The sequence below is a fragment of the Scyliorhinus torazame genome, unplaced genomic scaffold (genome assembly GCF_047496885.1).
Source record: "Scyliorhinus torazame isolate Kashiwa2021f unplaced genomic scaffold, sScyTor2.1 scaffold_302, whole genome shotgun sequence".
NCBI lineage: Eukaryota > Metazoa > Chordata > Chondrichthyes > Carcharhiniformes > Scyliorhinidae > Scyliorhinus > Scyliorhinus torazame.
In genome coordinates, this window is record NW_027308029.1 from 77,225 (window position 1) to 138,172 (window position 60,948).

At 43.7% G+C, this 60,948-nt stretch overlaps 1 protein-coding gene across 1 annotated transcript; it reads left to right on the top strand.

Moving 5' to 3' along the window:
* Positions 1–7,022: 7,022 nt before the first annotated feature.
* Positions 7,023–57,125, top strand: LOC140406137 (vacuolar protein sorting-associated protein 37B-like). Its single transcript, XM_072494280.1, has 4 exons — positions 7,023–7,176; positions 26,876–27,047; positions 52,805–52,887; positions 54,259–57,125. Exons 1-4 carry the CDS (start codon positions 7,078–7,080, stop codon positions 54,751–54,753), a joined length of 849 nt encoding a protein of 282 aa, XP_072350381.1. The 5' UTR covers positions 7,023–7,077; the 3' UTR covers positions 54,754–57,125.
* The last annotated feature ends 3,823 nt before the right edge of the window (positions 57,126–60,948 follow it).

A 60,948-nucleotide genomic window follows, 5' to 3' on the forward strand; every position in this document is an offset into this window, starting at 1 on the left:
CAAAGGAAGGGTATGAAGTGATGAAGAACACAGTGCTCAATGGGACAAAGACTTATGGGTGAAGTTGGGTCTTGTAATGCTAGCTGAGTGCAATTTTATGAAATTATTTCATCTTTATTTTAAAGGAAATAAAAGGTTAACTGTCCCATTAAAAGAATGGAGAAAGGAATTTTATATGCTAGCACCCCATAATATACAGCATGACTCAATACAACTAATTAGTAAAATGTTAGACATTGAACGAAGATAATTACAATTATGCTCAGTGCTACAGCTGGTAGAGTTTTTTTGCCCCTCAATACATCTCCTATTTATGCCATGTTAGGTAAGTAATTAAATGATTATGGTAAAATGTATCTGTAAGTTTTATTTTTAACAGGAATTAAGTTTATGCCCAGACAGTTCAAATGATGTCACTAAAATAATTTTTCACAGTGCCATCTGTTCTCATTTGCAATATTCCAAATCTTACCAGGATCCCTAGGATACAAATGACTATGTGTTAGAATTGAGATCAGTGATGTACGAGTGGGAATGGGCAGCATTGAGTGTGTTACAGTGTATAATTAACTCCTTTGTTGCAGACACAGCCAAATTACCCCTGGAAAGAAGCACTTCCTATGCTTTGTAACACATAAATCTTGCACTATACCAATTAAAGGGATTAAAGATGTGGCTTGTAGTTGTTCAATCTATTTAGCAGCATCCCCATTTCTCATGTGCACGATACTGGGAACTGCTATGTGTAATGCATGTTGCAGCAATGGGTGCAAAATGCTTAAATGTGTGGCTGGCTAGAGGCCTGTAGTGGAAGGTTGGAGATCATTCCATCTTCCAGCTTAGCACGGGAATCAGGTTCAGTGTACCTTTATACATTGCATTCAATGGAAGAGACAGCAGGAAAAAGATAGAATAGACCATGATACCATGTTCTACACAAGGTATGCAAGCACTGCCCTGGCAGCAATGAACAATGTGGGTGTACAGTTCCAGGTAGTGATACCTGAAGTACATTGCAAGGTAGATGAGGGAGTGTCTGTGGATGTTATTTATATGGACTTCCAGAAGGCTTTTGATGAGGATCCACACAAGAGACTGTCACCAAAAATGAAGGTGCATGCAATTCAAGACAACCGTTTGACATTAGTAGGGAATTGGGTAGGAGGAAAAAGTAATGGGTATGAATTCCAATTGGAAGTATATGATATCTCTCTGGAATCTTTACAGGAGCTTAGCTTTTCATCATATTCATCAATTGCTTAAATAAAGGAATAGACAGCCATATATCCAACTTTGCTGATGATATTGTTTGATGGCATAATAATTGTTAGGAGTAGAAAATTGCAGAGGGACATTACTTGATTAAGTTAGTGGAAACATATTGTGGCAGATTAGGTTTGCCATGGAGGTAGTGTGAGGTCACTCCGAGGAGAGCATGCCCCAGACATGGCCTAGAAATGTACACTTGTGCCTTCACATTTTTTATTCCTTCTTCACACTGTCAAATATTTATGTTATAAATGCAAGCTCGGTATTTCTTGTTTGTTCCAATCCAAACGAATGTTGTGAACACCTACAGCTTAATTTAAAAAGTACCTGTAATTCCTTTTTGTGTCATAGCTGTTTAACCATAACAATTCTTGAGTTGTCAGCTTTTTATATGCTGTGTCAGCTTTGCTGAAGTTCAGAGTCAAATTTTACTAATTTTCTAAGTTGATGCATATCATGGGATATGGGCCTTCAGTTTCGCAGCTTCAATCTCTCTATATCCCCCTTCCAAAAATCTCCAGCACAGCCTCTTTGAATGGATCAAAGGGTCTAGGTTACCATGAACTTCCTGTTCAGGACAAGATCTCCTCTGATGAACGAGGTTATGAATGATTCAAAGTAGCAGAAGAAATAAACAAATTAGAAAACAGACACAACATAACAATACATTTTAAATATTAACACGTAGCTTACATTTTTAAAATTGCATTGGTAAAAACAGATTCAGATTGAAAGAATTCTCCATTTTGCTGCTTTTGTGTTCCATGTATACAGGAAAGTATTAAAAATATGATCTCTGGGAAAAGTCTGATCAATAAATGCAAGTACTGAAATTTGTGATATTATCACCCCGGAATATTTAAAATGCCATCTTTTATGGGCAGTTATGCGGAGAACGAATTTAAAAGATTCAATGAGATGCAATAAGGGCAGCACAGTGGCACAGCGCCCTCACCGCACCAGGTACCCGGGTTCAATTCCAGCCTTGGCTCACTGTCTGTGCGGTGAAGGAGCTGATGAAGGAGCTGCGCTCCAAAAGCTAGTGACTCCAAACAAACCTGTTGGACTTTAACCTGGTGTTGCAAGACTTCTTACTGTGTGGAGTTTGCACTTTCTCCCTGTGTTTGCATGGGTTTCCTCCAGTAGTCCAAAGATGTGCAGGTAAGGTGGATTGGCTATGCTAAATTTCCCCTAGTGTCCAAAAGGTTAGGTGGGGTTACTGGGTTATGGGGATAGAGTGGGTGCAGATGGGCCAAATGGCCTCCTTCTGCACTGTAGTGATTCTATTCTATGAGATGCTGTGCATTGTAGCCTAACTGAATGGAGTCTGTAACTTTATTACAATGAAAGCCAGTTAAATAGAAACTTAGAACACCAGGTATAAGTCTTCAGATTCAATATCTTCACACTCTCGCTCTGATTAAAGGTCCTTTACTTGAAATATTAGCTGGCTATTTCCCCACAGATGCCACCGGACCTGCTGCTGTTTTCAGCATTTTCTGTTTTTAGCATTTTCTGTTTTTATTTCAGATTTCCAGCGTTTCGCATTTGCAATTAAATATTTCTAAAATTACAATAACAATATATACTCCAGTCCCCCCTGATTTGTTATGTTCTCGGTGTAACATAAGCGGCTTCCTTGTGGTGCACTTGACAAAGGAAAGTTCAGACGTGGAGATAACTTCAACACGTTTATTAAACTATTTACACTTCTATTACTGCTAATCCTACTATAGCCACCCAGACTGACTAACCAGTTGCTGCAATCCACATGGAGGGTGTAATATTGAATCAACCCTGTGTCTCTACTCACTGACCGTCTCCACTGGAAAGAGGCAGATCATGTGTGTGGTGTCCTTTATATATGGGTTGGTGTAATGTCCTCCTGTGGTGGTGTCACCTCTGTGTGTATCGTGAATGTCCATTGGCCGTATCCTATCTAACCGATCTATTGGTTGAGTGTGTGTGTGTGTGTGTGTGATGTCTTTGGTGCTCCCTCTAGTGTCTAGCTAGCCTACATGCATTTACATTGATGCACATCACCACATCCCCCTTTTTTATATTTTCTGTACACTTTGAGAAAATTGAACAAAAAACAGGTAGATAGGTTAAGGTGTATACAAGTCATGAGAACAGTGATTAAATAATAAGTCCAAATCATTTGTGTGAATCCAAAAACCATCAATCATCATGGTCAAATGTCTCTCTTGGTTATGAACGCCATCAACGTCCCTGTGCCACAGGAACCAAGAAGTGGTCAAATCACTTCGCTGTCTGATTTGGAGTCCCTTTCTTTTTCAATGTTTGTGATGATGCTGTCGGATGGCATTTTGTAGCTGATAAGGTGCTGACATTGAAGAGGTACCATCAACAGTATCATTCGAGGTCATGGATGTGCCATATGTTGAAGTTGGATAAGACTGTACATACTGGTTCTGGCCACGTGCTGTGCAGGAAGGGTGATCCTGCTGAGAACCGTTGAAGCTTGTCGAATTGGAAACAGAATTGCTGCTCGCATAAATACCTGGTGATGGTGTGAAACTAGAACCTTGCATCTGATAGGAACATGCCGTCTGGCCAGGCTGGAGTGCAGCAAACCCTGGGCTGTAACTAAGGCATCCAGTCTGTAGTGCAGATTGCGCTTGCGGTAGTCCTCCTTCGGTCTTGATTCCATTAGTGGGCAATCTGTAGTGCTGGCCTGTTTGAGAATATGCTGCCTAGACTGCTGGCTGCTGCATGCCGGAATACTGGGTTTGTCCATCATGAGCTGTCATTGGCTGCACTGCTGGTGTGGAAAGAATGTGTGGATATAGCTGTGGTGAATATTGGAGTATTCCTCTTGGACTGTAGCCGCTACTTGTTATTACTGACCCAGTGTAATTGTTAAGTGATCCATCGCCTGTCGTTGTGGCATCTGCTGTCATCACTGTGGTTGCGGCACTCCCTGTCTGGAGTAAAGTCCGGCTTACGTGAATCAGAGTCGGCGTTTGGTTGCTCCCCATCTGGAGTCTGGTCTGTTTTAACTGAGTCAGTGTTGGTTTGTTGATGCTCCCCGTCCGGAGTCTTAGCAGGTTCACTGGAGTCAGCTGAGATTTCTGGAGTCGGATCATGCAGGAATGCATTGACTTGTGGAGGGGTTCGAGCGAATGAGGGTGGAAGTATCATGGTGTCACCGGAGTCACCAGTGGTCTCACAGTGATCGTCGAGTGCCTCTGTACACACTCGCTGAGGTCTGTCACTTTGCACATCTTGCATGGGGAGTGGGATGCTGTCGTCACTCATCTCACACACCGTAGGTAGATCCTCAGTAGCTGCTTGTTGTTTACTTGGGTTGGGTAAATTGTCAGAGTCTTCATCTGGTGGCGCAAACAATGTGGGAGGATTGTCATTGTCTTGCTGTTGTCCTTCATTTGGGCTTGGACTGTCATCGTCGCTTTGTTCTTCACTATAGCATGATAGACCGTCATGGTCGTCCTGCTGTGCGCTGGAGCGTGGTAAACTGTCATAGTCTTCTTGCTATTTACTTTAGCATGGCAGACTTGCATCGTCTGCCCCTAGTTGGTCAGTGGAGGTTGCTAGGCCTTCATGGTCTTGTTCCTGCAAGGACTGCCGTTGCTTCTATCGTGGAGGCTGTCCAGAAGCTCGCTGCGGAGGCTTGTGACACTGGAGTCACGTCTTGTGTGTGCAAGAACTGCGCTCCGGAGTCTTGCGTTTCTTCTATCGTGGAGTCTGTCCACGAGCTCGCTGTGGAGGCTGTGACACTGGAGTCACTTCTTGTTCGTGCAAGGACTGCGCTCTGGAATCTTGCGTTTCTGCAATTGTGGAGTCTGTCCATGAGCTCGCTGTGGAGGCTTGTGACACTGGAGTCACTTCTTGTTCATGCAAGGACTGCGGTGTGGAGTCTTGCGTGTCTTCTTTCGTAGAGTCGGGAACCCTGAGCGGTGCGTGGACCATGCTCTGTGTGGCAGCAGGCCGCTCTCTGTGGGCTTGTACCGCTCTCTGTCTCTTGGTTTCAGGCCGTAGCATAATCCTGCACTCACGAGTCGGGATGTCATATCTGCTGGGCTGAAGAATGAATCCGCGTCTGCGTCGGGGGTCGCCAATGTGCAACACGTCTAGTTGCGGTTGGGGTAGCCTCCCAAGGTGAAAGGTTCGTCCGAGTCATAGTGTTCTAGGACCATATCATCACTGTTTGCGTCAGAGCTGGCATTGGGCTCGCGAGGTCCAGAGAAAATGTAACGGTCGGCGTCAAAGTATTCAAGGTCAGAATCATCGGTTTGGGCGTAGGTAACTGCTTGTTGCAGGGTTCTTTGGAGGTTAATTTCATTTCCTGGTTCAATTTGAGGCACTGTGCTGTCATTCCAGGTTAAGGAAGGTTGTTTTACAGCTTTAAAAGATTTTTTCTTTGATTTGGGATGTTTCCCCTTTAAATGGGAGTGGTCTGGGGCCTCTGATGTCATGACGCATGTGACATCATATGTAGGAAGCGTTTGCGCAAATCGCTGTTCCTGTACCGGGGGGCCGTTTTCGTGATTGCGCAAGTGCAGTCCCGTTAGAAAGATGGCCGCCGATCAAAACTATTCTCTGCTCCGGGATCTCGGCCTCGTGGTGAGTACTGGCGGTTCTCTTACCTTTTCTTGCTGGTTGGAGTGTGATTTCCTCACAGTATTTGCCGAATTTGTCCGGTGTAACATAAGCGGCTTCCTTGTGGTGCACTTGACAAAGGAGGGTTCAGACGCGGAGATAACTTCAACACGTTTATTAAACTATTTACACTTCTATTACTCGGGTTCGACACTACTGCTAATCCTACTACAGCTACCCAGACTGACTAACCAGCTGCTGCAATCCACGTGGTGGGTGTAATATTGAATCAACCCTGTGTCTCTACTCACTGACTGTCTCCACTGGAAAGATGCAGATCATGTATGTGGTGTCCTTTATATATGGATTGGTGTAATGCCCTCCTGTGGTGGTGTGTGAATCGTGAATGTCCATTGGTCGTATCCTATCTAACTGATCTATTGGTTGAGTGTGTGTGTGTGATGTCTTTGGTGGTCCCTCTAGTGTCTAGCTAGCCTACATGCATTTACATTGATGCACATCACCACCCCCCCCTGACCATTGCTAAGTTTCAAGCCCGCTTGCGACTCCACGTTGCCCCCCGTCCAGGGAAGAAACCCAGGCACGGCTGCAGCCTGGGAATGAGTTTCAGGCAGCTGGGACGAAGGCCACCACCGACTATGCTCTGATGGATCTGTCCATGGCCAGGAGCAGACTTACAAGGAAGTCCTTCAGCCCCGAGGGAGGCCGTAACCCACACCTGGAACACGGGCTTTGTTGTTGCACAGCTGGGGCGCGGCAGTGCGTCCTTGGGGCAGGTAGAGGTGGATGACTTCACCAAGCGTGTCATTGGTTGTGATGTCTGTCAATCATAGAGATATGGGCGGGGCCGCATCTTGACGGCCATTTCCGGTGGTGGTTGGTGCGGGGGGCGGGACTCGAGTGCCTCAGGGGTCAGCGCCGATTGGTCGAGGGACCTTGTCAATCAGAGTGGCCGGCGGTTTCCAGTGCTGGGGGCGTGGCGGCGCGACCTCAGGGGGCGGAGCTGCCTTCAGCAGCCGGAGACGAGTGGTCGAGAGGCCGTGTCAATCAGAGTGGGCGGGGAATTCCCGCGGTCGAGGGGAGGGGGCTGGGACTGGGCGGCCGCAGCTGATTGGTGGAGAGGCCGTGTCAATCAGAGTGGGCGGGGATTTCCGCTCTGGGCTGGGCTGCCTGGGAGGGGGCGACAGCTGTGTGGGAACGAAAATGTCGCTGCCCAACCTCAGCTCCCTGAGTCTGCAGGAGCTGAATGAGCTGCTGGAGGATGAGGAGAAGTTGAATACAATGGCGGAGGAGATGGAGGAGGTGAGCCTTCCTGCAAAGAGGAAAAGTGGGGAGTAACTGCCCCGGAGAGCGGGTTAGGCCCCGGGGAGGGTCGTTGGAAAAGTTGTCCGTGTGAGAGAAACAATGGAGGGAAGGCAGGAGAGAGGGGTGGGGTGAGCAGCTGTGACCGTGGGCAGGTCCTCACCCACAGGGGCCTCCCGCCTGGGAGCCTCAGTTTAACGCCTGGCTGAGGATCCTGTGTATAAACATGGAAAGGGCTGGGGCGCTGCAATGTTCTCCCGGCGGCTGCCACAGGGATAGAATCAGCCGTTGAGGGCTGGCCGGGTGGGTGGGGGGCTTGGTTGAGGGTGGGTTGCTCGTTTACTGTGTGATTCTCAAAATACTCCACGGTTGAGTAACTAGGCAGCAGAGTGAGAGAGCCGGGATGGTGCAGGTGAGTTTTCACCTGAACGTGCCCCAGGTCCACTCCCTTCTCTGTCTTCCTGCTTATAATGTGACTGTTCTGACAATCATGGAATGGTTATAGCACAGAGGAGGCTGTTTGGCATGTTGTGTCTCTGCAGGAGCAACTCGGACAGTCCCTCCGCTCTGTCTTTTCCCTGCAATGTTTTCCTCCTTTCGGGGTGCTTATCCAATTGAATTTTGAAAACTACCATTGAATTTGTCTCCACCGTGGCATAAGGCCATGTGTTCCAGATCCTAAGCCCTTGTGTAAAATGAAATAAAGCTTTTCTTATGCTTATTTTAACAATCGTTTTAAATTTGTTTTCTCTGATTCTTGATCCTTCTGCCAATGGAAATCGTTTCCCCCATCTATTCAACCCTCATGATTTTGAACCCTTTTACCAAACTTGATGAAACAACAAATGTTGTTTACAACAAATTATCTTTAAAGATTTTTCTTATTCAAAAATGCTTGCTATAATGAACAAAATGCTCCAAGCCTGTGAATTGCTAAGATGGAGAAGTGCTGTAGGTACTTGTAAACACCATCACATGCAATTTCTCCTCTGGGTGTTCAGCATTCTAGATGCACATGACACCATATGAACTGTAGCAATTCAAGAAGGCAGCTCCACCACCTTCTCATGGATGGCAAATGCCTGCCTTGTTATTGACACCCACATCTCATGGATGAATAAAACAATCCATAGAAACAAATGTCATGGTGCTAACTAACCGTTCAGCCCAAAAAACTACCTGTCCATCCTAAACCTAACTATGTAAAGAGAAAATGCTAAACTTGCCAGATGAATGCCAAAAGGCTGAGACGAAAACATTGTTTCTCTAGTGGGATCATGTATGTAATAGGAAATGAAACAGATTTTAAATTAATGTCCGAGTTTCTTTGTTCATGTGGGGAGTTGTAGGTGAAACTGAGGGTAAATGATAATTGTATTAGGTTGTGCAGATGTAATTTTAGTACTAAGTTTCAAGTCAATTTTACCTTTTTTTATTTGCATTAGAAAATTCTAATGTCCACCTTAATAATGGAACTCTCTAAACGTTTTTTAAAAATATATTTGGAGTACCCAATTATTATTTTTTCCAATTAAGGGGCAATTCATCTGCCCTGCACATCTTTGGGGTTGGCTGGGTGAAACTCACGCAGCCATGGGGAACATGTGCAAACTCCACACGGACAGTGACCCAGGGCCGGGATCGAACCCAGGTCCTCTGTGCTGTAGGCAGCAGTGCTAACCACTGTGCCACCGTGCTGCCCTGGAATCGTCTGTCATGTTGTAAGTGTGGCAGTGCATATAATGCCATGATTTTCAGACTACTGCAGGGAAAATTCTCTGAAACCAACTCTTATTTGCCTGTTTACTAATTTACAGCACATTTGAGTATTTCACTCCGGATTCTAATGTATAAAAAGACAATGCATGATTTTGAACTAGTGAGTGATACATGTGTGTATACTGATTTAAAATCTTCCATTTCTGAACCTGAGGATGTTGACTTGTACCGAAATTCTGTTTCCATGACTACCAACATCTTTCTCTTAGATGCGCAAGTATTTGTTACCCCATGACTGCATTATTAATGTATATTGTTATTGCTGTGTTTTTACTTGTGCGGTCTTCTGGAACCAAGGATGGGCACTTTTTGGTGTGTGTCAATATATGCAAAAGGCCTGCCAATTAAAGGCACTGGTTTAACCAGTCTTGCCCTCACTGATTGTGTGCACTTTCCAGCAGATTCCTGGAGGGAGAGTTTTCACTCTGCGTCAGTTACAATAGCATCTCTGAAATTAGCAAAAGGTACAGTTCAGGATCAAGTTCAAGATCGTTTTGATAGCTCAGTTTCAAATCAAATGGTACATTATTGTACAAAAATCCTTTAAGGTTTCATTTCCTTCGCCTCTTCCTCTCCCACCAGACCTAAAAAAAATAACTCCAATGCTTTTGGGAGCTCGCTCATTCATAATCATAGATTCATAGAATTTACAGTGCAGAAGGAGGCCATTCGGCCCATCGAGTCTGCACCGGCTCTTGGAAAGAGCACCCTACCCAAGGTCATATTTTACATTTTGTGTACACATTTTTTTTAACAAAGGTTTCTTTGTGACGTTCTGAGAGATCAAAAATACATGGCTGCAGCGTCGTTACAGGTTTGTTCAGCTGTTGCTAATGGAAAAATGGCATTCACAAGTGGGCAGTAGTCCTGGAAATTAAATGAGGATTCAGTGAGAACTTTGCAAGAGGATTGAGTGAGAACTACACTACTTAGTTTTCTGAGCTGTTGCTGAGGTTTTTCTTTAATGTGCTGTAGATTGTAACCATCAGAAAACTGGCTTGTATTTGTAATAAGCTGTTTTCTATTGTTTAAAAAATCCAATGTAGTGTGAAACTCCAATTAGTTATATACATTGTTATTGAATGATTAATGGAAAATAGCCTTCAGGATATTGAAATTTACAGTATTTCTCCACTTGTTTTTCTTTGTGGGGGTGGTATTTTGGGTATTATCAGACCTGGCAAGACCTGGACAATATCCAGGCTTGGACTGACAAATGACAAGTAACAGTCCTGTCACACAAGTGCCAGCAATGATATCTCCAACAAGAGAGAATCTAACCATTGCCTGTTGACATTCAGTAGCATTACCATTGCTGAGACGTTGAATGAATACTTTTCTTCAGTGTTCACAAAGGAGAGGGGCCATGTTTTTGAGGATGAGAGTGTGATTCAGGCAGGTAGGCTGGAGGAAGTAGATGTTCTGAGGAAGAATGTATTAGCAATTTTGAAAAACCTGAGGGTCGACAAGCTCCCTGGGCCAGATGGGATATACCCAAGGATTCTTTGGGAGGCAAGGGATAAGATTGCAGAGCCTTTGGCTTTGATATTTGGGTCCTCGCTGTCCACTGGGATAATGCCAGAGGACTGGAGAGTGGTGAATGTTGTTCCTCTGTTCAAGAAAGGGAATAGGAATGACCCTGGTAATTATAGACCAGTTGGTCTTACTTCGGTGGTCAGGAAGATAATGGAAAAGGTCCTGAAGGATAGGATTTATGACCATTTGGAAAGATGCAGCTTAATCCGGGATAGTCAACACGGATTCGTGAAGGGTAGGTCATGCCTCACAAATTTGATTGGATTCTTTGAGGAGGTAACTAAGTGTGTAGATGAAGGTAGAGCAATTGATGTCGTATACATGGATTTCAGTAAGGCGTTTGATAAGGTTCCCCATGGTCGGCTCATGAAGAAAGTAAGGAGGTGTGGGATAGAGGGAAATTTGGCCAATTGGATAAGTAACTGGCTATCACATAGAAGACAGTGGTGGATGGAAAATTTTCAGACTGTAGACCAGTTACCAGCGGTGTACCACAGGGATCAGTGCTGGGTCCTCTGCTATTTGTGATTTTTATCAATGACTTGGAGGAGGGGGCTGAAGGGTGGGTCAGTAAATTTGCTGATGACACCAAGATTGGTGGAGTAGTGGATGAGGTGGAGGGCTGTTGTCGGCTGCAAAGAGACATTGATAGGATGCAGAGCTGGGCCGAAAAATGGCAGATGGAGTTTAACCCTGATAAGTGTGAGGTGATTCATTTTGGTAGAAAAAATGTGAATGCGGATTACAGGGTCAACGGCAGGGTTCTGAGGAATGTGGAGGAACAGAGAGATCTTGGGGTTCATGTCCACAGATCTCTGAAAGTTGCCACTCAAGTGGATAGAGCCGTGAAGAAGGCTTATAGTGTGTTAATGTTTATTAACGGGGCTTGAGTTTAAGAGCTGCGGGGGTATGCTGCAACTATACATGACCCTGGTGAGACCACATTTGGAGTATTGTGTGCAGTTCTGGTCACCTCATTATAGGAAGGTTGTGGGAGCATTGGAAAGGGCGCAAAGGAGATTTACCAGGATGCTGCCTGGTTTGCAGGATAGGTCTTAACAGGAAAGGTTGAGGGAGCTTGGGCTTTTCTCTTTGGAGCGGAGGAGGATGAGAGGCGACTTAATAGAGGTTTATAAGATAATGAGGGGGATAGATAGAGTGGACGGTCAGAGACTATTTCCTTGGGTGGCTGTAGCTGTTACAAGGGGGCATAACTATAAGATTCAGGGTGGGAGATATAGGAGGGATGTCCGAGGTAGGTTCTTTACTCAGAGAGTGGTTAGGGTGTGGAATGGACTGCCTGCTGTGATAGTGGAGTCGGACACTTTAGGAACTTTCAAGCGGTTATTGGATAGGCACATGGAGCACACCAGAATGACAGGGAGTGGGATAGCTTGATCTTGGTTTTGGACAATGCTCGGCACAACATCGAGGGCCGAAGGGCCTGTTCTGTGCTGTTCTGATCTCTGGCTCATAGTTGAATGGTGAGAGACGAAAAGGCATGTAGGTCAAGAGGGAAAATGGCAGAAGGAATTGTAATGCCATAGGAAGAAGGAGCAGATGTAGGCCATTTGGCCCCTGAAGCCTGCACTTGTCAGCATGGTTGATCTGATACTCTTCATAACCCCTCGACCCCATGATTATCAAGAATCTATCCACCGCTGCCTTAAAAATAATCACTCTGCTTCCACTACCTTTTCAGGAAGAGTTCCAGAGTCTCATGAACCCCAGTTCGCCCCCGCCCCGAGAGAGAATGCCTACATCACCTCCATTTTAAATGAGAAACCCCTTATTTTTAACCCCTTATTTCTAGATCTTCCCACAAGTTGGAAACATCCTTTCCACATGCACCATGTCAAGATCCCTGAGGATCTTGTATGTTTCAATCAGTCAAGTCCCCTTTTACTCTTCTAACCTCCAGCGAGTACTAGCCTGGCCTGCCAACATTTCCTCAAGGTAACCCATCCAATCTAGGTGTTAGTCTGACAAACCTTCTTTAAATAAGATGAGCAATACTGTACCCAGCACTTCAGATGTTGTCTCACTAATGCTTTGTGTAACTTAGTTTCACAAACTTTGCACCCACAAACAGAATCACAGAATACTGCAGTACAGAAGAGGCTCTTTGGTCCATCGAGAGTGCATGAAAGGCCCTGAACTGCCCACCTAATCCCACTTGCCAGCACTTGGCCCATAGCTTGAATGTTATGGCGTGCCAAGTACTCATCCAGGTTTTAAAGGATGTGAGACATCCCGCCTCTACCACCCTCCCAGACCGTCCTCACTCTCTGGGTAAAAAGGTTTTTCCTCAAAACCCCCTAAACCTCATGGTTTCATGGTCAGTTAGCTCAGCCATCCTGCAGCCCCCACACTTTTCCAAAAAACCTCAGACCTGTTGGTCAATTGGCAAGGGCCAATGCTCCTATCCTCTGGGCACCTTTACCTGCCTCAGTTGCAGTCTCTATTCCTGACCAGCGACTAAATCAGTAAGCCCTTTCTAAGGGGTGCGACCTCCTCCACCTGAAATAAAGTGTCCAGGTAACTTTCCTCCCTGATGTGCTGCAGTGCCTGCAGCTTGGCCACCTTAAATATTGAATGTCAATCTCCTTTCCAAAAGGAATATAGGAAATGTGCTGAAATGTCCTGTTGGATTTGTACTTTTTTTAAACAAAAAAAACTAGTTTTGTGAAATTTGAGTGTTCATTTTATTTTTCAAATCAAAAAGAGAGGTAATTGATAGCCTTGATATTCGGGGTGTGGAAGGTGGCCCCTGTGGACCATAAGCACTGGCAAAGACTTGTTTGGCTCACCGGCCTGGTTTTGTAGTAATACTTTGTAATAACCTGTCCTCCCTCCTGTTGGAGTATTATTGAGCCAAATCTAACTGCAGATTCCGTTGAATAAACTATTAATATTGCAGTTGTATTTATATTTTGAATGAAAGCCATGCAATAATATACAATGTTAAAATGGTGTTTTTTATGGAAGTAGAAGCAATATCGTCTGATCCATATTCATGGACCGAACTTATATTTGTAATATTCCAGATTACATAACTTCTACAAGATATGGCAGCTGCTTTCAAGCTTAAGATTTCTGTTTAAACCATTAATAAGGCAAATTGACTTTGGTAATTTAAAAACAAATTGCCATAATAATCTTTAATAGGGTCGCAAGTAGGCTTACATTAACAATGCAGTGAAGTTACTGTGAAAAGCCTAGGGGCTGATTTAGCACAGGGCTAAATCTCTGGCTTTGAATGCAGACCAAGGCAAGCCAGCAGCATGGTTCAATTCCCGTACCAGCCTCCCCGAACAGGTGCCGGAATGTGGCGACTAGGGGCTTTTCACAGTAACTTCATTTGAAGCCTACTTGTGACGATAAGCGATTTTCGTTTCATTTCAGTTGTCACACTCCAGCTTCTGTTTGGGTACACTGAGGGAGAATTCAGAATGTCCAATCCACCTAATGAGCATGTCTTTTGTACCTGTGGGAGGAAACCGGAGTGCCCGGAGGAAACACATGCAGACATGGGGAGAACGTGCAGACTCCGCACAGACAGTGGCCCAAACTGGGAATCAAACCGGGGTCCCTGATGCTGTGAAGCAACAGTGCTAACCACTGTGCTATTGTGCCGCCTATGTATTATGGATGCAATGCCTATAACGACAAAAGTAGTTGGCATCACTCCTTTCTTGGAAACTGTTTGGTCAGACTTCATCAGTAGAATTGTAGGGGCTGAATAATGGAATGTGAGCCAGTCACTCAGTTTGCTAACTTGTAAATTCACAGTATAAATGTGTTTACACAAGAACATGTTATATTTGTACAGCACCTGTAACACTAAAATGCTCAATGCTTTATAGGAGCGTTATCACAAAATTTGACACCAAGCCATGTAAGTAGGGTAGTTTTAAGGGGTGTCTTTAAAAAGAGTAAGGTTATGGGTAAATACACTTGTGCTTACTTTCCACTTTCGGGAGTCGTTTTTCACAATTCAGATGCATTGGAGTTTTGCTGCTTGAAGAATAATTAGCCAATAGATTTGGAATATGATTTGATGTCGACTGCCATTTCAGATTATTGATGCCATGGTACTTACAAAGTACTTTAAAAGTCCATTGGGCTGGATAAATCCATGTTTACTCCATAATTTAACATTGTGGTATTTTTTTTGTTTGCATTTCCACACAACAGGCAGGAGAAGGCCAGCAGATTCAGTAAGGCTGCCCTTAAGTGTTTGTGGTTGAAATGAGCCGACAAGTGTTGCTTAAACTTTAAAGTGATGTTTTTCAAACGTTTTTTCCCTGGGACCCACTTTTGCCATCGGCCAACCTTTGCGACCCACGTCAACCAACCTTCGTGACACATGCCATGTTCACTTACCTTTAATGTGAAACGGGAGCCTGCTTGGTCCTTGCGATTTCACGCCAATCAGGTTCACAGGACGCGAGGCGATACGCATTTCAGGTGCAAAGTTCAGCCAGTCCCTTTGTGTCGTCTTCATCTTCGTGAGAATTAAAAATCCAACCTCGCACATGTAGGTCGCCGTGAAGGGGATTTGCAACAAAATGCTCGTTTTACTCCGTACTGGATACCTCTGGGAGATGCTACTTCAGGATGCTGACCGCATCGTGAGCTTTTGACGTGTTTTTAATGTGCTGCCACAGGTCAGGTACAGCAGCATAATCTTTTCATTTGGAGTCAGCTGTGATATAATAACTGACTCTAGGATCCAAACCTCAAAGAATTTTTCACTCGCCTCTCATTTGCCAGTATTCCTCTGCATGTAATACACATGGGTTTTGCATCCTTATTTGCATTGGCACAATTGACAAAGCCATACCTCAAGAAATCATCTTTGTATTGCTTTGTTTCCGAGTTAAGTTTCTTCTTCTGTAGGATATTACCCAAAGGCCTTGGGAGCTCTGAACAGAGCTAACACTAGCACTGCTCTGTCCTTCCCTGGACTTTCTTGAGCAGGTCTCTCCAGATTCAGATGTGAAATTTGTGTCTCCGGCCATCTCTTGTAACAAAACGGTTCATCTTCACAGTCCTCTTGCCTTGCTTGCTAGCAGCTGGAAATGTAATCCACTCTGCTCCAAGATTTGGCACCAAATGCAAGTACATACAGGGTACTTGATGTTAAGTGTACACGCAGGGCACGTGACATGCTAACTGCTGCTGCTTATGGCCGTAAGGCTGCATGTGGCCTCCTTTAGTTCTCATTTAAAAGGTGGCAGCGGCTGCCATTCTCATAAATGCTGGTAGCGGCCTTTGGGCACTTCTCCCACGATCGGGATTACCATGGGGAAGCTGCAACTGATCGCTCCTCGATCCACCCAGAGTTTGTGTCTGAAAAACGCAGATTTAAAGGCTCATGGTTAGAAATCTCTTTAAGAACAGCATTACATGTTTGAGAAGATTTTGCACCTGCCTTGGTTTTCTGCCGGAATCTTGCAAGACAGAATTACTCTGTTATTTGCACTGCCCCCTGTTGCAACTATCAAAATCTTAAATTAACGTAGTTTTATTTAATCATGCAAAATACTGGAAAATAGTTTCCTACAGTAATGTCAGTTCTGAATGGGTATAAATGCATGTTCAGACTTCAGTGCCCACCAAACACTGAGATCACTATTGCTGAGAAGTTTCTGTCTTGGAACAAGCCCCAGGTTTTCTTTCTGGTGTTTTTTTTTCTTGGCAATTTTATTTTACATTTTTGGGGACCTTTTGTTGACTTGTATACCTTTTTGAATATTTCTCACGGCAATAGAATCTGTGCCAGTAAAAATATTCAGGGCTTTCATTGTTAGGATCCCGGATGAGAACCCAACAAGTTGCAATTTGTAAAACTGAGGAAAACCTACTTTGCCACAGGAGTAATAACACCCAATAGGTATCTTTTATGTTAAAACAAACTTTAATTTAAGCACAGAATAAATAAAATTAGCAACAAAGTAACAGCTTTACAGTTAACAGTTGAATGTTTTTTTAAATAAAAGAAAAACTTTAATGTACTTGGTACACCTGTAACTGTATATTTCAACTAAACAAACCAATATAGTTCAAAGACCAATTAGAAATAAAGTTAATAATCAGGTTTACTCGCGTTCCTCTGTGAAGAGCATGGGGAGGACCTTTCAGGAGCCAGCTGAAGACTTGTCTTGTCAGACTAAAATATGATGGCAAACCCCAAATCAGAGACAGATATGGCTCCACCTTTAATTACATCATAAGGTATTCTTCAGTCTCCTCCCATTAAGGTGTCTCATGATCTGTTTATCCAGGACTAACAACCATCCCTCATAAATTATCTACACCCCAGGCGTAGATAACATTGCTGCAACAAATATAAATATAATTTATAATGATTTCTTGTACTTATCACAACTTGTCCTTGCCTATGCATTGGTGCTTGTTTCTAGAGGATAGAATTTAAAAGCTGGAAACTTTCTTTAAACTTGTATAGCACCTTGATTAGTCCACAGTTGGAATACTGTGTTGCTGGTCTCCGCATAATCAAAAGTACAGAGGCACCAGAGAAGGTACCAAAAACAATTCGCCAGCATGAAGCTGATATTGAGATAATTTACTTTTCAGGTATGTCTAAGAGATCTTTAAACATTTATGAGGAGGTGGTTCGAGTAGATGTAGAGTAAGTGTTTCCACTTGTGGGAAGTCCAAAACTAGAGATAGTCACAAATATCCAATACCGAATACATAGAACATAGAAAATACAGCACAGAACAGGCCCTTCGGCCCACGATGTTGTGCCGAACCTTTGTCCTAGATTAATCATAGATTATCATTGAATTTACAGTGCAGAAGGAGGCCATTCGGCCCCCTGAGTCCGCACCAGCTCCTGGAACGAGCACCCTACCCAAACTCAACACCTCCACCCAACACCAAGGGCAATTTTGGACATTCAGGGCAATTTATCATTGGCCAATTCACCTAACCTGCACATCTTTGGACTGTGGGAGGAAACCAGAGCACCCGGAGGAAACCCATGCAGACACGGGGAATTCAGGGGAAACTTATTTCATTCAAGGAGTGGTGAGAATGTGAGACACTGCAATTACATAGAATTACATAGAACATACAGTGCAGAAGGAGGCCATTCGGCCCATCGAGTCTGCACCGACCCACTTAAGCCCTCACTTCCACCCTATCGCCGTAACCCAGTCACTAAGGGCAATTTATCATGGCCAATCCACCTAACCTGCACGTCTTTGAACTGTGGGAGGAAACCGGAGCACCCTGAGGAAACCCACACAGACACTGGGAGAACGTGCAGACTCCGCACAGACAGTAACCCAGCGGGGAATCGAACCTGGGACCCTGGCGCTGTGAAGCCACAGTGCTATCCACTTGTGCTGCCCAGCAATAAGGGCTGGTTGCGGGAGTAGCATAAATTCATTTAAGGGGAAACGAATAAACACTCAGAAAGGAACAGGGGGGATTTGCTGATGGGGCTAAATGAAGAGGGATGGGAGGAGGCTTGTGTGGGACATAAACACTGGCATAGACCAGTTGTGCTGGCTGGCCTACGTCTACACTAGACACCATATAACTCTGTACATTATGGTTTCATGATTTCAATCTAATTTTCACAAAATCAATAAGATAAAAAGGATGTTGGCATATGATCTGCATGTTTCTTTGAGTCTTTGCGCCTCAGTAGTTCTGCTGAACTTGTGCTGGTTGTATGCTTGATCAAGAGATTTTGGCTGAAGCTGCTGGCGGCAAGATCAGCATATATTTTAGTGGAGTTTTGTTGTAAGTCAGATGGAGAAAATTCCAGGTGAATCCTTCTGTTCACTTAGCTACACATGGCCTCTTCACTTTTATGGCTTTTGAGAGCAAAGTTACGCAATGCTTTGGAAATGGGAAGAATAGGATTTTGCAGGTCTAAACTTGGGTTGATAGCAATCTGACACATTTGATTAATTGGGAATGGCTGGACAATGCTACGTGGGAGCAGAAGAGTGTTGAATTGAGTTGAACTTTGATTTGAGGCACATGGTTAGGAAATTCAGCCAATGAAATCGTACACCATACTGTTAACTCAGTCAAGCAGAAGGGCCCAAGTCCGATGTTAGAGCAATAAATTTCAGATTTGTCAAACAATAACACTAGATCTGGTGGAATGTTTATATACACGCTGTAGAGATAGATGGATGGTGATCTTGAGGGAACAATCATTTTGAAACCTTACTGTGGGCAGGTGAACCGAGCTCATCATTTCTTTAATGGGTTACAGGATTAACCGACTGGTTAAAAAGGCAGTAATTACTGTCTGGAGTAGCTAATCAAGGAGCTACCATTTTATGCATTGGTACTATATTCCTGAAGCTCCCTCACTCGTGTACGTTTATATTTGTGCCTCAATTTTAAAATCAATTTGCTCCTACTCTATCTTCAAAGTTTTCTTCCCCTTTGTACACGATCAACATATGACCAGCAAATCCTGAAGCTGAATCTGTAGACTGGCATCCTCAATAGGCTAAAGTTTTATCTCTTACAGATATAAATATTTTGAAGCATCATAAAATCTTGCCGCACAGAAGGAAGTAGAGAATAAGGGAGCAAGTAAGCTCTAGTTTTCGGAGGGTTTTCTCCTATCTAATCACTGAGGTTACTGGCTGAGGTTATTCATGAGCGTCCACCTTCTCATCCTTGCCCCTTGCTTGAGGTTTGGTGATCCTCTGGTTAAATCATCACCAGTCAGCTCTTCCCCTCCAAAGGGGAAAGCAGCCTATGGTTACCTGGGACTATGGTGACTATACTTATCTGAGGTGTCATTTCGAGTTCTCATTTTAGACTCCTGAGTTTTATGACTCCCTTTAGACTGCAGTTAAGCTTGGAATAGCCGCTATGGTGTATTTAATTTAGGTTGTTGGCAGCGTGTGGATATTTGGCAATAGTTAATAATGGTACACGGAGGGAGAATTTAGAATGTCCAAATTACCTAACCGCATGTCTTTCAAACTTGTGGGAGGAAACTGGAGCACCCGGAGGAAACACTGGGAGACTGTGCGGAGTCTGCATGGCCAGTCACCCAAGTCGGGAATCAAACCTGGGACCCTGATGCTGTGAAGCAACTGTGCTAACCACTGCTACTGTGCCACCCTCTTTCAATGGCTAAATAATTAACAGGTGTCTCAAAAACTGCAGCCACTGAAATAACACCTGGGTGAAATATTTTCTGTAAAAATGTTATGAGCGAAACTCATTCCTCATTATGAGAATGCATCTGGGGTGCACTAAAGTGGTTTAGAGGGAAATGTGCAATGGTAAGTACATTAAAAGGCCACCCACAGTCATGTTTAAAAATGACTAGGAGTCAGAGCCACTCCAGCCTAATACTAAATCTAGAATAATTCTATAACCTTCCAATTGCAACATACAAAATATAAAATCATTTACAATCTGTGGAGTAGCATTCTAATCTTATTGCATGTTGACAGCATTTACACAAAATTAGTTTGCACAGATAGGAATGAGAGAATCCAGAATCTAATCTTTCTCCTTTCAGTAAAAAGCAAGGGCAAATTGGGGGATTATGTGAAGGTCCTTTTCTTTTCAATATGTGCAATGTATATAATTGTGAGACCATTCAGCTGTAGTGAAGTATACTAATAGATGTTTGCTGACTGGTGGTGCATTTCTAATTTGTTCTGTCTCCACGTTTTTTCATTTACAAGGTGTGGGTGCTACTGGCAAGGCAGCATTTATTGTTCATCCCTAATTGCCCTTGAGAAGGAGGTGATGAGCTTCTTTCTTGAACCACTGTCAGTGCACCCACTGTGCTTTTCGGGAGGGAGTTGCAGGATTTTGACCCAGCAACAGTCAAGTAACGGTGATATATTCCCAAGTCAGGGTAATGAGTGGCTTGGAGAAGAACCTCTGATGGAGGTGTTCCCATGTGTCAGATGGCAGCAATTATATAAGGTGCTGCCTAAGGAGCCTTGGTGAGTTCCTGCAGTGCATCTTGTAGATGGTACACACGGATGCTACTGTGTCAGTGGTGCTGGGAGTGAATGATAATCAATTGGGCTGCTTTGCCCTGGATGGTGTCAGGCTTCTTCTGTTGTTGGAGTTGCATTTATCCAGGCAAGTGGAGTGTTCCATCACACTTCTTTGGAATATTGTGAGCAGTTTTGCGCCCCATATCTAAGGAAGGATGTGCTGGTCTTAGAGAGCGTCCAGAGGAGGTTCCCAGAATGAAGGACTTGTCATGTGAGGAGCGGTTGAGGACTCTGGGTGAGGATGAGGGCAATCTCATTGAAACCTACAGAATACTGAGAGGCCTAGATAGAACGAACATGGAGAGGATGTTTCCACTAGTCGGAGATACTAGAACCTGAGGGCACAGCCTCCGACTGAAGGGAGGATCTTTTAAAACCGATGAAGAGGAATTTCTTCAGCCAGAGGTTGTGAATCTGTGGAACTCAATGCAGAAGGCTGGAAGATCACCAGAATGGGTAGTCTGGCAACCAACAAGGGTCACAAAGACAAAAGGTACAGAAATAGGTTCCAATGAACTTTTAGAAAACTAAGGAGCAGACCATGGGTGTGAAGGTACCCCATTGGAGCAGAAGTGTTCTGCTTCGTAGGGTGATAGATCTGAAAGTGTGCTTGCAAGCTAATGTTTGAGTGTACTTGGAAATCACGGAAAAGGATCTTGCAAGGTAAGATTGAAACCCTTTGAGGTGGGCTATTGTTAAAGCCATCCAAGTAGGAGTGAAATTTGGAGAGAATTTCCCAGGAGAGATCTTCAAAGGTGAATCTGGGAATGTTTTGAGACAGAGTTTCAACAAGATTTTTTGACTTGGTGTTCACTGACATCTTGCTGGGTTCTTGAGAAACCCATCAACTCTATTTTGGTTGCATTTGCCATTTACTCTGTAGTATGGTGTATTCATCTAACTTGTACGTACCTCAAAGTTGTACTGAATGAGAGTATTGTAAATAGCCTTGTCTTTCTGAACTTCAACAGTAAATAGTTGTTTGGAGTATATAGAACATGCTTAAAAAGAGTAGTTGAAATTTTTCATTTTGCACTCATCAGGACACTAATCGTATAAGGGGATTTTTCCTCCCCATCATACTTACGAAGTGACCTGAAGCGAGCTTTTTACTTGTACGATAAAGTTTGTTTTTGTTTGTTCAAACCCCGTAGAATCTTATGGCTTTATTCCAAAAGCAGGTGCCTTGAATTTTGAACCTTTATCCACTTTAAACAAAATGTTATTGGTCCCTAATTGGATCCCGCCCCCAACAATCTCCAAATCTCCATGTCCTGGGGTCTGACCAAGGATAGTAACAAGAGGTAGTGCTTAGAACATAGAACATTACAGGCCCTTCGGCCCTCTGTTGCGCCGACCAATCTAAAGCCCATCTACACTATTCCATTATCATCCATATGTTTATCCAATGACCATTTAAATGCCCTTAATGTTGGGGAGTCCACTACTATTGCAGGCAAGGCATTCCATGCCCTTACTACTCTGAGTAAAGAACCTACCTCTGACATCTGTCCTATATCTATCTGCCCTCAATTTAAAGCTATGTCCCCTCGTGCTAGCCATCACCATCCGAGGAAAAAGGCTCTCACTGTCCACCCTATCTAATCCTCTGATCATCTTGTATGCCTCTATTAAGTCACCTCTTAACCTTCTTCACTCTAGCGAAAACAGCCTCAAGTCCCTCCGCCTTTCCTCATAAGATATTCCCTCCAGGCAACATCCTGGTAAATCTCCTCTGCACCCTTTCCAATGCTTCCACATCCTATAATGCAGCGACCAGAACTGCACGCAATACTCCAAATGCGGCTGCACCAGAGTTTTGTACAGCTTCAACATGTTGTCATGGCAGCACGGTAGCATTGTGGATAGCGCAACTGCTTCACAGCTCCAGGGTCCCAGGTTCGATTCCGACTTGGGTCACTGTCTGTGCGGAGTCTGCACGTCCTCCCCGTGTGTGCGTGGGTTTCCTCCGGGTGCTCCGGTTTCCTCCCACAGTCCAAAGATGTGCAGGTTAGGTGGATTGGCCATGATAAATTGCCCTTAGTGTCCAAAATTGCCCTTAGTGTTGGGTAGGGTTACTGGGTTGTGGGGATGGGGTGGAGGTGTTGACCTTGGGTGGGGTGCTCTTTCCAAGAGCCGGTGCAGACTCGATGGGCTGAATGGCCTCCTTCTGCACTGTAAATTCTATGAAACTCAATCCCCCTACCTTAATCTTTCATGATTCATTTGTTCTTGGTGTGTGAACGTCTGGCCAGGCCAACATGTGTTGCTTTCCCGTAATTAACCGTGCCAAGATGGTGATGTAGTCTATGTGGTGGAGGTACGCCGGTGCTGTGCAGGGAGGCAGTTTAGGAAATTGACCACTGTAGAGTTTTTAACCCCGATTCCTATTGATTTCGACTTTGCTACCCTTAATATCTCACTTGGTCCAATGTGCCTTGACATCCAGGGCACTCGCTCTCACCTCGCCCTCAGCTCATTTGTCCATCGTTGGACCACGATTGTAATGTGCCCTCGAGCTGAGTGACCCTGGTAGAACTCAAACGGAACATTGGTGTGCAGATTGCTGAGTAAATGCCACTTGACGTTATTGTCAACAACACCTCCCGTTATTTATTTTTTACTTTTATTTTTTAAAATAAATTTAAGAGTACCCAATTCATTTTTTCCAATTAAGGGGCAATTTTGCTTAGCCGATCCACCTACCCTGCACATCTTTGGGTTATGGGGGTGAAACCCAGGCAAACACGAGGAGAATGTGCAAACTCCACATGGGCAGTGACCCAGTGCCGGGATCTAACCTGGGACCTCGATGCCATGAGGCAGTAGTGCTAACCACTGCGCCACCGTGCTGCCCACTTCCCATTAGTTTAATGATGGAGTCAACTGGGTGGTAATTAAATTACTCATTTTGCCATGCCATATATATCATTAGATTGGTCATAGATAGTTGTGCCCTTAATGTGAATTTGAGATGAGTGTCGAAAACAAGATTAGGGGGTAAACCTGTTTTATAGTCCCAAGTATATAGTTGATTAACAGTGGAATTGAAAATAATCTTAAGACTGGCCGCTGATGTTTCAGTAGAATAATAAAAATCAAGTGGAATTTTGATTAGTTGTCATTAACTTCCATGATTAACATGTTAATTCTTTGGAGATTAATTTTTTTATTTTGATTAGTTGTCATTAACTTCCATGATTAACATGTTAATTCTTTAGAGATTAATTTTTTAACGCATGTTAATCATGGAAGTTAACTTATCATTAATTGACCATCCTAATTTATGTCACAAATAGAATAAGCATTTTATGAATTCAAAATGCTTAGTTGACACCAGATGTATCTAAATTATTACTTTGTAGCCTGCTCTACATTTAAGTTACATGCTTATTGGAACTAGAGGAGTTAAACTTGGCGCACATCAAGCTCTGAAAACTGTATCCGAATGGCCAAATGTTTCATTATGGACACAGACTTTCTGTGAGCTTTGGCCATATTTAATTATTTAAAAGCGCAAACATCTTAAATACAGATTAATTCTGTTTTTCTTGCCGAGGAATGAGTAGAAAAAGATTTGACACACAATGATCTTTTCGTCCTCACTGTCAACAGGGGTGGTACCAGGGTATTGGAGAGTGGCGAATGTCGTGCCCCTGTTCAAAAAAGGGACTAGGGATAACCCTGGGAATTTAGTCCAGTTAGTCTTACTTCGGTGGTAGGCAAAGTAATGGAAAGGGTACTGAAGGATAGGATTTCTGAGCATCTGGAAAGACACTGCTTGATTAGGGATAGTCAGCACGGATTTGTGAGGGGTAGGTCTTGCCTTACAAATCTTATTGAATTCTTTGAGGAGGTGACCAAGCATGTGGATGAAGGTAAAGCAGTGGATGTAGTGTACATGGATTTTAGTAAGGCATTTGATAAGGTTCCCCATGGTAGGCTTCTGCAGAAAGTAAGGAGGCATGAGATAGTGGGAAATTTGGCCAGTTGGATAACGAACTGGCTAACCGATAGAAGTCAGAGAGTGGTGGTGGATGGCAAATATTCAGCCTGGATCCCGGTTACCAGTGGTGTACCGCAGGGATCAGTTCTGGGTCCTCTGCTGTTTGTGATTTTCATTAATGACTTGGATGAGGGAGTTGAAGGGTGGGTCAGTAAATTTGCAGACGATACGAAGATTGGTGGAGTTGTGGATAGTAAGGAGGGCTGTTGTCGGCTGCAAAGAGACATAGATAGGATGCAGAGCTGGGCTGAGAAGTGGCAGATGGAGTTTAACCCTGAAAAGTGTGAGGTTGTCCATTTTGGAAGGACAAATATGAATGCGGAATACAGGGTTAACGGTAGAGTTCTTGGCAATGTGGAGGAGCAGAGAGATCTTGGGGTCTATGTTCATACATCTTTGAAAGTTGCCACTCAAGTGGATAGAGCTGTGAAGAAGGCCTATGGGGTGCTCGCGTTCATTAACAGAGGGATTGAATTTAAGAGCCGTGAGGTGGTGATGCAGCTGTACAAAACTTTGGTAAGGCCACATTTGGAGTACTGTGTACAGTTCTGGTCACCTCATTTTAGGATGGATGTGGAAGATTTGGAAAAGGTGCAAAGAAGATTTACCAGGATGTTACCTGGAATGGAGAGTAGGTCTTACGAGGAAAGGTTGAGGGTGCTAGGCCTTTTCTCATTAGAACGGAGAAGGACGAGGGGCGACTTGATAGAGGTTTATAAGATGATCAGGGGAATAGATAGAGTAGACAGTCAGAGACTTTTTCCCCGGGTGGAACAAACCATTACAAGGGGACATAAATTTAAGGTGAAAGATATAGGAGGGATATCAGAGGTAGGTTCTTTACCCAGAGAGTAGTGGGGGCATGGAATGCACTGCCTGTGGAAGTAGTTGAATCGGAAACATTAGGGACCTTCAAGCAGCTATTGGATAGGTACATGGATTACGGTAAAATGATATAGTGTAGATTTATTTGTTTTTAAGGGCAGCACGGTAGCATTGTGGATAGCACAATTGCCTCACAGCTCCAGGGTCCCAGGTTCGATTCCGGCTTGGGTCACTGTCTGTGCGGAGTCTGCACGTCCTCCCCGTGTCTGCGTGGGTTTCCTCCGGGTGCTCCGGTTTCCTCCCACAGTCCAAAGATGTGCAGGGTAGGTGGATTGGCCATGATAAATTGCCCTTAGTGTCCAAAATTGCCCTTGGTGTTGGGTGGAGGTGTTGAGTTCGGGTGGGGTGCTCTTTCCAAGAGCCGGTGCAGACTCAGGGGGCCGAATGGCCTCCTTCTGCACTGTAAATTCAATGATAATCTATGATTAATCTAGGACAAAGGTTCGGCACAACATCGTGGGCCGAAGGGCCTGTTCTGTGCTGTATTTTCTATGTTCTGTGTAATGCAGCCAAAAGATATTTGAAATAAAATGCCAATGTGGTGGAATGTGAACCACTGGATAGAATTCCGACATCTTTTAACATGTGTCCCATAATGTACCACCATAGGGTTCTGAGTAAGCTTAAAATTTACATATTTAACAGAAGAGAAACTGCAAAGTTTCTAACTCATTGCTATACATCTTCACATTAAAAAAAAAAAGTGTGACTTGGATGTCCATACAATCCCTTCTTTTCTTGGGTAGTATGCCATTTGGTGACACCTTTCCAAGTTTTTACTGTTGCTATGGGCAGAGATGAGGCAGAGCCCTTCAACCCCAGTAGGAGAATTATAATGGAAAGGTAAAACTAGAGATAACTGAATCTGCAGCTGTGTTAAATGCCATGAAACGTGAGGTGGAGCAGTGCAACCCATTGGGTTTATGCTTCATCTCGGGTGGTGAACATAGGTGTAGGCCATTTAGCTTATCAAGCCTGCTTTGCCATTCAAACAGATCATGGCTGGACATCTTTCTCCATGTTATTTTCCCCCACTATCCCATTGCCCTGATATCACTATTATCTGGAAATCTATGATTTCTGTCATTCTACTGATTGAGCTTCCACAAATGATGGTGATGTTGATTGTTTGTTGGGCAGGGTTAGGAAAGGGTAAATACATTTTTGTATCTAAAGTTTCAAAATTTCTATCTAGGCTTTATTTGTATAACATCATGCTCAAATTCTGAACTTGCGAAAATAATTTCATGGACCTATTTTTGGCAGCTGATGTGTTTGCAAACACAATTATACTATCGCTATAGTGTTGCGGCACTGAATCGTAATGTGGGCGCAGTGGGCAATGCGTGGCTGAAATGAAAATTCAAAATGCTACAAACTTACAAAATTAGTACTTGCCAAGGATAGGCTAATGCACCAGTTGTAATATGAAGTTGAAGAACTTTTTCTTGTTTTTCAGGTCCAGACTGTACAGCCAAATAAAGACGTGAGTCTTGCTAGTAATCGTAGTCTAGCAGAACAGAATCTGCAGTATCACCCCAAACTGGATAGTCGGAAACTCCAATTAACTAGAAAATATGAAGAACTGCAGACACTATTTGAAGCATATCAGATGAGGAAGTCAAAATTAGGTAACTTACTCTATCTCCTTTCATATGTAGTACACACTAATGAGCATTATTTCAATCACCATAAGTCATTGACCCTAATATGTTAAATGCCATTGAGCAACGTCTTCTGGCTTGCCTTGAGCATTGCCAAAGAAATTTTGTGCATTATTGCTTGAAATATGTTTTTAAGTATACTAAACAGTGACTTGCATTTCATATCAAAAGCGAATTTTAAAGAAATGAAGATTTATTTACAGAGGAAAATGTAATTAACTTGATCCTCCTCCTTTTCTAATTTACATAAAATTATCATAGGCCCAAATATTGATAGATTAGTTTGATGTGCAAGTCCTGAATTTGAACTGAATTGCTGTGGTTTTACAGTCCTGCTTCCAGGGCTACATTATACTTTAGCTTTTTCCTCTATCGGTAACTTCATTTTTCTTTTTGTTTTCTTTTTTAAAATAACCCTTTAATTTTTCAGGAAGACACTTTATACCGTGGTGAATTGTATTTGAAAATATACATTTGTCGTGTTGTATTTCAGTGACTTGGACACTGTATCCAACTCTTATTTTCATTGTTCCCGTCCAATCTGTTATTTGAATATTATTTTATCTTTTTCTTCTCGGTTACATTGGCATTCCAGTACAATGAACCAGTTCCAGAGCACAATATATCAAAAACTTAGTTACATCTAATAGATACTCCGCAGGCACGCTCAAATCTTTGTACTAATTTGTTTCTCTTCACAATCTTGTCTTTATACGTAGCTTAATCCCAATGCACTTTGAGAATTGTATGCTTTATGAAATTACATTGTTTTAGTTTGAACTTTCCTAGTTATGCTGTCATTATTTTTTCTCGGGAATGTGTCCAGAATTCTTTGAAATGGCATATGGGGCATTAACATCATAACTTAAATAGCTGTGCTCTCTGATCCTCCAGTACTGAATTCCTGTCAATATTTCTCCTCCCCCCCCCCCCCCCCTTTGTATCTGCTGACAGCTTAATTTTCATCCCAAAAAGTCAATAAACGGCTACACCTCCGGACAAACTCTAGCATCGATCGTCTCGGGGCGAACTTGATCTTCTCAAGCCTGAGAAATCTGCCATCTCACTGACCCATACCCCCGATTTCAGGGGTTCCAAGTCCCTCCACTCCAATAAGATCTTCTCCAGGCTACCAGGGAGGCAAAGGCCAACACATCAGCCTCTCTCGCCCCCTGGACACCCGGATCTTCCACACGTCAAAAATCGCCACCTCTGGACTCAGACCCACCCGTACCTTTAATACCGTGGACATGACATTGGCAAATCCTTGCCAGAGTCCCCTAAGCTTGGGACATGCCCAAAACATGTGGACATGATTTGCAGGCCCTCCCCCACGCAGCCCATACCTATCTGCCACCCCTTCAAAGAACCTGCTCATATGGGCCACAGTCAAATGCACCCTGTGGACCACCTTGAATTGTATGAGGCTAAGCCTGGCACACGACGGGGTCGCATTAACCCTGCTCAAGGCATCCTCCCACAGTTCTTCCTCCAATTCCTTGACCAACTCTTCCTCCTTTTTTCGCTTTACCTCCCCAATCGGGGTTCCCTCCCATTCCATGAGCTCTTTATAAATTTCCAAGACCTTCCCCTCCCCCACTCCCATCTTCGACACTAAAGATCAGCAGTTTAGCCAATATATTTCCCTGCAGCAACAGGAAAAATGAAAAGCATTAAATATTTTCTCCCAAATCGGTTCACTTCAATATATCGCAGTGAAAGAAAATACTTTATGTAATGGGCGAGCTAACACAGGTTAGCTCTACACTAACGTGAGATTTAACGAAACCGAATAGCTGATAAATCTGCATTGCTTTAAGCTTGATGGCTGGAATTTTCCACAATTATCTGGCGTGGTTTAGAAATATAAGCCTCCGTTGCTTCATGTAAATCAAATGAGGTATAATATAAATCAAAGTGTATTATATACTTTGTAAAAGAGCAAATAACATGTGATAATCGCAAACTTCCCAAGTGGCCACGATACATGTGTGCACGATTGGCAATCAAACCAGTCAGCCGGTGTCTCTGGTAATGTTCCAAGGGAAATGTTTGATATTTTCTTCATTCAGAGTGCTATGTGTCTAACCTCAAAATGAATTGGACAATGGTGCTGAGTTGATCTGTAGCAGAAACACAGGAGCTAAGTTGTCTCAAAGGCAGGCATGCTGCTGGTATGCTAATATTGCTCAGACCACCATATAGAGTTGGGTGTACTGTTCGGGGCACCACTTATTGGGATAAAAGCAAATTGCTGCAGATACTGGAAATCTGAAATAAAAACAGCAAATGATGGGAAAGCTCAGCAGATCTGAAGAAGAGTCACACAAACTCAACTGTTTTTCTCTCTCCACAGATGCTGCCAGACCTGAGTTTTTCCAGCATTTTCTGTTTTCATTGCACCTTATGACATGTTGCCCTTAAAAAATAGTGCATTGAATCCAGATTCACCAGATGGACTCCCAACGATTATATTAAGGAGTTATTACATAAATTAGACTTGTTATGTCCTGCTACAATAACTTGTTTTTGTCTTTTCTCTTTCTATAAATCCTACCTGACCTGCCGAGTACTTCCAGCATTTTCTATTCCATGACCATATCGGAGATTAAGGTTATTTTGGTGAGGTTAAGATTTTGCAAAGAATGGATAAGACATAAGAGAAAAGCTGTAAGGCGGTGGAGAGAACTGAGTGGGAGATAGACTCCCACAGGGCAGGGGAACTAGTGGAGAGGTAGGTGGGAGGGGTGGGCTGAGATAGGGTACCTGTTTGGTGGGGTGAGGAACAGTCTAGGACAGGGGAACATTTAAAACCTGTGGCAGATTGTTCCTGACAGAGGTTTAAAAAGTGCTTCATGAAAAGGGTGTTTGTGTAGAATACTTTCTCAAGCAGTGGGTGCTAGTTCAATTTGTTTAAAAATCTAAGACTTTTGCAAGATATGGATATAAAAGGATATGAACCTAAGGTACAGGGCAGTTTACGATTAGATTGAATGTACAACAGGCTTGGGCTGAAAGAATCAAAAGTGGGTCAATGTTCAAAGAGGCATTGAACATTTTATTGAGCTACTGATGGCAATTAGTGGTGTAATAGTGAAGTAACCCTACCTGTGATAAGTTTGAGAATCTTGAATAAGCTGGTTCCAAAGCACTGCAAGAGTGATTTAAAAAAAAAAAACAACCATTTTCTGATTTTATATTTTTAAAGCAATTTTTCTAATGCATCAAATCAGAAAATATTCACTATCACCATTGATTATGATGACTGTCCCTGGATTTTCACAACGATGGGGAAATAGAGAATTCCTAAGAAAGTTCGTTGTGGTATAAGTCACTTAGAATCATAAGGTCTGGTAGCAGGAAATAAGTCCAATTATGCCATGAATTCCTGCAATTTTTCAAATGCCAGAAACCGTACCTATAATGTACTAATTCCACAGTAGAAATAACTAAACCAATAACTAAAAATATTTGTGCAGAAAAATAATTATTTAAAAAAGCACAGCACTCCGAAGCAGTAAGGTAAAATACAAGTCATTGAAGATCATATTCCTTTTTGTACTTTGAATTCTAGATTGGCATTTCATTCAATACATCCAGTAAGGGAATTTGGATGAGCAGAAAATAAGGTTGTTCTAGCTTCCACATCATGTGAGGGATGGTTTCACATACAAGGCAGTAACTTGCAGCCAACCCTTTCTGGATAGCTGAGGGGAGACCTGGAGTGCTCTATCTTTCTCTCTTCTGAGCCCACTCCCATTCCGTCTCATCTAATCATTCTATCATAGAGGTGCAATTTACTACTCGTAGTATGAGAACTGAGATAGAGATCTTTGTTGGGGAATGTGTTCATTTCATTGATATGTTTCATGCAAGATAAACCAGATTGTTGATTTACACTTGACCTTGTCTCACTTGAATGCTTCTTATCTACCTTTTGAAAAGGGAGACTGCATATAAGAGAAAATTACCCAGTGCACACATCAAGCAGTCTTTCTGTTAGCAGCACTGGATCAACCTATTGAGCAGCAAAAATGTTCTCCAGTTGATTTTCACCTACATGAGTCATCTGGGAACCTTCCATCTGTGGAAGGTAGTGGACATGCAGCAAATAATTCATTTACAATTGGGTGACTCCATAACATGCTCCTTTGTTGTAGGCTAAAGAGGCCAATCCTTGCGAGGCAGGTTTTGCCATAAAGTGCCACATATGAAGCCACCCGGTGTCATTGTGGATTATCAGGTTTGGGGTCCCCAACTTAAAACCTATCTAACTCGGAGACCATGTTTACTAGAAAACTGTAAATTTCTAACGTTGATATTTGCTTTTGCATTACACACTTTGTGCACTTGCTTCGAAGTGCCAATCACTTCAAATTAGAAAAAGATTAGCAGGAAAAAAATGCTTTTGGGTCATCTTCTCCATATCTTTTGTCCCAGCTGAAAGCAAAAGACCGTTCCCTTGGGCATTTCCTGTGATTTGAAGCTTGAAACTGTACTCAAAATATCTAGAATATCATTGACACCATGTGAATATTGCCTTGGGGATATGCACTGGTGATAGTACAGCTGCACTGTGTTCCATCAACATGACAGATCATGAAGTTCAGGTTTTGAAACTATTTATTTAAGTACAGCATTCTCTATTATTTCTGCTTTGAAATAAAAATTGTGATATTAATTTTCATTAACTTTCGGCCAGCAGTCTGAAATTTGAGAAATTAACCTTGTAGTCTCTTGATTTGAGCTGATTTGGTTTTAATGGGGTGGGGCTGAATTTCTCAGGCAATAATGTGTTTAATAATAGCCACAGATTTAATCCAGTAAAAATCCCTGTTTTAAAGAGTGTAGGTACCAATTATAGCTGCAATGTGTTTCTTGTAAATTCAAATATTCAGGGTGTAGCTGGTTCTTGGTATAGCAGATTGCTCCAAGTTGAGCAGATGGAACCATCTTGTTTTGAATGCCTTTAATATTTAAATAGTTGAGGTGTAATTTTGCAAACTGTACGTGGCTGCTGAATATGATTATCTTTGATACATTTGTATTTTTAGTGGCAATTATTTTGATCGGTAGAATATACTGGTGTTTCCCTTCCTATCTTCCTATTTGATATGTCTCAAATGGTTGTTGATGTTTTAGCTCCTACAGCTGTGTTAACTGCTGTGGGTATTATCTGGCCCAATGGACCAAATTTCCCCTAATCGTTCCTTGCTGCCCTAGCCCTGAACCTGTCTGTCTCTACATACTGTCCCATCACCTGCCTTGATTTCTGAGAGTTCATTCTGTCTACGAGACCCAGCTCCTGCCCCCTTGATCATAATCTGACCCGGCTGCTGACCACCAAACGTCCCAACCTGGACCTATGTTAGTTCATATTGTTAATGGTTCCCTCTCCTTTGGTACAATTTCTTCCGTTAAGCCCACTAACCACCACCCATCTCCAATCACCATTTCCTCTCTAAAGCCCATGAGCATGCTATTATCTCCCAAATTAGTGTCCATCTTTCCTGAAATTCCATGTTTGTATTTCTCCAATCTGATTTCTGGCCTGAAATTGCCAGTACGTATGTCAGAAAATGGCAGTCTGGAATGACTCCAAGTGATCAATTCTCCCTCATCATGCCCTACCAGCGGCGAGTAACCAGGTTCGATCCCAGCCCCCAGGTCATTATCCGTGTGAAATTTGTAGGTTCTCCCTGTGTCTGCGTGGATCTCACCCCCACAACCTAAAAGATGTGCAGGGTAGGTGAATTGGCCACACTAAATCGCCCCTTAATTGGGGGGAAAAAATGAATTGAGTACTTCAAATTTATGTTAAAATCATTCTCCCTAGCTGCAGCCTTCACTATAGTTGACCATACTATCCTGCTCTAATATTTCTTATCTGGCATTAGCTGGATAAGCTGCTGCTGTTTGGTTCCATTATTGACTATTGAATCATATAGATAATCTTAATTATTGTCACAAGTAGGCTTACATTAGCACTGCAATGAAGTTACTGTGAAAATCCCCTAGTCGCCACACTCTGGCGCCTGTTTGGCTACACTAATTCAGAATGTCCAATTCACCTAACCACTTCTTTCGGGACTTGTGGAGGATACCGGAGCACCCGGAGGAAACCCACGCAAACATTGGGAGAATGTGCAGACTTCGCACAGACAGTGACCCAAGCCGGGAATCTAACCCGGGTCCCTGGCGCTGTGAAGCAACAATGCCAACCACTGTGCATTGGCAACAATGCCTTCACATAACATGAGCGCAGCAATTAAGTGCAGGGGTAGGCTATTTGGCCCCATGAGCTGCCCCATCATTTGATAAGATCATGGCTGATCTGATTTCCTGCCCATCGACCATAACCCTTTATTCCCTTCCTACTACTGCACTATTACTTCTGGTGTCCCCAAGGATCTATCCTTGGGGCAATTTTGTTTCTCGTGTACCTGTACATGCTACCTAACTCTTTGCAATATCATCTGAAAACCTGACATCAGGTTGCTGATGTATGCAGACAACATTTCGCTCTACCTCTCTCCATCTCTTTGGTTCTCTTCCCTTTATGATTTGTCACTCTTGTCAGAAAACAGAAATCTTCTCTCGAGTGTACACTAAGTCTTCACAAAGTTGTGTGTTTGTGAAAATCGCAACTTTAATGAAGCAGTGGCTCTCAGGAAGGAATGTTAAAACTGTAGTTGGGTTCTGCAGCACCTTTCTTATATTTAAAAAAACAAAACAATAGAGAACTTGAGTAATGCTGAAAAAAAGAGACACGGTGTCAAAGTTTTTGTCTTGCTCCCATCAGGACAAATTACAAGAATACCATATCTAAGGAAATAACAATTCATGCTACGCGTGAAGAGGATGCTGATTGATTGGCAAGAGGCAGAATGGAGAATGCACCACATACTGCCATTACACCGGCACAAATTCATACACCACATTATTAATTTGTGTGATAGGCAGGAAATCTTTTTGGTTTGACGGCAGCATCCTGTTAGAAGAGAATAACACTCCTCTTGCTACTATGAAATGGCTAACTTCACCGCTTTACTCAAATTTTCAGTGCCAGCCATGTAAGCCATAAATCCCAATTGGTGGATTATATTAAATAGGTCCTTTTGACTGTTCGCAACAGGCAAAATACTGACCATACGCGCGCAGCCTGTACTTGCAAAACTCAGAACATAGTGTCCAACATTGGATGTGATTCCGCAATTGGACAGCACTTGCTGAACAATTCTGGTTGTGCTAAGAATTAACTGAACCATTTGAAGATTATCACTCTGGCTTACATACAGTATGGCTCATTTATGCGTGATAGAAGCTACATATATTCACACACAGGGCCTTGTCCTTTGCAAACCAAGCATGTCCATGCATTACCCTTTTTCAAATAAAAAACTTTGGGGTTCAGCCATTCCCTAGTTCTCCCGCCATGGTTATGTTTTGACTTGAGTCAGCCTGTTTGATTTTAATTTAAATGAAATAACCTTTTAAAATAAAATGTTTTGGGCAATACGGTGGCGCAATGGTTAGAACTACTCATTTATGCGTGTGGAGTTTGCACATTCTCCCGGGTTTGCGTGGGTTTCGCTCCCACAACCCAAAGATGTGCAGACTAGGTGTATTGGCCATGCTAAATTGTCCCTTAATTGGAAAAAATGAATTGGGTACTCTAAATTTATAATAAAACAAAATGTTTAAAAATATAAAATAAAAATATAGTTTTCTACTTGCAGTGCCTCTTGCTTGTTGCGGATCCTGCTTCACAACGCTCCTGATTCTCTTGGTTGTGCAGATAATCCCACCCCCGACCTCCAAGTTGAGGCATCTCCATTCCCCACTCCGAGTTGTGGATGCCCCCTCCCCCCCCCCCCCCCCAATCCTCTGGCAGAACCTCCCGTTCCTTGCCTCAACCCCTTACTTCTCCCCTCTCTTGGACCTATGTTCCTGATGTGATCCAAAACTGGGACTCTGATATTGTGGAAGTGCAGGAGTGTCAAACGAAGGCTGCTGTAATCCTTGTTTTTGTTTTAAATGCTTCTGCCTGTGAAGACTTGGGAGAAGAACAGCAAGGCAGGAGTATTTAAAACAAAAAAACATGGATTATAGCAGGCCCTGCTTGACACTTTTGCATGATTGGGATTCACGCGACCACAACATCGGAGCTCCAGCTTTTGACCAGAGCAGAGTCTTCAACGAGAATGCAGATGCACAGTACGGTGAAATGGGAGGTTTGGCGAGAGGGTGGGTCAGGGAAGGGCTGTGACTTGTGGCGTAGGGTGGGAGAGGCTTATTTTATGTTAAAATGAATCTCTTCGATACTCAATGAGATTACAGGCCCCATTAACTTACTGACGTTAAAGCAAAGCAGAATTTAAATAGGCCAATGTTAAACAATGACTTGCTGTATTGGAAATACTGAAGCTATCTTTCGTCTCTGCCACAAGCTCTGTTCCCTAGGCAACATCTACATCCCTGGAAATTGTCTGAATCTGAGCCAGACCTTGCAACTTTGTTGCATTTGACCCACTAGTGAACTTCTGACCACACATCTACTTTATCATTAAGACTGTCTACTTTCATCTCCGTCACATCATCCGTCTCCGACCTTTCCTCAGCACATCTGCTGCTGAAACCCTCATCCATGTCTTTGTTAACTCGACTTCATCATTTTGATATTCTTCTGGACGATCTCCCACCTTCCACCCTACATAGTCAATTACACATCCGAAACTGCGCTGTATGTATCTTACTCCAAATCTCATTGACCCCTAAACTGTGCTTGTGGACCAACATGGCTCCAAGTCAGACAATTCCTCAATTTTAAAACACTTGTCTCTGTTTTGAAATCCCTCCATTGCCTCACCCCTCCCTATCTCTGTTACATCCAAGCCCTGCAAGTGTTTGAGATTTGCATTCCTCCAATTCAGGTCTCTTGCACATCCCTAATTTTAATTGTGGCACCATTGGCTGCTGTGCTTTAAACTGGCCCAAGCTCAAGAATTCCCTCTGTACATTCCTCCACCTCAAGACACTTTTTAAAATGTTCCTAAAAAAATAACAACTTTGACCAAGCTTTGTCATCTGCCTAATTAATATCTCCTGTGGATCAGTGTCAGAAGGGGCATATTGATGATTTGTTGAGCATCTTGGCCATTTGCCAAGTTAAAGACCGCATCAAAATACTTCTTGTGATCTGTTTTTGAAAGAAAAGGCTGTTATACCATGATTTAAATTTGTTTAATTGTTTTCATTTTGAGTACTTTTACACTTAAGATAGTTGCATCTTTCTGGTCCATTATACTGGTATGGTGAATGTATTCACTATAATACAAGTTGTCTGTATAATACTGTGGCCTATGGCCAGGGAATGGTAATATGATCTCCTTCCATGTATTGTACTGGAACCCTGGTGGGCTCCGCCTCTGGCTCCGCCCCCCCGAATGATATATAGACCTGCCGCCTGTGGGCGGTGCTCTGTTGTTACAGTAGTCACAGGCAGGCAAGTTCTTGGATAATAAAGCCTATGTTCACTTGCTCTCATCGTCTTGTAGTGAATTGATGGTACATCAATTTATAATCCAAAGACATCACTACGGAAGCCGCTCTGAAGCCTGATAAACTAGAGCTCAACGCACGAGCAGCCGAAGCTAAGGAAATCTTCTCCCACTGGCTCCGCTGTTTTGAGGCCTACCTCGACTCCTTTGAGACTCCTCCCTCCGATGCCATCAAGCTGCGCCTCCTCCACGCCCGAGTGAGCCACCGAATCTTGGTACGATTGAGGACGCAGCCACGTGCGAAGCGGCGATTGCGATTCTAAAGAAACAGTTCGTGAAGCCCGTGAACAAAGTGTTCGCACGGCACCTCCTCAGTACCCGCCGACAACGTGCCGGGGAATCGCTGGACGAGTATCTAGAGAACCTGCCTACTCGCCCGCAACTGCAACTACAGGGGTGTGAAGGCCGATGAGCACATGAACCTGATGATCCGGGACACCCACGTGGCTGGGGTCCGGTCTAACTACATTCGGCAGCGACTGCTGGAAAACGGGGCCACTGATCTACAGGACACGGTAAAGCTAGCCACCTCGTTGGAGGTGGTCTACCAGAGCCTCGGCGCGTCCCGGTAGACCCAGCGAACCTCTCGTGGGCACCACAGACACTGCCTTCACCAGACCCGACTACGTCCCAGGCCTGTGCCGCGCGGCTGCCGTGCAGCCCGGCGAACCATCTTGCTACTTCTGCGGGCAGGGCCTACACCCCCGGCAGCCTTGCCCAGCCCGCACCGCGCCAAGCAGCGACTGCGGCAAAAAGGGACATTTTGTCAGTCTGTCTGGCCCGATCCAAAGCCCCGAAGTCAAAAGCCTATCAGGCCCGATCCACGGACTCACAGGCCCGCAGACCCCACAATGTGGCTGCGTGCCTGCCGGCACCGCTCCCTTCAGATGCGTCATCCGCCTCGTGCAGCTTATGGGGGCCGCCATCTTTAACTCAACCTGACATGTGCAACCCATGGGGGCGGCCATATTGGACGCCATCTTCAGCACCAACCGACGGGTGCGACCGATGGGGGCGGCCATCTTGGTCGCCACCCTCAACCCAGCCCGACACATGCGACCCGTGGGGGTTGCCATCTTGAGACCCCGATACCTCCGACCACGCAGACTACCTGCAGCTCGTCGCAGTCACCCTCGACCAGTCGCGGACAAAACATCTGAAGAATTCGATGATGGCCGTCCGTGTCAATGGGTACGAGATCCCCTGTCGTTTCAGCTCCAGGAGCACAGAAAGCCTGGTCCACCCCGACATGGTAAGCCGCTGCTCCTTCCACATCTACCCCGCGTCCCAGACAATCTCCCTTGCCTCCGGATCCCATTCGGTACAGATCCGGGGGTACTGTGTTGTGAAGCTCGCGATACAAGGCGCTGAGTACGCCCATTTTAAACTATGTCCTCCCTCACCTCTGCGCCCCTTTAATGCTTAGACTCGTCTTCCAATGCAGTCACCGAAGCCTGACCCTTAAATTCAGTGGAACCCTACCCCCTCACTGTTTGTAGCCTCACGGCCCTTAAGGTCACCCCCCCCCCCCCCTTCCCTCTTTGCGAATCTCACCCCTGACTGTAAGCCCGTCGCCACCAGGAGCAGGTGGTACAGTGCACAAGACATGGCTTTTATCAAGTTGGAGGTCCAGCAACTCTTGAGGGAGGGGGTCATCGAGGCCAGCAACAGCCCCTGGAGAGCACAAGTGGTGGTTGTCAGGACCGGGGAAAAGAATCGGATGGTTGTGGACTACAGCCAGACCATTAACCGGTTCATGCAACTTGATGCGTACCCCCTCCCCCGCATAGCGGAGATGGGCAACCAGATCACACAGTACCGGGTGTTCTCCACGGTATATCTGAAGTCTGCCGACCACCAGCTCCCGATCCGCCCGGAAGTGCGCCACTACACTGCTTTTGAAACAGCCGGCCGACTCTTCCACTTCCTCAGGGTCCCTTTCGGCGTCACTAATGGGGTCTCTGTTTTCCAGAGAACGATGGACCGAATGGTGGACCAGTACGGGCTGCGGGCTACATACCCGTACCCATGTTACCATCTGCGGCCATGATCAGCAGGACCACGACGCCAACCTCCAGAGGTTCCTCCAGGCTGCCCAATCCCTCAACCTCTCATATAACAAAGAAGTGCATTTTCCGCACAACCCGGCTAGCCATCCTCGGCTATGTCGTGGAAAACTGAGTCCTAGGACCCGACCTCGACTGCATGCACCCCCTCACGGAATTTCCCCTTCCCCACAGCCTCTAGGCCCTCAAACGCTGCCTGGGGCTATTCTCCTACTATGTCCAGTGGGTCCCCAACTATGCGGACAAAGCCCGCCCACTTATCAAAGCCACTATATTCCGCCTGACGGCTGAGGCCCGCGCGGCCTTCAGCCACATCAAGGCAGATATTGCCAAAACCGCGATGCACGCGGTGGACGAGTCCATCCCCTTCCAGGTAGAGAGTGATGCGTCAGACGTCGCCCTGGCCGCCACCCTCAACCAAGCGGGCAGGCCAGTAGCCTTCTTTTCCAGAACGCTCCACGCCTCCAAGATTCGACACTCCGCTGTCGAGAAGGAAGTGCAAGCCATTGTGGAAGCTGTGCAGCATTGGAGGCACTACCTGGTCGGTGACGAGGGTGAACCTCCTACCGGCTAACGGTCGGTAGCCCTTGTGTTCGACAACGCATAACGGGGCAAAATTAGAAATGACAAAATCTTGAGGTGGAGAATCAAACTCTCCACTTATACTTACGATATCAAGTATCGTCCTGGGGAGCTCAACGAGCCCTCAGATGCCCTGTCCCGCGGCACATGCGCCAGCGCACAAGATGACCGACTTTGGGCTAATCACAATGACCTCTGTCACCCGGGGGTCCACTCGGCTTATCCACATTATTAAGGCCCGCAACCTGCCCTTCTCCACCGAGGAGGTCAGGGCCATGACCAGGGATTGCCAAGTCTGCGCGGAGTGCAAACCGCACTTCTACCGGCCAGACAAGGGCCACCTGGTAAAGGCCTCCCGGCCCTTTGAGTGCAACAGCATTGACTTGAAAGGGCCCCTCCCTTCCACCAACCGTAATATAAACTTCCTGACCGTCATTGACGAATACTCCCCTTCGCTATCCTATGTCCCGTCATGACCTCGGCCACTGTTATAAAGGCACTGCACATCATTTTCACCCTGTTCGGTTTCCCCGCATACGTCCACAGTGACCGGGCCACCTCTTTCATGCGTGATGAGCTGCGTCAGTACCTGCTCAGTACGGGCATCGCCTCGAGCAGGACTACGAGCTACAACCCGCAGGGAAACGGGGAGGTGGAGGTGGAGAGGGAGAACTCGATGGTATGGAAGGCCGTTCTTCTTGCCCTTCGGTCTAGAAGTCTCCAGATTCCCCGCTGGCAGGAGGTCCTCCCCGACGTGCTCCACTCCATTAGATCACTCTGCACAGCCACGAACAAGACCCCTCACGACCGTTTGTTTGTCTTCCCTAGGAGGTCCATCTCCGGGGTCTCGCTTCCATCCTGGCAGACAACTCCGGGACCTGTCCTTCTCCGGAAGCATACGAGGAGCCATAAGACCGACCCCCTGGTCGGGAGGGTCCAGCTGCTGCCCACCAACCCCCAATATGTCTACGTCACACACCAAGACGGACGGCAAGATACGGTCTCCCTTCCGGGACCTGGCCTTCGCTGGTTCCCATGTCAACGCGCCCCTTCCCCCCCCCCCCCCCCCCCCCCCGGGCTCCTGTACTGTCCCGGGCCTACACTTCCGCCATCCACCACCCCCCTGCCGCTATCCACCACCCCCCTGCCGCCACCCACCAACCCCCTGCCTATCCCTACTCCTCAACCGTCGCCGACACGCCGGACCGAAGCTCCAGACAACACGCTCTAAGAGTCAACAATGCCCGCACCCGCCGCACCGCCAGAGCTGAGAAGGTCCAAAAGAACAACCCAGCCTCCAGACAGACTGAACATATGATGACCCCACTTCACCCTCGCTGGATTTCATATTTTAATAGGGGGTGAATGTGGTGAATGTATTCACCATAATATAGGTCTGTATAGTACTGTGGCCTATGGTCAGGGAATGGTAATATGATCTCCTTCCATGTATTGTACTAGAGCCCTGGTGGGCCCCCCCCCCCCCCCCAGACAGTATATAGACCGGCCGCCTGTGGGTGGCGCTCAGTTGTTACAGCAGTCACAGGCAGGCAAGTTCTTGGATAATAAAGCCTATGTTCACTCACTCTCATCGTCTTGTAGTGAATTTATGGTACATCAACTGGGCTGCCAACAAATTAGTTCATTGATTGCAAAGTGAAAGTTGGAAAGATGGAACACTGTGCACAAGCTGTTTATCAGAGCTGCTAATCTGCATTGACACCGACCTCCTCAACATTTTAAACTTTGCATTTTCCAGCTACTATACAGTAGAGGACATTGTAAATAATTAGCATCCAAATCAATGTATGGCATGAGACTTGGTGATGCGTGATAGCAGTCTCCATAATGGGACTTGAGACTATTGTTTAGCAGCCAGCGGGTATTTCACTATTCAAAATGGATATGTGCCTAATTGATGCCTGCTTCGTTGCTGCAGTTTTGCAAGCTCTCCTATTGTTTCCATGAATATGTTATGTTTTTCTATAGTATGTGGAGATATTTTTCCATTCCACTTGTGGTCTGTTTTGAAATCTCATGCAAGCAGCTCGTTGGTCAAAGAAGATTTTGGTGCCAAAGCAGTGCATCTGTCATATTGAATTTAGCAGAATCAGATCAAATAATGGTTCAGTTGAACTAGACACAAATTAGTAGTCCCTGCTCGGAATCTGACCCAATTCCCCACCATAACAATTGGACTATTGAGCGCTTCTAATATTATAGGCAGTAGTTAATGTCAGTGTTGTTGGGATTTGTCATTCACTCTTGCAAGTATTTTATATAAGGAAAATGTTTTAAACACTGCAGAGTATATTTACTACAGAGTAGCCAAAATTTATAGTTTCTTTTATCACCATTGCTCTGAAAGAAAGGAAAACTATGCAATGGGCAGGTTTCTGGAATTTTAAAACATCAGCTGATTTTCTACCCATGAAGCACAACATTCATGTAAACACTTAAATGTAACCCATTGTAATGCCTCAACGAGTTAAGGCAGTGTATGGCGGAGGGGTTAGGAAAGGTTTAATCTCCCATGTATTGTTTCTGCCAGGGCAGTAGTACGGTAACCCCAATTGGTGTACTTGGGTTAAAATTAGCCAGGGTGCGTGCTCATTCACAGGTTTAAGCTTGGCTATGATGCCAGCTGCAGTCAAATACCTTGCCACTCCATAAACAATACAAGATTGCTACTGGGGCAACAGGTGGCTGCAGAAGAGTACCCCAACAACAAGTCACTGTCAGGTAAGAGAGAAACCTGGCTGAAAAGAAAATAGGGGTAGTGTTAGGGGTCCTGGAATGTGTATTTTTATTATCAAAAGTTAACTTCTGTCGTGGCCAAAGGCAAAATTAATAAATGTGTTATAATCCAAGTAAAATATAAACATACAAAACGTTGAATAACCAACTGACCATTCGTTTTAGATTCAAATTTTAACAGTCAATGGACCATTGTTAAATCATGTCCTTTTTACATCTGGATTCAGTTAGTTGTTTGCGTTCCATGGTTGATGGCCGCAATGATCTGCCTGCGGGTAACACGTAGTGAAGTTTGGAGTTTGGCAGGGAAAGAATGTCAGAGTTGATTGCCGTTGTTCTCAAGTGTCTATGGGACCTTAATTGTGTGAGATTAAGATTGTGTCTGATTAACTATAGTAATTAGGCCAAGAAAAATTAATGGAGTTTTCTTTTTTATGTAAAAATTTGAGAAAAATTGTGCGGATGCTGGAAATCTGAAATAAAAACAGAAAAGGCTGGGTGTAAGGTCATCAACGTTGGAACATTAAACTCTTTCCTCTCCACAGATGCTCTTGACCCGTGCATTTCGAGCATTTTGTTTATTTTTTAAAAACTTGTTTTGTGGCATCAGTTGTTTGTCCCGTTGAATGAAAACCTAATTTGTTTCAGTTCACTTCTGGATGGTATTGCTGCATTCGAGCCTGTGGTGAGCAAAGAGAAATGTTGTGCTCGGAGCACTGTGCTGATGTTGCTTTGAATCTGTTAAGCAGTGACTGGCAGTGGCCCAAGATGACAGCGCATCAGTGATCAAAAACAGGCGGCTTGGGAAAACTAAACCAGCCGTAATCAGTTTTTGAGCAAGTGCAATAAAATAACAAAATTCTCAGATTTCCCAAGTGTTTAGCATTTGGTATGGAAAATATATACTTTATCCTGGTGTTGATCTAATGGTCTCTTTGGCACTGTAAACATCCTCTCAAAGAAAAATAACTTAATTCATCTCACTGCCCCCATTGGTAAAGATTGCATGGCATGGAGCAATAGAATGTAGTTGCCAATCTCTGCTGAGTTAGCTGAACTCGATCAGGGTCTGAGTGGAATTTCCATTGCCACTGAAAAAGCTGTGACCTTTTTCACTGCTATCAAAGTGAATAATCTTTTTGTAATGATACAAACTTGGGTAGATCTTGTGGCTTCTAATGCAATGAAGTGAGAAGTATTAAAAGTGACAGTAAATTTTAAAGGAGCTGATTGAGTCTTGAAGAGAAATCATAGAATCCCTACAATCCAGAAGGAGGCCATTCGGCCCATTGAGTCTGCATCGACCCTCTGAAAGAGTACATCACACAAGCTCACCCATTAACCCCTTTTATCTAACCTACACATCTTTTTGGACACTAAGGGGAAATTTATCATGGCAAATCCACCTATCCTGCACATCTTTGGACTGTGGGAGGAAACCGGTGCACCCAGAGGAAACCCACACAGACATGGGCAGAACGCGCAAACTCCACACAGTCGCCCAAGGCTGGAATTGAACCCAGGTCTCTGACGCTGAGGCAGCAGTGCTAACCACTGCCACCGTGCCACCCTTTTTTTTCAGATATAACTCAAAGAACATGGGCACAACAGTAATTCTTAAAGAGGCAGTGCAAATCTTAAAGGGACAGTTGAGATGCATCTCAAAGATGGGGTAAATCTCAAACTGATGGGAATGTGGAATTCGAAACAGATCAACCACAATTTTATTGAATAGTCGAAGATATTTGAGGAACTGAAATGCCTAACTGCTCCTAATTCGAATGTTCATAACATTATTTGCAGAGCTGTATATATGTTTTTGATACAGTCATATTGTTTAATAATGCAGTTATTTGTAATTCATCATTATCACTATTATTTATATCGGGGAAAACTGCAACATCTTATGCTTCAGTAAAAGTGTTTTGCTGGCTACTCAAATTAAGATCACAGCATTTCTAATTGTTGATTTCTGACTGTTTTTGGAGTCACATCTGCTACTTAAAGTCTGGTATGGAGAGATTTATCTGGGCTTGTGCAGCATCTGGAATTTATGAATGTTTAGGGTGAAAACAGAAATTTGACTGCTTGGTAGACAGTGGAAAGATATGGATGAAGAGAATTATATTTTTTTAAATGTAACCAAAGTTAGATGTGGTCTGGAGTGAGAAAAGAAGTAGGAATGGTCAACAAATTCTAGGAAAATAGAGATTATTTTGAGTACACATTTCTTGCACTCGTTCATGAATTGTTTTAAAACGTGGAGAAAGTCCAGAGGTAATAGTCCAAATCCTGGAGAAAAATATTACCAAGATTATATTTGACATAGGTACAGTAAAATAAAATCAAAACGGGAGATCTGCTGAGTTCCAGCATTTCCTGTTTTGATACAGGAACAGTATTAATTAATTGTGGCACCATATAGCCTTCTGGACTTAACATTGAGGTCAATAACTTCAGACAGTGAACTCTCATCTCCACCCCCTTTTTATTTCTTCCAATTTATTTTCATTTATTCCATCGATCAGTTTTCCCCTCACCATTGTCTACCCCCCCCTCACTATGACCATTTGTTCCCTGTTCTAAGTTGTCCTTCGACGCACTGCTTTCCTCTGTTCTGCTATTAACATGTTTTGAACTCTTATCCGCACCCTTCTTGGTCATTATCACCACAATTTACATTCCCTTTGACTTTTTATCCAAGACATCTTTGTCAATCTCCACCTATAACCCCACCGCCTCATGGCACACACCTCGGTTCTCCTCCTCCTCCTTCCCCACGCACACGCATGCACACACAAGTATAAAGATCATCCTATTTTCAGTTCTCTCTAGCTTTGGCCAGAGTCATCCAGACACAACATTCGCTCTGTTCTCTCTCCTCTGATGCTGTCAGACCTGAAATGAAATGAAAATCGCTTTTTGTCACAAGTAGGCTTCAAATGAAGTTAGTGAAAAGCCCCTAGTCGCCACATTCCGGTGCCTGTTCGGGGAGGCTGTTACGGGAATTGAACCGTGCTGCTGGCCTGCCTTGGTCTGCTTTCAAAGCCAGTGATTTAGCCCAATGCTAAACAGCCCTTGCGTGGGTTTCTGCTGAGATTGTCCAGCATTTTCTGTTTTTGTTTCATATTCCAGTATCCACAGCAATTTGCTTTTTAATTTGATTAGTTGTAATAGTTCATAGCCCGAGTCAGTGCTGATTAACTGGGGCCGATTTAGCTCAGTTGCCTGGACAGTTGGTTTGTGATGCAGAGCAAGGCCAACAGTGGCTTCAAGTTCCGTAACGGCTCGGGTTATTCATCAAGACCCGCCGTCTCAACTTTGCCCTTGTGATGATCCTCAGGGTAAATCAAGGAATTTACAGTGCAGAAGGAGGCCATTCGGCCCATCGAGTCTGCACTATCCCTTGTAAGAACACCCTACTTAAGCTCAAACCTCCACCCTATCCTAGTAACCCCACCTAACCATTTTGGACACTAAGGGCAATTTAGCATGGCCAATCCACCTAACCTGCACATCTTTGGACTTGTGGGAGGAAACTGGAGCACCCGGAGGAAACCCACGCAGACACGGGGAAAATGTGTAGACTTTGCAGAGACAGTGACCCAAGCCGGGAGTCAAACCTGGGACCCTGGAGCTGTGAAGCAACCGTGCTAACCACCGCTACCGTGCCGCCACGGTCACCACCAGTCAACTCTTTCCCCCCCCCCCCCCCCCCCCCCCCTCCAAGGGAGAAGCAGCCTATGATCATAAGGGATTATGGCAACTTTACATTAATCAGTGCTGATGAACAACTTCTGGAATATTGCACGTCAGCTGACAGAGGTGACTGTTGTTAGAGGGGGAAAAAGTTTGTGAAACTATTGCTTGTTTTTATTAATGGCTAAGCTTTTTATTCCTTTATCAGAGTTACAAAGCCAGATCTGTGCAGACAGGGGCAAACCCCTAATCCAGCTGCTTGCCTGCTCCAAAAACCAATTCAACTTTAATCCAGTTTATGTTCCCCACAAGAGAGACATACCAGATCCAGGCATTACACCTGACCTCACGCTTACCTTAGCCAAAAGGCTGAGAAGCGATTATTAATGGCTAGGTTGATGACGAGTGTATGGTCTAAACTGTAAAAATGACGTCTGAAGGGAAACTTAACTTGCTGCAATGTAACTAAATGTACTTTGGTTTTCAGTTCAATTAAGTAGACCTAGATTAGTTTAATAGGAATCAGTTGAAGTGAGATACAATTGAAAGATGAGGCTTCATCTTTTTACAATGTTCGGACCCCTGTGAATCATTCCATGAGGTAGCAGATGTTTTGCAATTAATCTGATCTGCTTGCTTTTTTCCCCCCCCAAATAAACAATGTGGAAAATTATTCTTCCATTTTTTTTCTGGACATCAGTTCACCACCACTTGGTGCATGGAGGGTAATTTGCTTCCAATAATGTCTGTGCCGTCCCACCAGCTACCATCCATTTTGAGTTATGCTGATGTCTGCTATACCCTCCTCTCAATAGGATAAGCAAAGTTGGAATTTCTTTGGGGAAACTTTGGCACAAGCCCACTCCATTCAAAGTTTTAAAAAATAGTTTGATGTTCCAATGTGTGCAGATTGTAAAAGTCTTAATTTTTCCAAGTAATCTAATAATCCTTATTAGTGTCACAAGTAGGCTTACATTAATACTGCAATGAAGTTACTGTGAAAATCCCCTAAGCGCCTGTTCGGGTATACTGAGGGAGAATTAATAAGGTCCAATTCACCTAACAGCACTTGTTAGAGCAAGGATATGTGCTGAGATGTAGTGCTGGAGAAGATTGCAGTGACAGGGCTAATGGGTGGATATAAAGATGCACTAAAGCACAGCATGCAATGGAAGAGTGGGTGTGCAGGAAAGGATAGCGCATTAAAAGTTGTATGGTGTTGGACGGAAGTAGGTCAATAGAGCAGGGAATTACCAGAGAATATCTGTTTCAATCTTATGAGGACATAAAGCGTGGGGCAGTGAAGCTGTGTTTTTTTTGGTGACCATGAAGCTTCTACATTAGTGTTTTTCAAACTTTTTCCCCCGGGACCCACTTATGGCAGCCAGCTGACCTTGGGGCCCACGCCAGCCGACATTCATGCCACATTCGCTTACCGTTAATGCACAAGGGGAGCCTGCTTGATCCTCACTATCTCACCCAATCTGGTTCAAAGGAGAAGAGGGCAATGTGCATATCAGGTGCAGACTTCAGCCAGTTCCTTTGCTGTCTTCATCTTTATGAAAATGGAAAATCCAACCTTGCACATGTATATTTTTAATCTTTATTGTCACAAATAGGTTTACATTAACACTGCGATGAAGTTACTGTGAAAAGCCCCTAGTTGCCACATTTGGCGCATGTTTGGATACACGGCGGGAGAATTCAGAATGTCCAAATTACCTAACAGCAAGTCTTTTGGGACTTGTGGGAGGAAACTGGAGCACCCGGTGAAACCCATGCAGACACGAGGAGAGTGTGCAGACTCCGCACACAGTGACCCATTCCAGGCTTCAAACCTTCGACCCTGCTGCTGTGAAGCAACCGTGCTAACCACTGTGCTCCATGCTGCCCTTTGTTGTCTGCATGTCTAATACATGTGATACAAAGTTATTTCCCAACAATTATCAGTCAGCATTTTATTTAGTTTCCAGCTGGAGGAAAATGGTGTATAGTGTATCTCGTTTAGATTAAACTTGTGCTAACCAGGTAAAGATAATCCAGGAGTTAATTATTACTGTTGAACCTTCTTGCTAAGCAGTTGAAAATTATTTTTAATCTGTTAATTTATTTGACCCTCAACTGGCTACACAATTTTCAACAATAAAAACTGAAGCTGCAAGTACAATGAAACAAACATCCCTCCTGAACCATGTGACTGTTTCATTTTTGTGATGTTTAATTTTGAAATCATTGCAAAGAAACTTGGAACTTAGGGTGGCATGGTGGGACAGTGTTTAACACTGCTGCATCACAGCGCCACGGACCTGGGTTCAATTCCAGCCTTGGGTGACTGTGTGGAGTTCGCACTTTCTCCCCGTGTCTGCGTGGGTTTCCTCCCGGTCCTCCGGTTTCCTGACACAACCAAAGATGTGCAGGTTAGGTGGATTGGCCATGATCAATTGCTCCTTGGTGTTTAAAGATTTGAAGGTTAGGTGTGGTTACGAGGATAGGGCGGGAGAGTGGGCCAAGGTTAGAGTGCTCTTTCTGAGGGTCGCTGCAGGCTCAATGGGTCCCCTTGCACTGTAAGAATTCTATGGTTTTATGAAATGTTTTTATTAGGGTTTTTTTATACAAAGTAAGATGAGCATGAACATAGACAGAAAATATATATATCGGTTCAACGTTCATTATATACATCAGTTACAATTTCTTGTTCTTCAGCAGGTGCTTAATTTTAGCTAGATTTCCTGCCCCCCTCCCCCCCCCCCCCCAAAATGTCATCTGGTGTGCCATCTTCGTTCGGCGGGTGTTCCAACCTAAAACTGTTGGGGTGGCATGGTGCTATGTGTATTGTTATAAATTGGGTATGGTTGGGTTCTATGCCTTTGTTTTCCCCCCCCCCCCTTTTCATTTGTGTCTGTGGTTCTTCTGTGGCCCACCCCTCCCTCCCTCTGGGAATTCTATGTTTCAAATCTGTTATGGGCCAGGGTTTAGAGAACCCCAAAGTGTATCATGGAGTTTGCCTGACCCACAACTTTTACTAGATTGTGGCATGGGGAGCACACAGCCCACTCTACAGGTGTGGTACAGCATAAATGGAAAAGTATTTTAAAAGCAAAACAATGTTTATTCTATGAACTTTAAAACATACAGTGAACATCGTAGCTACCATTAATTCAAATACAACACTAAGTAATCCTTTAAGCTTTCCTTTTAACATCCATAAGACTTAAAACATCTATTACCAGAAGCACATCAGGTTAAAGTCACTACTGTTATTAGTTTTAAATCACCAGGATCGATTTACAGTCTTCAGGTTACAGAGAGAGACTCTAATACACCTTCTGGCTGTGACTGCAGCTATCCAGCTCTGAGAACGAAACTAAAACACACCCTGCAGCAAACAGCCTAAAACGAAAGTAAAAAGCTGACAGACATCCCAGCTCCACCCACACTCTGACATCACTGCAGTAATATGAGCAGCCAAACATTTCTTAAAGTGACATTCTCATGACAAATCCAACACCGTTACTGCTGAAATCCGGTAAATACATCCACCTCTTTAAAAACATGTTATTTCCAGCAAGAATTTGATCCATAGTTTCATCTGCAACATTCCAATATGAAATTATTATAAAGGCTATATTTGGTATCAATTTACTGTTAAGTGTCATGGGAAATTGACCAGTAAGGGCAGAATTTGCGCAAGATAGTGGTTAAACCAAGTTTCCAAGGCACAATGTTTTGAACTAAAAGGCTGTTCAAAACATTGAAAAGAGCATCTAATACTGGTTCATCACAGTTCTCAGAATAAGAACCACACTGGAGTTGAGATACAGGCATTGCTTCAATTCGAACAGAGAAAACCAAGCAGACGCTTTGTAGTGGTTTAAAAAATTTATTTGGGGATTTGATGGGGTGAATAATGCAAGAATTATTTCCTTTGACTAGGACTTTAGTGCCAAAGCGCATTAATGTAAAATTTTCTCTGGTAGGAAAATGACTTTATGCAGAGTTGTTGGACCTTGAAGTGCTTTGATCCAGGTAGTTGAGGCAGACTCTGTTACGACTTTTCAGAGAAAGGTGAATCATTTTGAATTGTTCTAATAAAGAGAGCCAGCACTAATATTGGCTGATTAGTTTTGTACTGATCCTATAAATGATGGTAGGTGGGCTGGGCGGCATGGTGGTGCAGTGGTTAGCACTGCTGCCTCACGGCACTGAGGACCCGAGTTCGATCCCAGCCATGGGTCACCCCGTGTGGAGTTTGCACATTCCCGTGTCTGCGTGGGTTTCACCCCCACAACCCAAAGATGTGCAGGTTATGTGACTTGGCCATCCTTAATTGGAAAAAATAATTGGGTACTCTAAATTTATTTTTAAAAAATGATGGTAAATGAGCAATGATGAATATTTGAAAAGTATTACTCACACTTCACAAATAGATTCAGTTGCAAAATAAATGCTCCAGAGGAGAAGTGATTCGTTGTTGCTAACTATGGATAGTGTTAGCTTAAAAAGGAGGGCTTAACATTGCCAAGAGTAGTAAGTAGTAAGCTTGAGGACTGAAGTAGTTTTGGAAACCAGTAAAGAATGACCTAAAGGTTAATAATAAAAGATGGAGGAAATAAAATAAGTCAACTGGCAAGAAGCCAATGACCTCCACATCCAGTGAAATGACTAAATAAAACACGAGCTTCTACAAGTATGTTAAAAGAAGAAGTAGCAGAAGTAAATGTGATTAAAAGGCTGAGACAGGAGAAGTTATAATGGAGAATGAGGAAATGGCTGAGATGCTAAACAAATAAGACCCCATAATACTGGAATTAGCAGGGAACCAAAAATGGCAGAAAGAGGAACTTAATGTAGTTACAGTAAAGAAACGTAACTGTAGAAATTAATGGAAAAGTTGACACTACCCCAGGGCCTGATGGCCTACACCAGATGGTTCTAAAATTCCCGAGATGTTGGAATGGTCCCTGTAGATTGGAAGGTAGCAAATGTAACACCACTACTCGGGAAAGGGAAAGGGGTTTGGGGGCTGGGGGAGAGGGGGGTTGTTGTGAAAGAAAACTAGGACCCACAGTCCAGTTATTCTGGCATCCATCGCTGGGGAATTGCTGGAATCCGTTATTAAGGAAATGGACAAAGCACTTCAAACATATAATTAGGTGGAGTTTACCGTAGAATTAGGCAGAGTTGAAATAGATAGAATCACAGAATCCCTACAGTGCAGAAGGAGGCCATCCGGCCCATCGAGTTTGCACCGGCCCTCCGAAAGAGCACCCTACCTAGGCCCGTGCTTGCCCTGTCCTTGTGACCCCGTCTAACCTTTTGGACACTAAGGGGCAATTTGGCATGGTCAATCCACTTAGCCTGCACATCTTTGGACTGTGGGAGGAAACCGGAGCATCCCGAGGAAACCCACACAGACAAGGAGAACGTACAGACTCCACACAGTCACCCATCAAACCAGTGTCCCTGGTGCTGTGAAGCAGCAGTGCTAACCACTGTGCCACCATACCGCCCTAAAGTTATTTAAATTCCATCAGTTGCTGTGGATGTAAACAATAATCTCTTAGTCAGGGAGGGAGTCCCTCTTCCCATTGCCTCTTAACCTGCCCTCTTTCATTCCTTTCTTCCTCTTCCACCTGCCTCCCATTCCTAAAACCTCTTTCCCTTTCCTTCCCATCTCCACCCCTTCTACAGTCCATTTTTTTTCAGAGACTATTGTCTCTGTATACCGGGCTGGTTTAGCTGGCTTTTAAAGCAGGCCAGCAGCACTGGTTCAATTCCCGTACCAGCCTCCCCGAACAGGCGCCGGAATGTGGCGACTAGGGGCTTTTCACAGTAACTTCATTTGAAGCCTACTTGTGACAATAAGCGATTTTCATTTTTTAATTTCATACTCATTGACTTTGTTGGCAAGTGTGGCTTATAAAATGCAATGGCCAGTAAGTGGTGTAGACCACTTTGAAGTTGCGCTGTGCAGTCCCCAGGTGGTCTGGTAGAAGCTCTTAAGACACAATGAAGTGTGTCATTCCCGGCAGGTCAGCTATCTTAATGGTCTTTGTTCAGCCAAAAGGCCCAGTTTACAATGAAGAAGTAGTAATATCAGATGTATTTTTATGCAAGTATAGAGTTGGATTCTATTCTGTCACAGTTCTCCCGTGTCTGCATGGGCTTCCTCCAGGCTCTCCGGTTTCCTCCCAAGTCCCAAAAGGTGTGCTTGTTGGGTGATTTGGACATTCTGAATTCTCCCTCGGTGTACCCGAACAGGCGCCGGAGTGTGGCGACTAGGGGATTTTCACTAACTTCATTGCAGTGTTAATGTAAGCTTACTTGTGACAATAAAGATTGTTATTTTAGTAAAAAGATGTTACAACAAAGAATTACTAAATTGATTCCTGGGATGAAAGTGCTGTCCTTTGAGGAAAGGTTAAGCAGAATGGGTCCATATTCTGGCATGAAAGAATGAGGAGTGATCTCATTGAACATGCAAGATTGAGGCTGGCTCTTTCCCCTGCCTGGTTTAGCTCTCTTGGCTAGACAGTTGGGTCTTAATGCCAAGCAAGGCCAGCAGCGTGGGTTTAATTCTTGCACTGACTGAGGTTATTCATGGTGGTCCCGACTTCCCAACCTTGCCCCTCTCCTGAGGTGTGGTGATCCTCAGGTTAAATCACTACCAATCAGCTCTCCCTCTCAAAGGGGAAATTATTCTAAATTGTAGACTCCAACCCATCCACTCACTCGCCTTACACACTCTCCTTCTCGCCTGTCAAAGTGGCTGGGAACTTTGAGGTCATGTGAGGCTACCTTTTACTACATTGTACACTTCACCCAAGCCAGAGCAGTTTAATTCCCAACCTTGCCCCTCTCCTGAGGTGTGGTGATCCTTGGGTTAAATCACCACCAATCAGTTTAATTCTAAATGGTAATAAGATTAATCCTGTTTTAAATTATTTCACAATTCTGTCTTTTAAACTGTCATTGCTTTAAATGAAAAAGATATGTTTAATCTGCTTGTCAAAATACAAAACATTTCTGACATTAAAAACTATTCTTCTCCTCTCCACAGATAGTCAATCCAGTGGTTCTTCACTAGACATACTACTTGCACTGCTCCAAACAGAAGGAGCAAAAATTGAAGAAGAGACGGAGGTTAGTGTTTCTCATCATTCAAAATTTTAATTGCAAAGCAAAGGTGTTTGCTTAGTGAGTAACTGCACCACACGTTGTCACTGGGAACTAGGATGTCCCAAGCTGAATCTATTCTTTGCTTATTTAATTAAGCCTCACAGTTTTGATGTCCCTGGGCTAAGGAGGAGGAACTTATTCACCCTGTCTTGCCACTCCTGTTCATAATCAAGTCTGGGTGGCAGTGTGTGAAATGTTGTGGAGGGTAAGATTTGGTTAAACTGCAGTTCGCAACTTTATCACATGACCTGTTGACACTTCATCTGAAATGGTTGTACCCCAAAGATGTGCTTGGGACCCTCTCCCTCCCATAAGTCCCAGGAAAGGATAGCCCAGGAAGTTTCAACTTCTGTTGGGAAATTACATTGCATCTGGAACTGAAATTATTCTAAATTGGAGACTCCAACCCATCCACTCACTCGCCTTACACACTCTCCTTCTTGCCTGTCAAAGTGGCTGGGAACTTTGAACTTTGGTTTAGAGCATCTGTAAAAAAGGGACATGGCTTCACTTCCCCTGACAATTCTGCACTGCACTGAAGGCCTTCTGGAACCCACGTTATAGGAGGGATGTGATAGCACTGGAAAGGGTGCAGAGAAGATTTACCGGAATGTTGCCTGTTCTGGAGAGTATTAGCTATGAAGAGAGATTGGATTGACTGGGGTTGTTTTCCTTGGAGCAGAGGACACCGAGGGGGGGACATGCCGACTGAGATGTATAAAATGATACGGGGCATAGATTTAAGGTGAGGGACAGGAGGTTTGGAGGGGATGTGAGGAAAAACCCTTTTCACCCAGAGGGTGGTGGGAGCTGGAACTCATTGCCTGACAGGGTGGTGAAGACAGAATCCATCACATTTAAGAAGTATTCAGATGCGCACCAAGGCATACAAGGCTTTGGACCAAGTACTGGAATAAGCGATTAGAATAATTAGGTTGTTTGTGACTGGCACAGGTGTGATGGGCCAGAGGGCCTTTTCTGTACTGTAGATCTCTTATGACTCTTGAAGTTCTGGGCCACTTGCCAAACAAATGATCTGCATATGGGCTGAAGCAATCAACACCAGCATGGTTTAAAACAAGATTTTGCTCGCCTATTTAGTTATGCATTAATCAGTTTTTATGAATTTTGTGTTTGGTGGTATAAATTTTCGAAGCTAAATTAGAAGGTCTGATGTAATTCAAACCCAGCTTGAAAATCTTTGAAAAAAATCCGTTGACGGTTTAGTTCTATAATTTTGTAATTATAAAATATAATGTTTTATTTTCCTCCGTTTTAAAAAGAAAAGTAGTAATTGAACCAACTCTTGGCGGCTTTAATCTCTCAAATTTTCAGATCATGGCTCAGGAGTTTCTGGATGGTGAAGTACCCTTGGACGTTTTCATTGAGCAGTATCAGAATAAAAGAAAACTTGCTCATCAGCGGCGGGTGAAAATTGAGAAGCTGCAAGAGATTGTCTTGAAAGGACCAGGGCCAACTCCGGCATGGCTACCACAGCTACAGAAGCAACCTGAGCCAATACAGACAAATCAGAATTCCAATTTAATGGAATCCAACACTCCCACTGTTGTGCCTCGGAGGAATCCACCACTCCCACCCACTCAAACAGGAGCCATCCCCACTCCATTTGCAAGTGCAGCCCTGGGAACAGAATCCGTACCTCCTTATCCAGTTGCTTCTTTCCCTCCTATCCCGCCAAGATCGGGAAATGTTGCTCCAATTTCCACATCTCAGTTAGGATATCCACTACAGTACAGGCCATCTTGTCCTCCACCAGTTGCTCAGAAAGCTGGACAGCGTCCTCCTCAACCAGGCTTTATTTTGCAATAATCTTAAGAAGTGGGGCCCATTCTACTCTTTGCATTGTTACTTTTAAATTCTACTGAAATGTTCAGTGTCTGATTAAAGCATACGTGATCTATATTTTGAGGGGGAATTACTGCATTTGTTAGGAGACCACAAGTTAGACGTTTCCTCCTACATGGTGTCTTTTCTTAAGAATTTCAGAAAACTGTACAGCCGCAAATTTCTATTTTGTGTGAACACTTTTTTGGATAAGGTGTTTTGAAGCTGTAATGGGCCTTTTACCCTAATCTTTCAATTTTATAAATCTTTTGAATCCATTGCACTTTTTCAATAGACTTTTAAGTGGAATTTCATTAGATTCAACTGATGCAAAAAAACTGCAAAATGCAGATACACTATGTTCATTAAAATTTCAGAGTAGTCCAGTAGCACATAGTTGATGGAAATTTATTTGCTGATTCACGTTTAAAACCAAGTTGATTTGTTCCTGAAAAAATGCAGGGCGGGATTCTCTGTCCCACCACACCCATCCTTTGGTGCGGCGTGCCCCTGTCGGCAGTCGGATCCTCCATCCTGCCAGTTGGCCAATGAGTTTCCCAAGTGGGCACCCCACGCCGTCGGGAAATCCGCTGGCTGCCGGCAAAACGGAGGATCACGCCGATGGAGAATCCCGCCCACAATTTTCTGCTTTTATGCAATGATTGGCACAGATGGAATGTATAATACTTGCAGGCCCCATAACCATGGCAGAAAGGATAGGGTGATGTTTGTTTGAATGTCGAAGGCTCTATGAAGATTATGCCTATGTGATTGTATGATTGGGTATAGTTTTCTTAAACTTTCTGCTGAATTTTACCATGCTTTTGAAGGGGCGGGGGCTTCATTGTGTTTAATTTATTTCAACATTAATGGAGCAGATTAATTGAATCTTAGTTATCTTTCACTTAAAATGTTATTCTAAAGTTCCTCCTTAAAATTAGCTGTGATCAGTCAAACCGGTTTAGCCAAAAAAGCTGAAATGTTGATTTGTCTTGCTGTTGCTTGTATAAACCACTTTAAAACTCTACAAATCTTACAATTACAAACCTTATGACTACAAAAGCATCTTTCATTTTGCCACTTTTGACTTTTAGCTTTAATTAAAAAGCGTGGTAGAAACTTGTCTTGGGTGCTAGGGTGAAAAGGGAGGTATTGCCTCAACTGCCTATTGCACGTTCTGCTTTTGAAGTCAGTGGATCTGAATATCAGGAAGGCCGTACACCAGCCCGTTGATGCACTACCACCAAAGACTAATTTCTACCTCTTTTTAAAACATTGTATTCTACAACAACTACTCTTAGTTTTTCTACTGTGAAATGCTGGAGCTGGATTCTATTTCGTTAACTGTGTTACCTTGTGACAAAACGGCATTAAAATTGTGAAAATGTATAGAGTAAATTAAAGTTATAGGAAGAGTGCTAGATAACCCTGTTTCACTCCAATGTGTTAGGAAAATTATAATTCAGATTTTTCTTTAAATGAATAAGCTGTGTTGCACATTTTATCCAATGTATCTGATCAATGACACACGTTAAGCAGTTCCATTCAGGGCTAAAGTCAGATGGGATACTTCATTTATTTGTAAACTCATGAGCTCAAGGTATCATATAGCTGAATATTGAGCCTCAAACATATGTTTGTTATGTGCCTTAGCAATATTCGTTATAAGGGACAATGGGACTTTATAAGCTTGTGATGCTCATGTGAGCAGCACTTAACTTTTATGTATGTTTTTTGGGGATTGGAGGGGGTGTGGAAGGGGAGAGTTTCAGGTAATCCGATTATAACTATTTAAATTGGTAGTGTGCAGTACATTGAAATAGAGTTAAATGACTGTAATCTCCTAATGCTGATATTAAAATTGAGCAAATTATTTTGTGTTAAGACGACTCCTTGTGTGCTAAAAATGTGCTATTGCGAGTGACTGACAGTCCAATCTTTGTTTTATGATTCTGAAGTTGCATGTTGAGTGCAAAAACTCTTGCATATTTGTAATTTGCAACTCAGTCAAGTGACGTTGCAACATTTTAAATCTAACAAATGAGTAAATTGTTTGAGCACAGTTTGTAGGACAACTTGGCAAATTGCTTGAATTGGCTTCAAAGATTAGCTACATCTACAAATTTCTGTTCACCAATAATGGGAAACTGTTTTTATAATAGCTGGTGACTGTGCCTATCATTGGAAAAACTCAGCAATTCAATTTCAGATTGTTTTTTTAAAAGTAAAATATTTGACAATACAGTTTATTGTTCAGAACTGCTGTTACTAATGATTGTTGTAGTGGTGAGCTACAGAAAGTTACCTCAGAATATTTTAATCATTCTATTAATAAAATCCAATGTACTATACCTGTTTTCCTATGGCTCCAGTTTCAATTCTTCTACATTATCCGTAAAACGTAGTGAGTCATGATTTGAGTTTGATCTCCCGTTTTAGTACTCTATTCAGAGGTCAATTTTGCAAGTGAGTAGGTCTAAAATAGAAATTAACAGCATGCCACCTGTTTCTTTGCTTTTTCAGTGGTAATGGATGTTCGATTCTGGATTTTTCATCCAAAATTTTGATTTCTTTACAATCATTTTTGAAAACCTTGCCTTTATTGTTTGATAATGGTACAAAGTACGAAAATAGGAATTGTTAAATGTCACACAGCTAAGTGCTCAAATTCCATCATCTGGTCTTTTAAGATCTTTAATTTTTATTTAACCAGTAATCATATTTGAGGATCTAATAATAAATTCACTCTTTTGCATTATTTAACACCTTAACATCTCACTGTCAAGTTGTAGAATCGCTGCAGAATCACAACAGGGATATATGATGTGCAATATCAATAATTCAAATTTATTGTAATTTGTATATGCTTACCCCCATTTTTGTGCTAAAGGTTATATCAACTTAATTAAATTGATCTGTGTACAATTTCTACAGAGTCACTGGAAATTATTTTCGAAACCCCTCTGAATGTGCTGCCTCAGTACAACCAAGTATTGTTGACTTGGATGAGGTCTGAAAGGCTTGAATCATTTATCTTTGCTTAATCGTGGCTATGGATGGGATGTTGAAATTCTGGGTTGTATCCGTTGTGGTTGGCATGCAAGAGATTAGTCAAATAGGATTATTTATAAAGGCGATGACTCACATTGGGGTGGTATGAAGAGTGCATAGAACGACATGCAACTAAAACACTGCTTGTTGCTGTAATTTGTGATAACTGATATCTAGTCTATTGTGAAGCTTGTTGACTCAATGTGGATGAATTGTTACTTTGTATTGGCTTACATGTGTATATCTGAATTTACATAAACTTTTATTTCCTCTTGTTCTCGGACTCCATAAATTAGTGGTTTATGATTTCAGTAACTATCTGGTATTTCTGCAGTCCTTTCACATAACAAAATAACCTGAGGAACTTTGATGGACACTCTTCAGACAATAGGGGAGGTGACTGATTAAAAGATTTAGTGTTTTTGATTTTGACGGTGGAATAATGAGGCAGGAATGTTTAGAAACAAGAGCAGCATGGCTCAGTGGTTAGCTCTGCCTCACAGCGCTGAGGACCCAGGTTCGATCCCAGCGCCGGGTCACTGTCCATGTGGAATTTATGCATTCTCCCTGTGTCTGTGTGGGTCTCACCCCCACAAACCCCAAAAAGATGTGCAGGGTAGGTAGATTGGCCATACTAAATAGCCCCTTAATTTGGAAAAAATAATTGGAGACACTTTCTTTTGGGGCGGGGAGAGGACATATTTAGAAACTAAATTCAGGTATCAGTCATCAGTGAAGACCTCGTCAGATTGTGGTGGACAGAGTAGACCAAGGATATGTGCTGAGATGTAGTGCTGGAGAAGATTGCAGTGACAGGGCTAATGGGTGAATATAAAGATGCACTAAAGCACAGCGTGCAGTGGAAGAGTGGGTGTGCAGGAAAGGATAGCGCATTAAAAGTTGTATGGTGTTGGACGGAAGTAGGTCACTAGACCAGTGAATTACGAAAGAATATCCGTTTCAATCTTATGAGGACATAAGCGTGGGGCAGTAAAGCTGTGTTTTGGTGACCATGAAGCTTCTACATCAGTGTTTTTCAAACTTTTTTCCCATGACCCACTTTTGGCAGCCAGCTGACCTTGGGGCCCACGCCGACTGACATGGCACATGTCACATTCACTTACCTTTAATGCGCATGGGGAGCATGCTTGATCCTCACGATCTCACTTCAACCTGGTTCAAAGTAGAAGAGGGCAATGTGCATATCAGGTGCAGACTTCAGCCAGTTCCTTTGTGCTGTCTTCATCTTTATGAAAACAGAAAATCCAACCTCGCACATGTATATTTTTATAATCTTTATTGTCACAAGTAGACTTACATTAAAGCCACATTCGCCTGTTCGACTACACAGAATTCAGAATGTCCAGATTACCTAACATCACGCCTTTCGGCACTTGTGGGAAGAAACTGGAGTACCCACGCAGGTATGAGGAGAATGTGCAGACTCCGCATAGACAGTGACCCAAGCCGGGACCCTGGTGCTGTGAAGCAACAGTGATAACCACTGACACCGTGCCGCCCACAAAATTGAATAGCAGCGAATGGTAGGTCATCATAATGGGCAATAGCAACAAAATGCTTGTTTTACTCAGCACTGGATACTCCTGGGAGATGATACTCCAGAATGCTGATAGCCTCATGAACTTTTGGTGTGTTATCACAAGTCGGTTACAGCAGCGTAGTCTTATTTGGAGTGATATGTAAGTTAATAACTGACTAGGGTCTCAATGTCTAAAGAAATTTTTCATCCACTTTTTCTAAATCTAAAGCTTCTCATTTGCTAGTATTTCCCTGCATGTAACACATGGGCTCTGCATCCTTATTTGCATTGGCACAATTGACACAGCCATACCTAAAGAAATTATTTTCTATGTAGGCTGTTTCCTGGAGGTCTGTATAGAGCTAACACAAGCACTGCTCTGTCTGCCCTGGGCTGTCCTGAGCAGCGCTCTCCTCCAGATTATGTTGTGAGATCCTGTCCAGTAGGTACACTGCCTATTTGAGTCTCTGGCCTTCCCTTGAGGAAACAAGCCATCTTCACAGTCCACTTGCCAGTAGCTAGAAAATGGAAGCAACTGCTGTGTGATTTGGCGCCAAAAGCACGTACGTGGAGGGCACTTGACGTCAAGTGTAGTACAGGGTGTGTGACCTGCTCTCTGCTGCCGCTTCTGGCTGAAACACTCCACACAGCCTCATTTTGTTTCATTTAAAAGGTGGCAGCGGCAATTGGGTGCTTCTCCTGCAGTTGGGTCCATGTGGGCAGGGCACAACCCATCGCTTGGGCGGGTCTTGACCCGCATTTTGAACATCTGTTCTAGATTGTAATTTAATGTAATTTAAAATTCCATCTGAATTTAAGGAAGAAAATCAGGCCTAAATGTGACATCAGACCCACAGCAATGAGCTAGACTCTTAACTGCCCTCTGAAATTATTTAGCAAGCAGCTCAATTCAAGAAGGTGGCTTACCTCCACCTTCTCAGGGATCGTGAGTGATGAAGAACAAATGCTGGTCTTACCAATGATGCTTATATCCTATGATGGAATTATAAACATTAGTAGCCTAGGTGGGTGATGTTCCAGAGACTGAAGTAAATAGTTACATATATTTGAGTGCTAACCCATCTTGGTGAATCATATAATTTGAGGAAGCATATTGATGAATAACCTGGGAAAACCAAACAATCTGCAACGGTATTGAAGATTACCTAACTCGGTCATGACAGATATGAACGGAACCCGAGGAGGGCGGGAGGGCGGAAGTGTATCAGGTCATGAGGCAGTACTTCCACGATAGGGTTCAGGACAAAGTTAGAATTCTGGGGCAGGATTCTCCGAGATGGAGGCAGAGTGTTTGCGCCGTCGTGAACGCCGTCGAGGTTCACGATGGTGCGGAACGGCCCCTATCCCGACCGATTCAGGGCCCGATAATGGGCTAGGAGCAGCGCCGCGTCATTTATGTGCGCCAGGCCTTGGCGCTGTGTAAAGGTGGCACCGCATACATGACGCGGCCGGCACCGCATAACTGGCATGCGTGGTTGCCGTCCTCTCCGAGTCCGCCCCGCAAGAAGATGTCTTGACGGATCTTGCGGGGCTGCGGAAGAAAGGAGGTCCTCCTTCAGAGAGGCTGG

Bases quoted from the DNA above. Each gene is read 5' to 3' on its own strand.
- LOC140406137 (XM_072494280.1), top strand. From the start codon at position 7,078: ATGTCGCTGCCCAACCTCAGCTCCCTGAGTCTGCAGGAGCTGAATGAG. The intron at 7,177-26,875 runs GTGAGCCTTCCT...CTTGTTTTTCAG, and splicing joins TGGCGGAGGAGATGGAGGAG to GTCCAGACTGTACAGCCAAA. The intron at 27,048-52,804 runs GTAACTTACTCT...TCCTCTCCACAG, and splicing joins GATGAGGAAGTCAAAATTAG to ATAGTCAATCCAGTGGTTCT.